Raw genomic sequence first — 60,948 nt, 5'->3', positions numbered from 1 at the left:
GGCAAGTCATTCTGAAGTGGCGCTGTGAGCTACCGTTCACACAGGACGCCACAAATTCTTCGTAATTGCGCAGTTTGCAAATTGGCGTCACCTGTCTCAGCTGATTAAACGGCTGTACATATTACTACATAAGATGTTTTGGAAACATAATAAGTGTAAAATATTACTTACCAAAGTGTTTCTCGTCTCTCTTGTCTCGACTACATGTTTTAAGAACCAGTCTGCAGCTTCAAACCAAGCAGGGCTGGGTTTATAAATACCGTCTGTAGACGCACCACTCTTAAGTGATTTCAGTACTTTTTTATGTTCATTCACGTAAGCATTTCGAATGCTTCGAATTTTTAATTTTGTTGTAGCTACATCAATTCCAGGTACATATTCACGCATACTGTTTACTACTTCAATTAATGCAACATCTCTCAAATTTCTGTCTTTGTATGATTCGCTTTTGTGGTTCCAAAGGCATTGTCGTTCTTGGTACACCTCCTAGAATCTCATAATTGTCGCTGTTGACAACGTTTTCGACATATTAATAACAAACGCACAAACAAAAGCACTATCTGCGAACGAATATGCACTAGAAAGGTTTGAATCCAGCCGCGAGGTAGCAATCGAATGACGTTATTCGATTGTGGAGAAGGCAAAATGGCGCAATAAAGTAGAAACAAGTTCAACTTTTTGTGGCGTGACAAAAGTTGCGCTTCTTAAATGGCGCCACCGAAAACTAGGACTTCACACATGCAACTAGAAGGCAACTGCAGTTCGCCATTAGCAGTGGCGATACTTTTGTTGCCTGTGTGAACCCGTAGATTGTGGTACAACCTAATTTTTTGTAGCACAAAGAAAAGTTGCGTCTCGTAAGTTGCGCCACTAAAAACTTAGAGTTGACAAATGCAACTGCAGTATGCTGCAAAATCACTCTAGTTTTGCCACAGTCTAAGGTGCGTTTACACTGCGATTTGTATCGGCACATGTATGAGATACATGTATATGCGACTTTGCGACATGTATCGCGACTTGTACGAGTTGACAAGTATCAATTTCATACATGTATGAGCGTGCGTTTATACTGATTTGTATCACTGTGCGATGGCTTCCGACGACGATTTGGAAGATTTCAAATTTTTATGTGCTGGTACACTTGCTCTTTTGGAAGATGATAGGAAGAAAAGGCGGAGGAAGCGTAGATGGTGGCAGAGAGAGTTTCTTCGCAAACGCGCTACTCACGGAGCTTACGCAATGCTCGTTCAGGAATTAACGCTAGAGGATGGCGCATATTTTAGAAATTATGTTAGGATGAGTATGGAGGATTTCAGCGGTTTGTTATCTCTTGTTGCTCCTCTTGTGTCCAAAACCAACACAAACTTTCGGGAAGCGATTCCACCAGAGGATCAGTTGGCAGTAACACTCCGTTTTTTGGCCACAGGGGATTCCTTTTCGACGTTAATGTATCGGCATAGAATATCAAAAAGTGCCATATGCAACATTATTCTTCGTGTTTGCGAGGCCATTGTGCAAGTTTATCCCAAGAAGTGAAGGTAAAAGTTTTATATATACATCTCAGAGTATGTAATACATTATATAATTTTTTCATGCATCTGGCACGTATATCAGTTTTTTGCTATTATTCCGGCGGCCTCACGTGATAATGTTGACAACGGATGCTAATACCGACAATCGTGTGTGAGACGTTGTCATTAGCAATCGCGCGACAATGCAAATGTTTTGTCATGAAATCTTCGTTTTACGAGGGCAATTACTTTTAACGAGTGGACGAGGGTACATACAAGTAACTGTCAACCAGGAACAGCAGCACAAATTTTCTACCGCGCCGTTGATGTTGCCAACATTACCACGTGAGGATGCTGGAATAGGAACTAAAATTTTAACGGCACATACATTTTGCAGCATAAATTTCTCAAATTTTGCTGAAATGGGTTAGCATTTAGTTCTTTGGATCGATTGACATGCTTCACTCAGTAATACAATATCACAATTTCTGAGGACACTTTCTTCACAGTAAAGATATCCAACAACATTAATTTGTATTTAGTTTTATTAAGTAGTACTTGACAGCACATTACATGCATATTTCAACATTTATACATGTTTTTAAAGAATCCATAAATTATGATGCATTTGCATCTATTAGTTCATCGTTTGCCTCCTGCAAACATCTGTATATTCCGTTCTCAAGTGTTGCCATAATTCTAGTATGGCCATTTTCATACAGAAATCTGAGCTTATTGGCGACCAGGTCACCCAAGTGGGTAAACTGGTCCCTTTTTCTGCCTGCTAAATTGTCGCCAACTTTTCTTAAGGTCTGTAAAAGACCTTCTCGGTCTTCATCCAGGTCTCTCCTGGCTCTCTTCAGTGCACTTGATCTACCACTTCCACTCGGACTTGGAGTGGTACAGGGTGACACGGTTGCACATCCACTTTCATGTGGAGGCACAGAAATGACTGGAGTGGTTTCCACTTCCACAATGTCTTGTGGGGGCGTGGCAAATGTCACCTCCTCCATTTCTGTTACATCGAAAGGGAAACTAATGCTTCCTTCTCCTCTACCATCTCCTTCTGTGGCTGGGGCTTCCATGACCTTTAAAATACATAACACATTTCTGTGAGCTATATGTTATATATTATACATATATTATATGTTATACATACATTATATGTTATACATACATTATATGTTATACATACATTATAATCAAAGTATCTTAATGTATTTAGAATTTTTTTGAGTGTCCATGCGTAAATTAAATTAAAAGAGTAACAATTTTCTTTCCAGCTTCCTGCTACTGCAGAGGAATGGCTGAAAATTGCCAAAGAATATGAAGAAAAATGGAATTTCCCCAGGTGTTTGGGAGCTATAGATGGGAGGCACATTGACATTGTGGCACCACCCAACAGTGGAACAGTTTATTTTAATTATAAAGAGCGCTTCAGCATTGTTTTGCTAGCAATTGCTGATGCTAATTATAGAATAATTTACGCTGATGTTGGCACGCAGGGGAGGATTTCAGATGGTGGTGTCCTTAAAGACACCACATTTTACAAAATGTTAGAAACCAAAACTCTAAATATACCACCATCAACTCCTCTTCTTGGTAGGAGCAAGCCTGTTCCATATGTTTTCGTTGCTGACGAAGCCTTTGGCCTAGAGGAAAATATTGTGAAACCATTTCCAGGTCTGCATGAAAAAAATAGTTGGCAACGTATTTTTAACTATAGAGCATGCAGGGCAAGAAGAGTAATAGAAAATGTATTTGGGATTATAAGTGCTGTTTACAGAGTGCTGAGGAAGCAAATGCTTCTCAGTCCGGAAAAGGCTACAGTGGTGGCACTAGCCTGTGTTTATTTACATAATTTTCTTCAAAACAGAAAATCTCAAAGTTATTGTCCAGCAGGAACATACGACAGAGAGGGAGATGATGGCAACGTAATACCTGGGTCCTGGAGAGACACCCCTACTGTGCTGGAGTCACTGCCAAGAACTGGCCGAAGAACTTCATTGCTGAATGACAACAGAAGATGGTGGTGGTGGTGGTTAGTGTTTAACGTCCTGTCGACAACGAGGTCATTAGAGACGGAGCGCAAGCTCGGGTTAGGGAAGGATTGGGAAGGAAATCGGCCGTGCCCTTTCAAAGGAACCATCCCGGCATTTGCCTGAAACGATTTAGGGAAATCACGGAAAACCTAAATCAGGATGGCCGGAGACGGGATTGAACCGTCGTCCTCCCGAATGCGAGTCCAGTGTGCTAACCACTGCGCCACCTCGCTCGGTGACAACAGAAGAGAATATGCTGAATACTTCTGCAGTAGTCAGGGCTCCATCCCATGGCAGTATGGAAAATAAGTTCCACATCATTGTTAAATGATGACATAAAGTAATATGCTCTATTCTTCTGCAGTATTCAGGACTTCAAACCATAGCAGTATGGAGAATCATGTTTTTTCAGTGAAATTGTAAATATTCACATTATGTAAAGCATTAGCATGAAAAAATGTTGCCAAATATATGATTAATAAAATAATATAACAAATTTACTTACTGGTACTACTTCATGTGTGCTCCTATGAGAGAGTGGTTTGTAATTGTCTCTTATGAACTGCATACTTTCAAAAACATACCATGAAGAGTGGTACACATTGCTTGTAGCACTTCCAGTTCCTTTGCTGCTCTTCCTTTTCGCTAACTCGCGACTATATTGGCTTTTTAAATTATGCCACTTGTCCTCACATTCCTTCCTTGACATGTTAAATGCCTTGGCAATTTCCTCCCACTCGTCAACAAAAAGGAAAGAACTCATTGAGAGAACGCAGACTTACACAGGCCGTCACTCATAAGAGATTTCAGGAGAAAAGTCTCTAGTGTTACAGCAGATATTTGAAATTTAGTTCATGTGTTGTGTAGCTCGGGTTAGTCCATATAAATAGAGCTCATTTCGTCTTTCATGCAACGCCCAGTGTCAGCAGAAAGTGTAGGTTTGTTTCCCATTACAAACAAAATTATTTTTAAAGCGGAATCTTATGTGCTCATTCGAAAGAGCGGTTCCACATTAGTCTAGTGCAAATTATTTTGTTTGTAATGGGAAACAAACTAATGCTTTCCGTTGATGCTGGTGTCACATGAAAGATGTGTTGAGCAGCATTTCCTTGGGTTGCCTCCATCTACACATTGCAAAAATGAAACTGCAAATATTTGCTGGAATGCCAGAGAAAGTTCTCCGATTAAAAACAGTGTAAGACATGGAGGTAGTCTTTCGCCCCTACTGTTCAATCTATACATCGAATAATTAATTATTTATGGAAATAAAAGAAAAATTCAAGAGTGACATTGCAATTCAAGGTGAAAATATATTAGTCGTACATTTCATTGATGGCATACCTATCGTCAGTAAAAGTAAAGATGAATTACAAGATCTGCTGAATGGAGTGAACAGTCTTATGATTATATATGGATTGAGAGTAAACGAAAGTAATGGAAAGTAACAGAAATGAGAGTAGTGAGAAACTTAATATCACATGTGATGATCATGAAGTTATGGAATTCTGCTATCTAGGCAGCAAAATAACCCATGATGGATGGAGCAAGGAGGACAAAAAAAGCAGACTAGCAAAGGTAAAAGGCTGACCAAGAAAAGTCTTCTAATATCAAACATAAGCCTGAATTTGACGAAGAAATCTCTGAAAATGTACATTTGAAACTAAGCATTTTATGGTCATGAAATATGGACTGTGGCAAAATCAGAACAGAAAATGATTGAAGCATTTGGGTTATGGTGCTACAAAAAGAATGTTGACATTTCGTGAGCTGATAAGGTACAGAATGAGGAGTCCCTCTGCAGAATCAGTGATGAAAGGAATATATAGAAAACACTGACAAGAAGTTGGAATAGGATGATGGGTAATAATACATCCATGCTACTTGAGAAGTGGTTCCCAACCTAGAGGTAATTTACCCCCATGGGTAAAATGAAATTTTCTGAGGGATTAAAACAAAAGGGTCTGATTGTGATTCAGTGATTAAACTAAATTATTTTTATAGGATCTTTACTACTATCACAATTTTGTAAGATTAATATTGAATACATAAGATATCAATAATTATTTTTTTCTCAATTACTAGGGTTTACGGAGATCACAGGTTTCACACATAGTCCATCCACTACACACATGCTTTGTGCCACACACTGATCGTGGTAAAAGTGAGACAGACATGTAACCAATGCTAAATATCTCATGAAAACGTCTTCTCCAAGTTGTAGATAGCTTCTGCAATAGACCAGAAATTACTCCGTTACTCACTTCAAAATAGATAAATAAACTAATTGACAGTTGGACAACAATATGCAGTGTGTCCCAGGAGGAATGGTCAATTTCAGGGATACGCATGCAACAATCATTTGAAGCAAAAAAAGTCTAGTAAACATAGGCTATAAATGCATCCTTAAGAACTGTCAGCACTTCTTCATCTTCGACACTGTGATACACATCTCTTCTACTGCAAGCTCTTCACATATTTTGCGAAGAGGTAGTATGGATCAAAATGAGAAAAAAAGTCAAGTAAACATGGGCTGTAAACTGCATACCTAATGGCTATGAGCACTGGTTCATCTTTACTGGTGTCAAACACACTCTTCTATTACTGATCAAGTGCCCATAGAGCTTCAAGTTATGCATTCCAGAGCCCTGTGTACTAAACAAGTTTTTCTTGTTTTGCTTGATGCTGTCTCCTCCCAAAATATGGAAAGCAAGGAGCCTGTAGTAGAAGATATTTGCTTCACAGTATCGAAGATGAAGAAGTGCTCGTTGCTCTTAAGGTATGTATGTTAGAGTCTATGTTTACTAGACTTTTCTGCTTCAAATTATCATTCTTGTCACATACCTGAATATTGGCCATTCCTCCTGGGACACCCTGTATAAGGGCTACTAAAGTGCTGTACACAGTATTATTATTATTAGAGTGGTCACACATAAAGTAGTAATAGCCTGAAGTCTTCCAATTTCCCAGTTCAGAATTAAGGAATCCAGCAACCAAATGATTTACAAACAGTAAGTGTAGTGCATACAGTTTAACTTGGCACATTTTAAATGTGAAGCAAGTGCCACTAGAGAAAGCAATAGCACAGGGAAAGCATGTTTTCTAACAAGTGCCTAACCTCACTTTACCAATTAGCTTTCTTATCTGAGAAAGAGGAGCAGATAGTAGTCACATTGCGCTTCACCATTCTCTCTCTCTCTCTCTCTCTCTCTCTCTCTCTCCCTAGCTCTCGCTCTACCCAAACACAACACATGACACGTGGAAAAGAACTGTGGGATTCCGAGATTTATAGATGTGAAAGTAGTTTTTTGACTATGTAGCGATGAAAGTAAAAACAAGTAATTGCAGCGCCCAGGACTGAATAACAATATTCTTGTTAAAACAAGTAACTGAATCGATCTGCAGCATGATTTATGATGTGCACTTACTGAAAGCAACTCAAATATAAAAATGTTTATTAAACATAAGCATTATCAGTTGTCTCATTGACTCATTAGTTTGTGACTGTAAAACACTCGCAAAACTATAATTCATCTTTTGCTGTTTTTAAAGTAAAAGTTTCCATAGGAAGTTCTTTTTCAGTCTTAAGTTTAGTTAGGTGCTAAATTTGGTGACAGTGGGGAGACTGGTTGTAGGGGGCAGGTGGGGAGGGCGGAGTACTATTTAATATCTGGTTGCACTCAGGGGTAATGCTCGAAGAAAGGTTTGGAACCAGTCTATTGGAGTGAGCAGTAGAGGGTAAAGACTGTAGAGGAAGACAGAGATTGGAATACATCCAGCAAATAATTGAGGATGTAAGCTGCAAATGCTACCCTGAGGTAAAAAGGTTGGCACAGAAGAGGAACTCTTCGTGTGCCCCACGAAAACAGCCAGAAGACGGATATCGGAAAAAAACTAAATAAAGTTATCTTTTTCCTGACATATATAGTTTTTTAAAAGTTTTTAAGTTAAAATACATACTCACCTACCTGTTATTTAGAGATGAGATCTAAAGGTATTAAACTAGAATTTATTGCATATGAATTTAATAGTAGGTTTTAATGTTATGAAAAGGAAAGTTGGTAGTCATCATATAGCAGAAATGATGAGTCACAGATAAGCACAACAAAAAGGCTGTCACAAATAAGCTTTCAGCCAGCAAGGCTTTCGTCAAAAATAAATGACAGACACATGTACACACACTCATGCAAATGCAACTCACACACATGTGTGTGAAATTCATGCTGTGACATGAGAATTAAATTTCATTGTGAACCCTGCAAGGGCAGGTGTGACAAACTTTTTGGAGAAAAAGGTACGGAGAAATCTAAAAAATTAGAGAATTGTGCTAACAATTACTAGTTAGCAAAAACTCTTGTCGAGTTAAAAAGTGAACTAGCAATCAAATAGCTCAGCAATAAATACAAAGCTAGACACAGTCCTCAATTCAAATGCAAGATCAGAAAAATATTAATTGCAGTCATCTAAGTGGTTTGTAAAATGAAGTGAAAAAAAGTCTGAAAACAATGTGGAGTGTGTGGAAAATGATTTTGTGAAACGAAAAGCAGAAATTCATAAGCAAGACCATGACATCAACTTACACTATAAAAGCCTAAACAGTAAACAAAAGAAGTGTTGTAAATCAGAGCTTTCAAGACATCAACAAACTGAGGACAACAATTCCTTATTTATTGCAAGCAATTTTCCCAAACTTTTAACTGATAGCCTACAACAAAAAACTTCTAATCTTAGATTACAGTTCTTAAATTAATAACACACTTTTTCTTTGGTAAAGTGTGTTATCATTTATCTTTGTCTTTTGTTCTAATCTATTGTCTAGGGACTTCCTTGTTTGTTACATACATCTAATTATAATGCAATAAAAGTATACTAAAGTGATCAATAAAATAAGACCTGAAAGTGCAACAAATTTAGATTCCACCTTTCAAATATGCTCTACAGCTCCAGTGTCTACACCAGCTATGGAGAATATACGAGGACACCCATTCTTTGTGCAGATACTTCAGGGTAACCTCTTCCACAGTGAAAAGATAAACATTTTTGGGCCACCTGAACAACAAAGAACAGAACTGAAACATGAATGTGTTGTGCTAAAGCATTGTTTTATCAAGAATACAAATGCCAAACAAAGATAAGAACAACATTCACATCAAATGGACCTATTCAGCGATGTCTCACCCAAAACTCTTAGTGTTACTCATCACCAGCATTCAGTTCAGATGACAAAAGTATGACAGTGCAAGGAACACATATGGATATTTACATGTTGGTTCCACTCCAGTCGAATCCATTCATTACACAATACGCAGTCCAGACGGCTGGGCCTCACAAGATGCATTCAACATTTGCTTCCACACCATGAATGTGCCACAAGCTTGGACTGAAAATGCCATCACAGTGCAATCTGAACTTGAATGTATTTCCATTATAACCTGCTGATAATACTTAAATTACTGGCTTTTCAGCCAGAATATACTGTACTGTGGCTTCAAATACCTGAATTTAATTTAGAAAGCCATAGCATTATAGAAGACACACCTAAGTTTGTGGCCTTATTGAATACAATTGCAAACTATGCTCACGTAATCAGTGATATCATTCATGCTCCTCCAACCATTGGAGAATTCAACACCAGAAAATCTTAATTACTTCAAGGGCATGGTAAGACAGAATTGGTACGAAAAAAACTTTCACAACTGTGGCAGCACATATGAGAGGCTCTCTCTCCAAGTATCATGCTGTACAACACTCTTTGGTCAGCCGAGGGAATATGATTCGAAGGAGATTAATTTGTGTATGAATGCAGAGTCTCGCGGCGATGACATTGAATAAAATGTTCTCGGGTTTCCAACCGCGTCAATTGGTTAAAACTACACGAGCTTTCGGCCAAGCACTCCTTGGCCATTGTCAAGTGTTATGACTGCCAGTGGGATGTTGGTGTGCCCTTATATACACTAGCTGCCGGCTGTGATGACACTGGTGCCCGTGATATTGCCATATATGGGCATGTTTTGAGTCGGCGTTCGCCGTGCCCTCTTCAACCGCGCGATCGCTGGATCCCACGCAGTGCTGAGCTGTAAGCCACCGTCTCTATTCAGGGTGTTTGTGGTAATTTTTATTTTAATAGCTTCCTGTATTAAACTGTCCCAGAAGCCATTAGTGCGAGCCACGACAGAGGTATCGTCAAACTTTATGTGGTGACTGTTTTCTAATGCATGCTCAGCTAACGCAGATTTCTCTGGATAGCGTAGGCGATAATACCTCTCATGTTCTTTCCTGCGTTGTTCCACAGTGCGCACTGTTTGTCCGATGTACTTCTGGCCACACTCACAAGGTATTTCGTAAACTCCAGGTGTTCTGAGACCTACAGTGTCTTTAACTGGTCTCAGTAATTGACGGATTTTCGTTGGAGGCCTGAAGATCAATTTGATCTTGTGTCTTTTCAACAGGTGGCTTATTTTTCCTGACACAGACCACAGAATGGCAGCAAAGCAAGTTTCTTTTCCTGCTCTTCCTCACTGGTCTTATTCTGATATTTCCCAGAAATCACTTCTTTCACTTGATGGGCGCTGTAGCCGTTATTCCTGAAAACCTTGCGTAGGTGGCTCAGTTCGTGGGGCAGGTTGTCGTCGTCTGATATTACTCTCGCACGATGCACCAATGTTTGAAATACTGTGCGCTTCTGTGCTGGATGATGATGGCTGGTAGCGTGCAGGTACAGGTCTGTGTTGGTGGGTTTTCTGTAGACGCTGTGGCCAAGGCACCCATTTCGTTTATGGTGGACAAGGACGTCGAGGAAGTTCAATGCATTATCTTTTTCCACCTCCATGGTGAACTGGATATTACTGTTGATGCCATTGAGGTGTTCCAAAAACTCGTCTAATTTCTCGCGTCCGTGTGGCCAAATGACGAACGTGTCATCAACGTATCGAAAGATAGGCTTCAATGGCGCAGTATCTATGGCAATATCCTCAAAATTCTCCATGAAGAGGTTTGCAACAGCTGGAGCCAACGGGCTACCCATTGCTACGCCGTCTGTCTGATCGTAATACTGGCCGTTGTACACGAAGTAGGATGATGTAAGAGTGTGCCTAAATAGTTCGACCACGTCACTTACAAAGTACTGGGAAATTAGATCCAGAGAATCTTTGATAGGCACATTTGAAAACAGCGCCACTACATCAAAACTGACCATAATATCGTCCTCACTAAGGCGTAGACGGTTGATTCTGCTGATAAATTCTGCTGAGTTTTTTATATGATGTTCGCAGTGTCCCACATGTGGAGCGAGGAGCTTGGCCAAGTACTTCGCCAGCTTGTATGTTGGAGAACCTATTGTGGACACAATAAGGCGAAACGGCGTCCCGTCCTTGTGTGCAGTTTTTATCACCCTTTTTGTGCAATGGAATTACTACTGTCTTCTTTAGACATTCTGGAAAAATACCACTGTCAAATATCCAGTTTATGAGTGTGCAGAGAGGGAATGATATCAAGTCGATTATTTTTTTAATCACAAAATTTGAGAGGCCATAAATATCTTCTGATCTGGAGTCACTTAACTTTGCCACTGATTTAATTACATCACTTATTTCCACATGTCCTCAATTACAGGTTGGCACAGTATCAGCAAAGTTTTGTAAAAACTGGTTTATATAAGTAGAGTGTGTATTTGATTTTGAACTCTTCTTATGAGGAGATGAGGGATTAGGGTTTGCTACATTGATAAAAAAGAGGTTAAATTCATCTGGGGTGACATTAACATCAGTTGTAACTTTTACACTATGACTACCTGTACCTAATTCTGCTTTAATGACCCTCCACGCAGCCTTACACTTATTATTGGAGTTTTTAATGAAGATATCATTTGCTCTACATTTTGCTAATCTGACTTGTGATCTATAGTGTCTCTTGAGGCTAACATACGTTGCATTGTCAACACTACCATTTTTTACTTATCATAGCATATCAAAACCATTAATCTTAGCTTCTGTAAATATGGTGTGAACCACCTATGTGGAGTAGTTCTACCATGCTTTCTTCCCATAGTTTTGTTTTGTTTGGTAACCATTGGACAGGAGGTATTGAAAATTTCAGATAGAGTACTAACAAACCTGCTACAAGCCTCCTCAACATTGTTGGAAGCATATATTATATTATTCCAGCTTAGTACCTTCAGCTTATCCCTGAAGCTATTTAACCTTTTATCATTTAATAACCTGACATACCGGGTTGGTTCACAAGCCCCTTTTGTTTCATTAATTGTTAGTTTTACCCATATACCTTTGTCATCTGTCAGATGGTTGACATTAAGGAGTCCCAATTCAAAATCATCTTTATGTATATTTGTGATAAAATTGTCGAGACAAGAAAGTTGTCTTGTGGGGCTATAATTTGCACAGAAGAGATTATGGGATCTTAGCATGTTAAGCAAACTAGTATTTTTGTGTGTATTTTTCCTTACACCAAAATCTAAATCTCCTAAAATTACTGTCTTGTGTTTGGTATATTTTTCTGTATGGTGAATAAGTTTATCTAAACACTCTACAAATTGATCGGCATCACTATCAGGAGAATGGTATATTGAAATAACTGTGAGTTTTAATGTTGGTAGTAGCATGACAGCCTCTTCAAAAATGCCTTTAACACATATGTCCCTAACATCAAGCACAGTAACTTGTAATTTATTTAAAAACATGGTGGTACATACAGTTTTATCTCTTCTTCTCTTAACCAGTGTTTATTAATACATAATACTATTCTATTGTTTCCATTCAATACAACACCAAGTTCATCAGCTTTATATTTCAGAGATCTAATATTTATGTGCATGAATAATATTGATTTTTCACAGCAAGAGGGAAGATGCATGGTGTCTTGGGCCCAACTGGATGCACACATGGTGGTTTGCCTTTCACTGGTCCTCATGCTTGGTGTGGTGATGGTGTTTTGTTTTGGTAGCGGCTGGACTTCCTTGTGGCAGGCCATAAAAAATCATTACTCTCTGTGGTATTTTTTGGTTCTATTTGAGGCTCGGGTGACAGACTTTTTTATTTCACTTCCTGCATAATTTATCTGGCATGGGGGATTTGATATAGGCCTACTTGATAACACATTAGTGTGGGATGGCTGATTTGATGCAATAGATAACACTTCACTATGGGATGGCGATGATACAATACTTACTGAGGTTTCTGTCTTCTTATCTGCTAATCGAGGTGACATTTTTGTTGTCTGTTTCTCAAGGTTCTTGTTTGTCTCACATGTTACATAGTTTATGTGGGCAGGCTGAGTGGAGGCACTTGATAACATTTTGGCATAGGATGGAGGTGGCGATACAATACTCACTGTGGTTTCCTTCCTCTTTTCTACCAGTGACTGCAGTGGAACTGCTACAGTTGTTGTTGACACCATTTCTGCTTGTGCTGCTGTTGTTATTGGTCTTGTTGCTTGAGCTGGTTCAGATGTTGCTGGCTTTGCTGGTGCTGCAGTCGTTACTGAATTTGATCGTGATGCTGTAGCAATTTGTGGTTCTGCAGCTGCTTTAGTTGTTGTCTCCAAGACAGATTCACTTCCTGCATGGTTGCTTTCTGTAATCTATTGGTAGTTCATTACATTGGCTGGTACTGATTCATTGATACTCTGTTTTTTTATATGTTTCTAATGTTTTGTAAATTGCTTTGCACAGAGATGACTTGCCTCTCCTATTCAGATGCATGCCATGTTTTGTAAAGCTGAATCTATCCAGGAAATCGACTGACAGAAATCTTATGTTAGAGTACACTTAACACACTGTTTGTATCTGTTTATTTGCTTGCTTAATTTCTGTGTTCACACATGAAGCAGATATGAGGTCATGCCTATGAGGTATACCAATAACAGTTACTTTTTGTTTTCTATCGAACTGAGGGCACTTTTGAGACTGATAATAGCGTTAGCTAACTTGTTACAATACACATCATTTGCTCCTCCAATTAATACAACATGACAATCTTTGTTGTCTTGTTTGTCCAGTAAGACGTCCCTAATAATTTCCCGCATTGGTGCTCCTGGTTTCACATGACTGCATACTTTCAGATCGTAATGGTTTCGTAGTACTTCCACCAGTCCGCGTCCGTGGCTCTCTGAGTAGATATTTAACTCAGTGAGATTTCCTGAAGATTTCTTATTTATTCTTGGAGACAAATATTTCTGTAGTTTGTTCATTTCTAAAAGATTTTTTCAGTGGGCTGAGCCAACAGTGCTCTTCATCCCTCCCTCCCCCTTTCGTCCAAAATCTATTAATGTTCATTTTATACTATAATAAATGAATCCAGCAATTCATGTACTATTAAATCTTAAAATATGTCCTTACTCATGCACTATCAAATGACTAACTATGCACAATTAAAGGAAGAACATGCAATGTGAGAATTCAGTTTTTGTTGTGCTGCATTTTATTTTATTTTACAACAATGTACAACAACCAATTTTTCCAAATTCTCCACCACCTTTGGGTACCTCTAAGTGTTAAGCTGCTGCACTAACAATCCCTGGATTCAGGAGGCAAGGTGGTTTGAATCCACCAGTAACCTTGAAGATAATTTTCAGTGGCTTCCTGTTTTCAGTTTAGGCAAATGCTGAGAGTGTTCCCTTACTATATCCCACAGCCAGTTCCTTCCAAACACCTTTCTCTCCTGACAGATTCCAATTCCCTTAAAGATTCAGTCCCTCTGCTTAAAGTAAAAGAACTGCATTAAAATGAGCTAAGCATCTCTTCAGAGACTCCTGGCACTAAAAGCCATTTGATAAATAAATAATAATCCAAATGCTCCTCATTTACGTTTGTGTATTTGTCTGCCGAGACATTATTTAATGCAGGAAATGATCTTTCTTACATTGCAAGAAGTGGCAGATGCGTACTTAAATGAGGAAATTGGGGAAAGTGCAAGGTTGAACAATTCCAGATCCTTTGAATTTTTGGCACCAAAAATTATTCCACCTTCCCTGTCAAGATTTCTTTATTCCAAAATCCCTGACAGTAACTGTTGTGTCGGCAGATTAGCCAACACAACGCACTAATTTAGAGAGGAGGCCGAAATGCACGCGTCAACTCACGCCGGCTTGCGTTAAGTCTGAAACATGATACGTAATGAATGCTATAACGAAAAGTACGTAGCTGCTGGAATACTTAACTTTAATCCATCATTTGTATACAGCATTCTTGATGATACAAGTGAGACTCTCTCTAGAAATGGTTAATGGCGCCTTGCTAGGTCGTAGCCATGGACTTAGCTGAAGGCTATTCTAACTATCTCTCGGCAATTGAGAGAAAGGCTTCGTCAGTGTAGTCACTAGCAAAGTCGTCGTACAACTGGGGCGAGTGCTAGTAAGTCTCTCAAGACCTGCCGTGTGGTGGCGCTCGGTCTGCAATCACTGACAGTGGCGACACGCGGGTCCAACATGTACTAATGGACCGCAGCCGATTTAAAGCTACCACCTAGCAAGTGTGGTGTCTGGCAGTGACACCACAGTAACAATCGCAGTGTCCCAAAAAATTAGCGCTTGTGCATTCCTGGCCATTTCCTCAGCTCATATCCAGACTGAAAGAGGAAGATTGTAAAATGATCTTGGATGGTGAAGGGAGATTGGAGCATGACTGCTTCTAAGTGGTTTGCCAACAAACAGCACACCCAAGTAACAAGATTATACAGGGTGTTCATTTTAAATGAAGATATTGAAATAGCTCAAAAACTACGCACTGGATCAAAAATATGTTATAATTCCAATTTGTTTGTCTCAGAGGGGGATATCCAATGATACCACACTCGATCCTCATCGCACCCCATGTGTGGATGGCAGGGGGAATCTTTGAAATTTTCAATGGGAACCCTCATTTTTTTAACGAAGATTAAGATTCTATATCAAAATCTACATAGTTTTGTCTGAAGCATTTTCTTTGTTTCACCACAGATGGCACTGTAATAGGAGGAATAGAAATGGGCGTACAGTCATAATTTACCACATACTACTTGATGGCCCTTGAATACCCGATGGCTTGTGCAACCCCACCTCCATGCTGCGAGGGTAGAAGAGGGCAGCATTTCATAACTTCTAGTTGGAAACGCCCTTCACAATGTTGTATTCCTCCAACATATCGAACAGGGCACTACTCAATGTGCCACTGTGGCCACGTCTCGAGATGAACGCTGCTCAACTATTTTAATTAGAGTAGTGTTCAATCACAATATTGCCAACTTCTGCTTTTTAACTGACCATTCACAGGACGGAAGCATATCTGCAGGAATGTGACCACAGGTATTTTTGATGCAGTCAACCATATCTTTACAGCCTTAATAGTACACCACATCTTTTAAATATCCACACTATCCCCACAGAAAGAAATCTGGCGACATCAAATCCAGAGACCTAGTGGACCAATTAATAGGAGGGCTACCTCTGCTGATCCACTGACCAGTGTAAACAAGGTCTAACACCTCCCATGCTTTAGTTGCATAATGCACTGGGCAACCGTCATTCTGAAACCACATACATTATCGAACATCCAGGGTAACATCCTGCAATAGCGCAAGTAGTTTCTATTCCAAAAACAATTGATATTTGTGTCCATTCAGTTTGTCTTGAATAAAATATGGACCAATGAATTTGTTCCCTATGATGTCACGCCATATATTAACCGACCAAGGACATTGATGGTCAACTTGTAACCAGTGGGGTTTGTCTATGCTCCAAGAAAGCAGGCTATGTCTGATAATGCTACCATGCTTCATGAATGTAGGCTCATCAAAAAATAGTACCACAGCAAAGAATGTTGGGTTCATTTACATTTGTTGACATGTCTATCAACAAAGTACTACCCAGTTATGGAAGTCGGCACCATGAAGTTCTTGACGCAGTGACATGGGGTATGAATGATACTTATGATGATGCAGTATTGTGACAATATTACATATGGACAAACTGGAATCATGGGGTATTTCCAATATGCTTATCCATGGGTTGCCACTAATATAGCTATTTCACTAGCTTCTCCCATAAGAAGTTTGCTTTTGTTTCCTTTTGCCGGTCTCTACACTGCCAACAGACATAAAAGTATTCACAACTTTATAAAAGAATGAACGAGAGCAAGCTTTCTCTGGAAAACACTTGACATACAAGGCAACAGCATTTTCAACATTTCTCCTACGTCCTCTGTAAATCAGGATCATTTCAATTTTTTCTTTTGTGGTTGCAACATTCATCGTCCACTTCCATGTCTGTTCTCCAAATGATAGGCAGGTATGCAGGCAATAAACACTATGCAAGTACTATAATATTTAGAGCTGCTATCTGTTCTATGTCTGCACAATATGTGAGCTCCAGTCACAGTGTACTGCCTGTTATGATACGTCATAATTTGCTACACGGCCACGGGGCTGCATTGAATAGTCCCCTGTTTGATATGTTGGAGGAATGTAATGTTACAAATGGGGTTTCCAATTACAAGTTATGAAATAGTGGCCTGTTCTACCCTCATAGCATGGAGATGAAGTCCCATGTGCCATTGGATATTCAAGGGCCCCTGAGTAGCATGTCATAAATTACAATTCTGTATCCATTTCTACTCTTCTGATTACAGCCACATTTGTGGCAAAATAAAGAAAATGATTCAGACAGAACATATGTATATTTTGCCATAGAATTGTAATCTGCAATAAAAATGGGGTTCCTTTTGAAAATTTCAAAGTTCCCTTCTGTCAGCCACCTATGGGGTGTGGTGGCATGTCATGTCAGATGTTCTCATCCAAGAGAAAAAAAATTTGAATTATAATTTTTTTTATCTGATTTGTAGTTTTCAAGATATTTCAATGTCTCCAGTTAAAATGAACACCCTGTGTCTCCGCTTGGTGAAAACTTCTGAGATCAAATTCAAATAAAATGGTTTACTGTTCTTTATGGAAAATTTCAGAATAAATGAAAAATGTAAGTCTTTGTATGATCCTCTTTAACTAATCAGAACCTCCCTTTGACAAAATACTGACTTCATCCCTGGGTGCAGGTGTAATCTCTATTCAGTTATTGTAAAACCTGAATTATTTTTTGCTTTCAGATATCTGGCTTCTCTTGTGGAACATTTTTAATACCAGTATATCACAAAAACTTATCCTATATTGCTTGTATAAACTGCATACTAAATCACGATTGACAGGACAAGTAAATAAATACAAATACAAAGCACAATAATAAAATAAACACTAAGAAGCCACAAAAGAATGAAATACACAGCTGTAAACTGGGGATGTGGCAAAACCAGGTTGGCTTCTGATGTTAGTAGACAACGAAACTGCCCCCCCTCCCTTTCCCTCCCCCACCCATCAATGTCAAAACTTCCATACCATGACCTTGGTAGCATGTTCTGTCCCATCCTGTTCAGTTCCTTTGGCAGCCTGTGTGAATGCCACCATTTGAAATTCATTGTGGAAAGTTTTGACACTGCATGCCACTCTTTTCTATTCCTTCAAATATCAACCAACCCTTAAGCAGTGAATGAAATAAATAAAATTTCAGTTTCTTGCATTCCACTTAGCAGGTAACAACTGAAGAAGAGTTTATTTTTGTCCATCGATTGTATTTGAAAATGATTTAGTTTAAAAGGTGTACAACTTTGCTTCTGCCATATTTTCCCCAACATTTGAGGCTTTAATGAAACAAACTGGTTACACATGTATTTTCCATCGCTGGCCACTACTTTCTCCCATCTTTTGGGCAGTGTACAAATCCCACGTCGAAAAAATTGCTCATCTATTGAAGCGATCCACGAATCGATCCAATTTGTGACTTCTTCATGAGATCAGAAGTGTTGGTCAGCCAGGCCATGTGCCATTGATGTAAACAGGTGATAGTCAGAGGGAGCAATGTCTGGAGAATACAATGGGTGAGGTAGGACTTCCCATTTTAATGTTTCCAAGTACGCTTTGAACTCTTTTGCAACGTGGGGTCGAGTGTTGTCATGCTGCAAAATCACTTTATCGTGCCTCTCACTGTGCTGTGGCTGTTTGTCTTTTAATGCTCTGCTCAAATGCATTAATTGCATTCAATAACAAGCCCCTGTGATTGTTTCACTTGATTTTAACACCTCATAGTGCATGACGCCGAGCTGGTCCCACCAAATGCAGACATGATCTTGGAGTCATGAATATTCGCTTTGGCCGTCAACGTGGAAGCATGTCCGGGATATCCCCAAGATTTTTTGCGTTTAGGGTTATCATAATGAACCCATTTTTCATCCCCGGTCACAATGCGATGCAGAAATCCCTTCCGTTTTTGCCTTTGAAGCCACTGTTCACAAACGCCATTCAATGTCTCTTGGTTTCAGCTCACATGGGACCGAAGTTTTCTGAATCATACCCATAGCCTTGAGAAGTTTTTAAATGGCTTTCTGTGTCACTCCCACTAATCGTGCCAATTCGTCTTGAGTTTGACGCGAGTCTTCACTCAGCAATTTCTCCAATTCTGCATCTTCGAAAATATTCTCTCTTCCACCACTATTCCAGTCTACAACGTTAAAATCACCATTCTTGAAGCATTGAAACCACTCATGACACATTCTTTTACTAATAGCGTCCTTACCATATGTGCTTGAGAGCATTCGATGAGACTGAGCCACTGTTTTCTTCATATTGAAACAAAACAGTAACACCTCCCACAAATGGCAAGAATTAGGCTCATCAATCAAGAACAACTTTATGATGCAGACACAAATCGACTAATGTTTGAACAAGGTTATGTGACCAAGGTCCAAGCTAACTGCCTGACATCTGTGATCTGTTTCTTTTAACCATTACTTACCATTGTTGCCACTTATCGGCAAATGGTGGAAGCAATTTGTACACCTTGTAGTTTTGTCTGGATATCACATTTTACAATGATATTAGGTATGTCATATTGTATGTTTTATACAGAATGAACACAATTTCTTATACATTTATCACCAATACACAAAGATAAAAAATTTGAGTAATTATACAGTAATGATACCAGATAACAATAGTAACCAGCTTTTGTAGAAACAGTAAAACCACACAGAATAAAATTATTAATAATCCACAGCAGTGATAAATATTAGTAGCCTGCATTAATTTAGGCAATAATCTTGCAAACATAGAGAAAGTCAACAAAGCTATATACTTACGCTATATTGCAGAAAATACTAATACCTTTATGAATACTGAAAAGTTTTAAAGATAGGCACAACAAAAAGACTGTCAAACAAAGATTTTGACCATACAGACCTTCATCAGAAATAGACAACACACACACATACACAAATGCAACTCACACGCACATGACCGCCGTCTCTTGTTGCCGACGGCAGACCGCGAGCAGCAGTGCATGATGGGAGAAGCAAACTGCGTGGTGGGGCAAGTAGGAGTCAGGCTGGGAGGGGGAGAGATAGCAGGGTGGGGTGGGGGACAGTAAAGGGCTGCTTGTGGGAGCACACAGGGACAAGACGATGTGGGGATAGGGTAGGACAGCTAGGTGTGATCAGGAGGTTAAACAGATGGCACGGAGGACAGGGGGCAGCAGAAAAGGAGAGAAGTAAAAAGACTATGGGTTCTTTGGTGGAGTAGAGGGCTATGTGGTGCTGGAATGGGAACAGGGAAGGAGATAGGAGGGTAAAGGATAATGACTAATGAAGGTTGAGGTGAAAAGGGTTACGGGAATGTAAGATATCTTGTAGGGAGAGTTCCCAAGTGTGCAATTCTGAAAAGCTGGTGTTGGTGGGAAGGATCCAGATGGCACAGGCTGAAGCAGTCATTAAAATGAAGAATGTCATTTCGCATAATGTGCTCAGCAACTGAGTGGACTAGCTGTTTCTAGGCCACAGTTTGTCGGTGGCCATTCATGTAGACAGGCAGCTTGTTAATTGTCATGCCCACATAGAATGCAGCATAGTGGTTGCAGCTTAGTTTGTAGATCACGTGACTGGTTTCACAGGTTGCTGTCACGTGATCTACTAGCTAAGCTGTGCTGTGCTGCATTCCACATCAGCTTAATGACCAATAGGCTGCCAGTTCGCATGAATGGCCACCGACAAACTGTGGCCAAGAAACAGATGGACCAACCAGCTTCTGAGTGCGCTGCTCAGCAAGACATTTTCTTCATTTCAATGATTGCTTCACAGCTTGTGCTATCTGGATCTTTCCTATAAACATCAGCTTTTCTGAATTGTGCAGGTGAGAACTCTCCCTACAATATATCCTACATTCACGTAACCCTTCTGGCCTCAACCTTCGTTAGTCATTATCCTTTACCCACCTGTCCCCCTCCCTGTTCCCATTCCCACCACACAGCCCTCTATTCCACCAATGCAGCCACGGTCTTTTTATTTCTCTCCTATTCCATTGCCGTACCCCATCACCCCTGCCCACCATCTATACTTGTGACTGCACCTAGCTGCCCTACTCTTTCTCCACTTCGTCCCTGTATGTTTCCACAAGCACCACTTTACTGTCCCCCACCTCATCCTGCTATTCCTCCCCCTCTCTACTCCAGCCTCCTCCTTACCTGCACCACCTAGTTTGCTTCGCCCATCATGGGCTGCTGCTTTTGTGGAACCACCACTAGCTTGCACCTTGCCTTAATGACAAATTGGGTCCATGGTTTCACAGGGCCTGCACCACACTTGATCTTTACCATCAGCTCTTAACAATGGACATTGGGACTTGTCTCACCAAGCCACAATTTTATTTGTCTAGGATCCAACTGATATGGTCACGAGCCCAGGAGAGGCACTGCATGTGATGTCGTGCTGTTAGCAAAAGCACTTTCATTCATCCTCTGCTGCCATAGCCCATTAATACCAAATGTCGCTGCACTATCCCAACAGATATGTTCATTGTACATCCCACATTGACTTCTGTGGTTGTTCCGTGCAGTGTTGCTTGTTAGCACTGACAACCCTATTCAAACACCACTGCTCTTGGTCATTAAGTGAAGGCCATCGGCCACTACGCTGTCCATAAGCCAGAGGTAATGACCAAACTTTGGTGTTCTGAGCACACTCTTGACACTGAATCTCTGAATACTGAATTCCCCAATGATTTCTGAAACAGAATATCTCATGCGTCTAGCTCCAACTACCATTCTGTATTCAAATTTTGTTAAATCCTGTGGTGTGGCCATAATCATTTCATAAACTTTTCATATCACTCACTGGAGTACAAATGACACCTCCACAAATGCACTGCTCTTTTCTACTTTGTTTATGTGATACTACAGCCATCTGTATATGTGCATATCGCTATCCGACGACTTTTGTCACCTCAGTGACTATGCATTATTTTTTTAATGTCATGAATACGAAATATGTGAGCTGTCAACTGTTGCAGATAAATCCTGGACAGAAATCTGTGAAATTTGGACATTTGGATGCAATCAAAGCTAAAAGCAAATACATGGGACTCGTATGTCCTCTTAGCTTCTTCTGTAAACTTGTATACATTTATTTCTTTGGCCCTCCACATATGAACCATTAGCTCTCCAGTGACACATCACCTTCGACCAACATTAAGGCAAGGGTTTCTCGTTTTCACCTCCAACTCTTCAAGTAAAATTAATAGCTGATTATAATCTGGAAATGTTTTTCCTTAAACAACTTATACATGGCTAGAATATTAACTCTAGAATCTAAATATTTTATATCCTTACTAGCATAATGGCTTTCTTTAAGTGGAAAACTTTCAATTTGTTGCCAGGTAGCTTCTCTTGTTTCTGCTGGAAGGGTTCACTTAACATGCTTACCACTATTTTCCATTGGACTTTTCTCTAAAACCTTCAGTTCCACTATTTTTTAACTCTCTTTACTGTGATGGGATATAAGACATAAAATGAAGACAAACCTCAATTCGCTGGTCACCAAATAAGATGAGATACTTCAATGAGTGACTGTTCTTCCATGCAACATCCTCCTTGCTGTTTTACAATATGAACATCAATCAATGATTGGTGGAATAAGTGTTGCTGATCTTTAGTTTCTAGGTCATGTAATTTTATCCAAATATCTACCTGATTCTCTTCATGTATGTTTCCAAAAGGATTCTTTCTCTTGCATCTAAAATAAAAAGAGATTGATATTCTTATTCCATAAATAATTATTATTTCATCACATTAGATTCTAATGGAGGACTCTATCTAACCTGTTGAGTGTGACAAAATTTCTGATCAAAATTCATTTTAATAATATCATTGTTACATAATTAAATAAATAAGCAACTGTTTATAGATAATGAATGCTAATCACCTTCTTCTTAATTTCATGTATTAGGCAAACTGCCCTTATGGTACTCCATGACTTGTATGGCCTTCCTAAATTTCTTCTCCAGTACATTTATAACAGATAGCCTTTACCAGGAATCTTCCTCCACCCACACAGTCTACATGTTCCTTCCATTTTCTCCTGTTTTCCTTTATTTTCTTGTTTAGATTATATATTCCTAAATCTTCCCTTATATCCACATTTCTTTTTTGATGTTCCCTTGTACAACATTCCACTTCTCTTACGTATCTCATTTCTTGCAGCTGTATTCTACTTTCTTGGAATCTTGTTGTTGCCCTTGCTTCACTTTCATAAGTAACGGTTGACAAAGCTATTGCTTCATTTGCTAATTAATTTCCATATATAACAATAAATATTAAAGGCATTTCACCTGCACTGTTCTCCAATGTTTTTGGCTCTCTATAATCAATACACTCTTTTCCTTTAACTTCAGATGTTTAATTCTGTTCCTAGTCCACATGTTTTTATTTTCTTTCCATTTGCTTCCAGTATTTAGTTCTTCTTTTATCATGTTTTGTTTGTTATATTATCCACACAATGTACGAGGGCTGTTCAACAAAGAATGATCATAATTTTTTTTGACAACATACCTTTACTCATCCTCATAATTTTGATGGTCCTTCTCAAAGTAGTCTCCCATGAATGTGATGCACTTGTCCCAGCATTTCTGCCAGTCTTCAAATACATGCTGGAAACCATTTTTTGAGAGGTCCTTCAAAATCACCTATCCAGCCTTCACCACTGCTTCTGATGATTGATAATGCCTCCCACAAGGGTGTTTCTTCATGTTAGAAAAAAGTCACATGGGGCTAACTCCGGACTAGGAAGAGTGAAGGATGCACTTCATGCTGAATTTTGCTAGATATTTAGCAACAACATTGGTAATATGCGGCCGTACATTATCGCAGTACAGCATTCAGCCTGATTCATGGAAATGTGGTCTTTTGTGTCTGATATGGACTTGCAATGTTTCCACGACATCCCTGTAGTATTGTCCAGTTACTGATGTGTGTGCAGGTACAACTGCTGATAAACCATTCCATGAATATCAAAGAATGATTTGACTATAACTTTCCCAGTAGAAAGCAACCACTTTTGCTTTCTTGGAGGTTGGTGGTGAAGGAGATTTCCACACTGAGCTTTGCTGTTTGCTCTCAGGATCAAAATGATGTAGCCACGTTTCATCAGCAATGATTACATTGAAAGAAATTCCGGATCTTCCTCTAACGTCAACTTTAACTGCATGCAGACCTGCATGCGAATGTTCTTTTGTTCAGGAATCAACAGTCTTGGAACCCATAGCGCACAAACACATGTCGTGTAATTTTTCTGTCACCAACCTGCGGGTGGCACCCAATGAAATGTTCAGTATTTCATTAAGTGATCTTAAGGTACTTTGTCAATTCTCTCTCACAATGACAGCACCAGTGTTGATCTTTTCTTCTGTAAGAGCAATAACTGGAGCACTGGCTCCACCTTCCTTTGAAATTGATTGTCTCCCCTCTTTAAACATTTAAAACACCTTCAAGCTGTACTGTAGGGAAGAACAGACCCTCCATAGGCCTCCTGTAAAATTGTATAGGCCTCAGCTGAAGATTTGTTGAGACGAAAGAAGAATTTCAAAGCTGCATATTCCCGCGTGTTACCTCCATTGCAGCGGTAGGCAATACTGAACATGTCTGACCTTGCCTGCTCCTCACAGGCGGAAACCAGGAGTCCCAACAATGAAACTACTACAGCGTGTTTGTTGCACATTCAGCTAACAACATATCATAAGATGAAATTTTAGCGCAAGAAATTACAGCCATAAAAAAAAATCATGATAATTCTTTATTGAGCAGCCCTCATAGTGTATATAGCAAGAAACACTGTAAGTATAACTTGGTCCACATCAGACAAACCATGATAATATGTTTGAAAAAGTACCATAACAAAAGCAGTTCTGGCAACATAAAAATGTTAGAAGAGCTTCAGTCACTGACTGAAGATCTTACTACACATGACATGATTTCTGTAGCATCCGACTAAGTGCCTTCTAGCATTAAAAAAATGCAAGTACCCTTCAGCAGTACAAAAATGTGCTTAATTCCATTTTGGATATTTTCTGACTGAGGCCCTTCTAGTATGTGGTGATTTGTTCATATGAAATACATAGAAACTGTTAATCTCATACAGCATGGTTTTTTCTTTCCAAGTACCAAAAAATGTTAAAAAATAAAGTTAATTTTTCTCCTGCATGGATCCGACTGTTAAAAGGGATTATAAAATGAAAATTGCTTCATCAATTGACATTCTTTTTTATACACAGTGTAGGGTTTTTTTAGAATTGGAATCAGTTTTTGGTTTCATATATCTGGCCTCTCTTGAGGAAGGACATTCCTTGGAAAAATAATTATAGACATGGAACATTTCAAGTATGTCCAAAAAAAAAAGCAAAATAATAAAATAAAGACTGATAAGAAGTAGATGGGTGAAATCAAATACTATTGACATTTGTAAGCGTGGGCAAAATAACTTCCTATATTACCAGATCACAGCACAGTCCTTTCCCCCTCCCATAGTCCACAACCAATGTCAACAACAAAACTTTCGTTCTGAAAATCAATCTCACTCCATTCTGTTTAACGAACCGTGGAAATGCCGCTATCTGAATTGCATTGTGGAATGTTTTGACACTTCATTCTGTCATAAATTGACCTTTATTGGAAGTAGGTACAGGCATGGCCAATCTATATGAAGGGTCACAAGATTGATGCATGTTGCTGTTACAGGCTTGATGCCAGCAGCTTATCTTTTGACACAGGACTGTGTAAAGTGAGTAATAAGCACAATGATCCAGATCAACCAGATTTGTAGGGCATTAGAGTGTGGAAGTCCACAAGATCCAAGGTCCCTTGCCACTGCATGATAAGTTCACAGTCTGGTAGGCAAAGGGCAAAATATAACGTGACGGAACTTGTGGGTGAATTCCCATACAGCGTCGACACAGACGGAAAATGCGAAACCTAAGACAAAATCCACAGGAAAAAAAGTCTTGAACAAGAGGAGTACACAGGAACGACAACTGCAAGAACTTTGGACACAAGGAACATTCAGTGCAAATCATGTATACAGCTCTACCAGAGGAAGATGACAACCAGTCAATGCCTATAATCAACCAACTAAATCAGAAGTGAACACTAATAAGAAACATTCTCAAGTGCCATCAATAGCCATTCAAAATGTTGGGAACCATATGGAGGTCAACCAGGAACTCAAAACAATCATAAAAATATGTTTAAGAGCAACATATTGAGATGCAATATTATTCAGATGTAGCTTTATTCACATACACACCATCAGCAGATATGTAAATGATGACAGCTGTAATTCTTTGTTTCAGGCAGAACAAAGTGCATCAGGTTGCTTGTGTTTAGGGTCTTTAGCAGCCTGGTAGGGTGTATAAGAGATACGAACAGCATCAGATACTGAGTGATCACTGTGAAGAACATGGATATGAAATGTACTCGTGTGAGACAGCATTATCAGCACCTGACAGAGCTTGGAAGGGACCTCATTGTGGGTCTCCGTTTGGGTGGCTCATCAGATCATGCAATATCCATATTTGTGAGTCATTCAGATGTGACAGTGGTCCGATGTTGGACTGCACGGGAACATGAGGACAGGTGTATTCATTGTCAAGTTTATGGTTGAGTACATCTGACCACCACAAGGGAGGATAACCACATTGTGCATCAAGAACATCACGACCCCTTCACAATTTACCTGCCATCCAATTACAAATAATGAACTCCTAGTAACATTCTGTATCATCCTGCACCACTGGTCAGAGATTAGCAGCAGCCGGGCTTGGGAATTGCCATCCCATACATAGGCTGCCATTACCACCACAACAAAAATGGCGGCTTTTGAAATGGTGCCATCATTGTGAAGCATGGATTGCTGATGAATGGCATCGCAATGAATTGTAGTCTGACTACTCCTGACGACTACTGTCAGCAAGTACATCAGCATCCTGGGGAGAGATCCTATTCCTCCAACGTTTTGGAGAGGCACCACCGTGCTGCTCCTGAGGTAAAGATGTGTTGTGCCATAGGATACGACTTCAGGTGACTGCTCATAATGATTGAGGGATCTGCAGTGGCACAACAATATGGATGGACATCCTACATCCTCATATGTTACTTCTCATGTGATAGTATTGTGGTTCCATTTCTCAACAGGACAGTGCGCATCCATACATGGCACATGTGTCTATGAACTGTCTTCATGATGCTAAGGTACTCCCAGGGTCAGCTAGATCCCTAGATCTGTCCCCAGTATAATGTGTGGCATCAGCCTGGACAGCAATTCCAACCAAGTGCCAGTATCCAAGACATCAAGAACCAGTTACAGCAGTTGTCAGTCAGCTGGCCAGCCCCAGGAGAGGATATAACAGCTTTCAGCCACCATTTCAGCTGAATCAGTGGGTGCATCCAGGCCAGAGTGGACAAACATCAGATTGATAAATGGGCTCATACTGTAAAGTTCTTTGTAAATCTGACTCAATTTTGTAATCACTGAAATAACATCACATACACTCTCAAAGCGTGAAGTTTCATTTTGTTTCCTCCTCCCTTTCTAGATGTTTCACTTTTTTTACTAGGTAATGTAAATACTTATTTGACACACTATAAGAACAGAGGACAGCTATCAAATTTTGCATCGGTGGAAACATATCCTTCTACACCTACCAAGACCCATTGTCATGTGTGCTGAAATGATTATGAAGAACAAAATCCCAGAAGAGGACGTTATGAAGTACTCCAGAATGGGGGTTTCATAGTCTAGGAAGTGTATCTGTAAAAAAAAAAAGAGGCAATCACATTAGACAAGAATGATAAAACTGACCATATTTGTGAAATGCTCCACTTCCTCTACAAAAAAACTAAAAGAAGATCACCAACCAAAGGATGGCTCATAGTATGCAAGAAACACCAAAGGCTAGACTTTTCTAACTCTGCAAGTAGCGACAAAAATATTCCATCATTGGGCAACACTATGGATGTGTAATCGATTTGTCAATATTAAAGAGGGAGGGGTACGGACACTGAGCCATTCGGAAGCAGAGGCCATCAAAAGCTCATGAACAAACTCTTTGGTTATTCACTCAGTTGAAATAAGTGCACTCTACCACCAGGAAACCAATCTGAATATGTAGCACTCCTTTATACGCCATTATAATACTGTGTTTATAACATCGCCGTGCATTTGCTTTTTATTTGGTCAGAACTGGGGCTACTTGTACATTGCTTATGTCATACCTGGCTCTGGTTCTGGAATTTATCAGCTTGTGACTTCTTGGTTGAAATCGTGCATTGCCAACTCCCATCTTGCACCTTTCTGAACATGTTCCACACCAGTTTTAACTTTACTCTTAGCATTGCACAATGATTCTCACCTATTGTGCACATTCCTAACACTTTGTACTTGAATCCAGCAGGAAACAAAACAGACCACACAAGAAACTACTGCCAGTTTTCAGCACAGTTTCTCAAATGTGCAGGCCAACAGCACTCTGAAGATTGTTGACCCACACGACACAACAAGGTGACCTAAGCATCCTGCAGAAGTGACCACCCTGCCTAGTCACTTGATTGTGATGTAGGCAGCAGGCATTTAAAGCATACAATGTGAACAGGCCAATGCCAACATCGAATGCAGTAGACCCATAGACACCACCAAAGACAGTCACAGAGAAGAATTACACAAATACCAAGGCTCCAGAATACCAGTGCAACCACAAACATAGGAAAAACATCAGAGTGTCTGGACAACTAACTCATCAATATTGAAGCAATATTATAGATGTATATATCTTTTTGGCTGTCACAATCCAATGGTATCAATACACAAATAGAGGGGCTATAAGGTAAATTCAAATTCAAGGCTTCTGGAACATTTGGAAACAAATTAATTTTTTAACCAAAATTGTAGAAATTGCCTGAAATATCTGAGAAGTGCCAGAAAACCAGAGACATCTGCTTTTCACTGAGTAAGATCACAACATGATCAACAGATGGAAAGTACATGTTCTGTCAATGCAAAATTTAATAGTTGTGCTCCCTTGTTCTAGTGAGTCAATTGTTGGGTCTTCAGTCCAAAAACTGTTGTGATGCATCTCTCCATGCTACTCTATCCTGTGCAGGCCTCTCCATAACTGAGTAACTACTGCAACCTACATCTGCTTACTGTATTCCTCTCTTGGTCTCCCTCTACGATTTCTACCCACCACACTTCCCTCCAGTACTAAATTGGTGATCCTTTGATGCCTTAGAATGTGTCCTACCAACCGATCCCTTCTTTTAGTCAGGTTGTACCACAGATTTCTCTTCTTCCCAGTTCTATTCAGTACCTCACCATTAGTTATGTGATCTACCCAACTAATCTTCAGCATTCTTCTATAGCAACACATTTCAAAAGCTTCTATTCTCTTCTTGTCTAAACTATTTATTGTCTATGTCTCACTTCCATAAATGGCTACACTCCCTACAAATACTTTCAGAAAGGACTACCTGACACTTAAATCTGTACTCACTGTTAACAGATTTCTCTTCTTCATAAATGCTTTTCTTGCCATTGTCTGTCTACACTTTACATCCTCCCTACTTCAGCCATCATCAGTTATTTTGCTTCCCAAATAGCAAAACTCATTTACTACTTCAAGTGTCTCATTTCCTAATCTAATACACCCACCATCACCTGAATTAATTCAATTACATTCCATTATCCTTGTTTTGCTTTTGTTGATGTTTATCTTGTATCCTCCTTTCAGGATCGTGTCCATTCCGTTCAACTGCTCTTCCAAGTCCTTTGCTGTCTCTGAGAGGATTACAATTTCATCAGCAAACATCAAAGTTTTCATTTCTTGCTCAATATACAGATTGAATAACATCAGAGATAAGCTACAAACAAACCTGTCTCACTCCCTTCTCGAACCCTGCTTCCCTTTTGTGCCCCTCAACCCTTATAACTGCCATCTGGTTTCTGTACAAATTGTAAATAGCCTTTTGCTCCCTATTTTCTACACCTGCCATCTTTAGAATTTGAAAGAGAATATTCCATTCGACATTGTCAAAAGCTTTCTCTAAGTCTACAAATGCTATAAACATAGGTTTGTCTTTCCTTAACCCATCTTCTACGAGAAGTCTTAGAATCAGTATCACCTCATATGTTCCTACTCTTCTCCAGGATCCAAACTGATCTTCCCTGAGGTCAGCTTCTACCAGTTTTTTCCATTCTTCTGTAAAGGATTTATGTTAGGATTTTGCAGCTGTGACTCATTAAGCTGATAGTTCGGCAATTTTCACAGCTGTCAGCATTTGCTTTCTTTGGAATTGGGATTAATATATTGTTCTTAAAGTCTGAGGGTATTTCACCTGTCTCATACAGGAAGACTTTTGTCTTGGCTGGCTTTCCCAAGGTTATCAGTAGCTCTAAAGGAATGTGGTCTACTCCTGGGGCCTTGTTTCGACTTTAGTCTTTCTGTGGTTTGTCTTGTTCTGTGGTTTCTCTTCATCATCTGCAGAACTAGTTAGCATATGAACTTGTACTACTGTGGTAGGCATGGGCTTTTTGTCTATCTTGGCTACAACAATGCGTTCACTATGCTGTTCGTAGTAGCTTACCCATGCTCCTTCTTTTTTTTTTTATTAATTATTAAACCTACTCCTGCATTACCCCTATTTTATTTTGTATTTATTTATTTAGCATCCGTGTCATCGTACAAACGATATTGGACTTGTCATATATAGAAATTAACAATATAGAATATACAAAATGAAATTGTCTACAATTGGATTTGTCATACACAGAAATTAAAATATAGAATGTACAAAATGAAACTGTCTATAATAAATGACAGAAAACTTACAGTTTCTTTCCACATAAATGGTTTATAGTAATTTGTTTCTCAGTAACAATATATAACTAGTACTATAGATGGTAAAGTATAATAAAAACTGAAACAAACAAAGATAGAAAATTTTGGGGGTTAGTTTGTAAAGTCATTTTCTTGGTCTTCAAGATATTCATTTATTGAGTAGCAACATTTATCAATTAAAAATTTTCTAAGTTCAAATTTAAAATTTGTATTGTCCTTTAAATCTTTAATGTGCATTATAGAGCTTAATGCCCATGTGGCTTACATGTTTCTGAGTTAGTGTTCTTCTTACTTGTTCTGTGTGGATATCATTCTTGTTCCTTGTGTTGTAGTTGTGACAGTCTGCATTTGTGTGGAGATTGCTTAGATTACCTTTGGTTAAGAGTGCACATTTAAGTATATAGACTGATGGCAGAGTAAGTATTCCTAACTTTTTGAAAAGAGGTCTGCAGTGAGCTTGTGTCGGATTGTGGGTAATTATTCAAACAGCCCGTTTTTGTAAAATAAAAATGTCTTTCAAATCAGATTTTGAGCTGGCCCAGCACACTATTCCAAATGAAGCAAGAGAATGAAAGTATCCAAAGTATGCCATTCTGATGCCTTATAGAGTGCAAACATTTGCAATAACTCTCAGTGTAAAGCAGGCTGAGTTAAGTCTGTGTGTAAGAAATTTTACATGGTGTATACAATTCATTGCTTCATCTATATGCATTCCTAACACTTTTGCAAAATGCACTCTCACTATTAGTTTGTCTTCCAGTTCTAGATTAATGTCTTCATCCTGAATCATTTTACCAAACTGTATGTAATTTGTTTTCTTTGCATTGAGTGTAAGTTTATTTGCACTGAACCAAGTTTCAATACCTTTTTTGATTTTGTCAGTAGTTGACTGTAACGAGTTTTTAGAGTCGCTTACTATCAGACTTGTGTCATCTGCATATAGTACAAGTTTGGCTGTATCACATTGTAACTGTAAATCATTGACATATATGAGAAAGAGTAGTGGCCCTAAGAAGCTGCCCCGGGGTTCTCCTAAAGGAACTTCTTTTGCTTCTAAAACTAACTGTTTTTGAGATATGACTCAAACCACATTTTAACTCTTCCTCTAACACCTACTGCTTCCAGTTTATCAAGGAGTATTTCATGGCGGACCATATAGAAAGTTTTAGACAGATCTAAATCGCTTCCTACTACACTTTTGTTTTTCTCCAAATTTTTAATTATTTCTTGGGTGTAGTCTATGACTGCAGTTTCTGTGCTTTGTTTTGCATGAAAACTATGTTGATTACTATTCCGAAGTTTATTATTGTCTAGGTTCCTAGTGACTCTCAGTTTCATCAGTTTCTCTAATATTTTGGAGGAAGTTGGGGCAGTAGTTTTCTATTTTATGTCTGTCTCCATTTTAAATAGTGGCCTCACTTTTGAGATCTTCAGTCACTGAGGAAACACACCTTCACTAAAGGATAGATTTGCAATATGTGCTAAAGGTTTTACAATCTGCACTGCAGTCCTTATTATGACTGAAACTGGTACTTCATAAACACCTGCTACCATTTTTGGTTTCAAGCTTCTAATCACTCTAATTACTTCCTGTTCATTTGTTGAAGGAATATTCATGCTGCAGGCAACCCTTGGCACATGTACTATTTTTTGTTTTGTGAAGTTTAAGTCTAGTGAATGTGGTACATTTAAAAAATAGTTATTAATACAGGGTGGTCCCGAATTCATGGTACAAACTTTAATGGTAGGTACAGGACATTGTAACAAGGATTTATTGTATAGGAATGTATAGTCGCAGGTGACGCGGTGAGGCGTAAACAGGGGAAAGAGAAATGGAGTGATCGGTTGGTGTCACTGCCGGTAGAGGGCAGTAGATGAACATGATGTATCGCAGTAGGGACAAGCGCCATTCACAATTGTGCTGCCGTAGACGATGGGTGACTTTACGTATGCAGAAAAAGCAGACATGCATTACATGTACGGCCGTGCAAATGGTAACGCCAGAGCTGCGTTACGAATGTATCGCGCGGAGTATCCTAATCGACGAATGCCGGATCATAGAATTTTTCAACGGTTACATCGTCAACTTTGTGAAACAGGTACGTTCGACGTCAACAGACATGACGCTGGTCGATTAAGAGCTGTACGCACTCCAAGACTGGAAGAACGCATCTTGAACATAGTGGCTGATAGACCCGAGTCAAGCACAAGAACTGTTGCGCGTGACGTACATGTGAGTCATCAGACTGTATGCAGAGTGTTAAATGAAAATCGCTTACACCCCTTCCATTTTCAAAAAGTACAAGCATTGAATCCGGCAGATTATCCTCTTCGCGTGAACTTCTGCCAGTGGTTGTTGCAGCAATGTGCGTTGCAGCCGGATTTCGTAGGTCATGTGCTATTTACAGATGAAGCGACATTTTCACGCGAGGGTGTCTTTAATGCGCACAATTCCCATGTGTGGGCAACAGATAATCCACATGCAACGCGTCCACATGCGTATCAACAACGTTTCGGTATTAATGTGTGGGCTGGTATTGTGAACGACTTTTTTATTGGGCCATACTTACTACCCACGCGACTCTGTGGCGAAAGCTATCGTATTTTTCTGCAAGAAGTGTTACCAGAACTGCTGCAAGATGTTCCGCTCGCCATTCGTAACCGCATGTGGTTTCAGCACGATGGAGCGCCAGCACACTTCAGCACTGCTGTACGGAATTACCTGAATGCCACGTTTGGTGCTAGATGGATTGGGCGTGGTGGACCAGTCCCTTGGCCACCCCGATCTCCTGATTTCTCTTGCCTCGAATACTTTTTATGGGGACATCTTAAGAGTCTTGTTTATGAGACTCCAGTTGACTCAGATGAGGATCTCGTTGCTCGCATATCTGTAGCTGCTGCAGGTGTGCGTGAAATACCAGGCATCTTTGAACGTGTACGCCAATCGCTGCACCGACGCTGTCAAGCATGTATCGCTCATGGTGGACGCAATTTTGAACACTTACTGTAAACATGACACTTGTCAACAACGATTTCAATAAAATCATTCGTTTTCCTTTCGGCCGTTATTTCCCCTGTTTACGCCTCACCGCGTCACCTGGGACTATACATTCCTATACAATATATCCTTGTTACAATGTCCTGCACCTACCATTAAAGTTTGTACCATGAATTCGGGACCACCCTGTATAGTTTGGCATTTCCTTCTTTTCCATATTGCAATTTTCACTGCTTTTGAGTATTATTTCTTGCTCTTCTCCCAAGCCAGTACTTTCATTCCTCACAATGTTCCATATAGTTTGTGGTTTGTTGTCTGAGTTACTGATTAAATTGTCATTATATAGCAACTTTTCCGTTGCTATTGCCTTTCGGTATATTTTTCTGTATGTTTTTACATATTCTACAAACTGTGGATCTGAGCAAGTTTTAATTTCTTGGTTCAGTCTTTTCATGATTACACTGGAAATCCTGTAGTTATCCAAGGCTTGTGTGCTTTTTGTTCTGAAGACTTGGACCTCACTAACTTCTTAGGGAAACACATTTCAAATTGTGACATGAATATAGAAAAAAAAGTATTATATGCATTATCTGCACTTGATTCTGATCTCACATCTGCCAGCTTAGACAGTTAACAAAATGCATGCAGTTTTCTTTAGAAAAAATCTTTTATATGTGTGGCAAGATTTCCCCCCCCCCCCCCCACACACACACACACACAAGCATTCGGTGAACAGTAAGCACAAGAGCATTGTGAGCGGATAATCCAAGGTCAGTGTTATTTACCTCCACCTCATTGGAATCTATGTTTGAGAATATATTATCTATGAGGGTCTGTGATGTGTGTGTTATTCAGGTAGGATCTATTACATGGGGTAACATGTTAAAACTCTGTAAAATATTCAGAAATTTATCTTTAACCGTATTATTGCACATAAGATTTATGTTAAAATCCCCACAAAGAAGCACAGTAGCTTTTTCATTGTACCCCATGTTTAACATAATTTCTAGTTTTGAAAAGCATTTATCCCCACATGGTGACTTGTACACAATCATTACCATCATTTTCCTTTGCTTACCATACAACTCAATAGCAGCTGCTTCAAAATGCGTTTCTACACTTAACTTTTCAATATCGCATCTCCTTTTGAATTATATCCCTGTTTTTGTATAAATACAGACACCACCACTTCTGGCATTTTCCCTACAGTAAGAGCTAACTAGTCTAAAAGGATGTATAATCATGTTGTTTAATTCATATTCCCTACACCAATGCTCCGAAAGACACAAGCACTCAATGTTAAACTCATCTAAAGCAACCTCTAGTTCAAGGTATTTATTTCTTAGAGACTGAATATTTAGATTCATAACTTGAAAAGAATTTGATGGGAGCCTAGATTTAGTTACACTCACAGTTTGTTTTATCGAACTGGTCATAGAGAAGTTGGTTGTCTGCACATTTGTTGAAAGTTCTATACTGCAATTTTTCCTGTTCTGCAGTAGAAAAAATCCTGTTTCACTCTTGAAGGTCGTATTGGTCTTAAGGTCATTTTTCCATTCTTCGGTGTGTCGGTTGTCACTATAGGCTGCACTGATCTTGTTTTTCCGTTATTCTTGCAACTACTTGGACTAGTGGAGTGTTTCCCTGAATTATTGATCTTGCTTTCAGACTTCTGTGTGCTTGTTCCAACAGGAGTGAGCTGTACTGCATTTGTTATTACATTGGTTCTTGAAGCTGTTGGAGTACATAATTTGTTTTGGACTAGTCCTTTACGCACAGCTTTCATAGTTAGAGCAGGTGCCATGGGTGTTACCTTCGTATCTATACACATATTAGAGTACTGTGCTGGGTCTTCTGCTTCCAATTGTAATATAACAGGATCATCATCTTTCATAAACCTGTATTCATCTGGCCAAAGGTCTTGTTTCTCCTGCCACCGAACTCCACTAATTCCCACTATATCTGACATTAACCTATCCATTTCCCTTTTTAACTTTTCTAACCTACCTGCCCAATTAAGGGATCTGACATTCCACACTCCAATCTGTAGAATGCCAGTTTTGTGTCTCCTGATAACAATGTTCTCCTGAATAGTCCCCACCCGGAGATCCAAATGGGGGACTATTTTACCTCCAGAATACTTTAACCATGACGATGTCATCATCACTTAACCATACAGTAATGCTGGATGCCCTTGGGAAAAATTATGGCTGTAGATTCCCCTTGCTTTCAGCTGTTCACAGTACTACCAGCACAGCAGGGCCAGATCAGTCAATCATCCAGACTGTTGCCCCTGCAACTACAAAAGGGCTGCTGCCCCTCTTCCAGAACCACATGTTTGACTGCCCTGGGGTAGGTAGTATTACTGTTAATGAGACTGAGACCATCTTAAGCAACAGTACACAGATAGCCGATGTATTTAATAATCACTTCTTAAGTGTAGGAGAAAAAATTGGAGAGAATAGTTCGAAACAAAAAGCCAGGCAGTACATGGAAGAGTCAGTTTTGAAAAATTTTAGTCAGATTAAGTTTCATCTAACAACCTCTTATGAAATAAGGAAAATTATTAAATCTTTGAAAAATAAATGTTCTGTTGGAGTACATGACATCTCTAACAAGTTATTAAAACAATGTGGTGCAATTACAGGTGATGTTTTGAGTCACATATGTAATGCATCACTGACTCAGGATATTTTTCCAGACAGGTTAAAGTATGCCATTGTCAGGCCTCTCTATAAAAAGGGGGAAACCACAGAGGTCAATAATTACCGACCAGTATCCTTGCTTACAGCATTTTCAAAAATCTTTGAGAAGTACTCAAGATTGGGTAGCCATCTTAACAGTAATGGGATACTTAGTAAATCACAGTTCGGATCTCAGAAATGCTGTTCCACTGAGACAGCTATATACAATTTCACTGTCCACGTAATAGAGTCTTTAAATTGTAAAATGTCACCAGTAGGAATATTCTGTGACTTATCCAAAGCATTTGACTGTGTGAACCATGACATTATGTTAGAAAAATTACAATTCTATGGTATAAATGGAACAGCATATGAGTGGTTTAAGTCATATCTACAGAACAGGAAGCAAAAAGTCTCTTTATAAGCTTCAAGTGATTCAAAGGAGTTTGCCACTTCATCTAACTGGGGTGAAATTACATTTGGTGTTCTACAAGGTTCAAGCATGGGTCCCCTCCTGTTCTTGATATATGTGAATGACCTCCCTTCTTATGGGAAACAAGATGCTGAACTGACACTGTTTGCTGATGATACAAGCATAATTATTAATCCAGTAAAAGAAAGACTGATAGAAAATGATGCAAATAAGGTCTTTGGAAAAGTTATTAATTGGTTTTCTATGAATGGGCTTGCTCTGAACTTCGAAAAAACACAGTAGGCCTACATCCAATTTTCTGCTGCAAAAAGTATAATTCCTTCAATAAACATAACACATCAAAAGAAGTCAGTAGCCAGAGAAGAGCATACTAAGTTTTTGGGTGTACATATAGATGAGAATCTTAATTGGAAAATTCATATTTTGGATCTCTTAAAGCGACTAGGTTTGGCAACTTTTGCAATCAGGATAATTGCCAATTTTGAGGATTTAGAAATTAGTAAGCTAACATACTTTGCATACTTCCACTCTGATGTCATACAGAATAATATTCTGTGGCAACTCAACACTTAGGCAAAAGGTATTCATTGCTCAAAAGAAAGTAGTTAGAACAATGTGTGGGGTTCATAGTCGCACATCTTGTAGCCATCTGTTTAAAAGTTTAGGAATTCTTACAACTGCTTCACAGTACATTTACTCAGTAATGAAATTTTTTCTCAACAACATGGACCAGTTTAAAATCAACAGCGACATTCATGATTACAGTACCAGAAAAAAGAAAGACCTACACTATCCTTTACTTAATCCATCTTTGGCACAGAAAGGGGTAACATATGCTGCTATACAACTTTTTGATAAATTACCTGATGAGATAAAATGTCTGACAGACAACAGTAATAGTTTCAAAAACAAATTGAAATCATACCTCCGTGACAACTCCTTCTATACCATAGATGAATTCTTGAATATGAGTAAATAAATGTGAGGATATAATATATGCATTTTGTGCCATTTAAGGGAATGGGATAGATAATAGAAATATTTAGGTACAACACTATAATGTAAAAAAAAATAAGAAACTTGTTTCCTGTGTGCATTTCTTGTGCATTTGACACATTCCACATGATAATGGTTTTCCGTGCTATTGATCAATGGAACACGTAACTAACTAAACTAAAACTAAGACTCTCACTAAATTGTAAGATAACACAGTATATACAGTTATGTACAGTAAACGGCATAACACCATTGATAAATACAGACTTTGAACAGAAGTCTGTTGCTAAGGTAGAATATTCAAAATTTCTGGGTGTGTGCTTTGATGAGAAATTGTATTGGAAGAAACACATTGATGGACTACTGAAACATTTAGCTTTGGCTACTTATGCTATTAGGGTTATCAAAATTTTGCTGATAAATATAACAGTAAATTAGCCTACTACGCTAATTTTTATACACTGTGTTCATACGGCAACAATTTTCAGGTGATTTATGATTAAGAGTAAAATATTCATTGCACAAAAGCATGTAATCAAAATAATAGCTGGAGAACAAAAAAAATCACATTGCAGACATTTATTTAAGGAACTCAGGATATTCACAGTACAATACATATATTCACTTATGAAATTTGTTATTAATAACCCATCCCAGTTCAAAAATAATAGCAAACTGCATAGCTACAACACTAAATGAAAGGATGATCTTTACTATACTGGGTTAAATATGACTTTGGCACAGAAAGGGGTGAATTATGCTGTCACAAAAATCTCTTGTCATTTGCCAAACAGCATTAAAAAAAGTCTGACAGATAGACCACCAGCATTTAGCCACAAACTAAAACAATTTCTGAATGAGAACTCCAATTTTTTGACATGAAGCAGTAAAAAGAAAAAACAAAATATATCGTGTAAAAGAACAGCTACACTAAACTGACATGTTCAATGTCATTACAATATGTTGTCATATTCATGATTTATGGAACAAGTATTAATGTAATATAATGTTACTGGAGTTGGTAAGACCTATGCCCTCATGTTCCACAGACCTTTCAACAGACATACCCAACCAGTTATATGAGGATCCATAGTTTACCATGGACTCTGAACCATAGTGCAGCTTGGCGTTTTTCACATTAATAAACCATTGCCAGAGGTGAAAGAAGTGATTAACTAACTACCAAAAGGCTGGTATCATTTGCAAACTATCTCTGCTATTGGCAAGGTTGTGGTAAATAGTTTATATTTTATTTAAACAATGGAAAATACAGGATGGAATAATGACAATATTAAGAAAAGGATAGATTACTACTCACCGTACAGCATAGATGTTGATCACAGATAGGCACAACAAAAAGACTGTCAAACAAGTAAGCTTTTGGCCAAAAAGTCCTTCATCAGAATCAGACAACCTGTAGACACACACACACACACACACACACACACAGCTGCCAGAGACTGTGGTCGAGTGGGTTGTCTAATTCCAATGAGGGCCTTTTTGGCTGAAAGCTTACTTCTTTGCCAGTCTTTTTGTTGTGCCCACCTGCGACTCAGCATCACCCCTGTATGACGAGTTGCAATCTATTCTTTTCATTATATTTTATTTATTTATAAATAACAAGTGTGAAGAGTTTGACAGAGCAATGAAAGATCAAACTCGAAACAAGGCCCCGGGAGTAGACAACATTCTGTTAGAACTACTGATAGCCTTGGGAGAGCCAGCCCTGACAAATCTCTAGCATCTTGTGACCAAGATGTATGAGACAGGCGAAATACACTCAGACTTCAAGAGGTATATAATAATTCCAATCCCAAAGAAAGCAGGGGTTGACAGATGTGAAAATTACAGAGCTATCAGTTTAATAAGCCACGGCTGCAAAATACTAACACGAATTCTTTACAGTTGAATGGAAAAACCGGTAGAAGCCGACCTCGGGGAAGATCAGTTTGGATTCCGTAGAAATGTTGGAACATGCAAGGCAATACTAACCCTACGACTTATCTTAGAAGAAAGATTAAGGAAAGGCAAACCTATGTTTCTAGCATTTGTAGATTTAGAGAAAGCTTTTGACAATGTTGACTGGAATACTCTCTGTCAAATTCTGAAGGTGGCAGGGGTAAAATACAGGGAGCGAAAGGCTATTTACAATTTGTACAGAAACCAGATGGCAGTTATAAGAGTCGAGGGACATGAAAGGGAAGCAGTAGTTGGGAAGGGAGTAAGACAGGGTTGTAGTCTATCCCCAATGTTATTCAATCTGTATATTGAGCAAGCAGTAAAGGAAACAAAAGAAAAATTCGGAGTAGGAATAAAATCCATGGAGAAGAAATAAAAACTCTGAGGTTCGCCGATGACATTCTAACTCTGTCAGAGACAGCAAAGGACCTGGAAGAGCAGCTGAACAGAATGGACAGTGTCTTGAAAGGAAGATATAAGATAAACATCAACAAAAGCAAAACGAGGATAATGGAATGTAGTAGAATTAAGTCAGGTGATGTTGAGAGTATTACATTAGGAAATGAGACGCTTAAAGTAGTAAATGAGTTTTGCTATTTGGGGAGCAAAATAACTGAGGATGGTTAAAGTAGAGAGGATATAAAATGTAGATTGGCAATGGCAAGAAAAGCGTTTCTGAAGAAGACAAATTTGTTAACATCGAGTACAGATTTAAGTGTCAGGAAGTCTTTTCTGAAAGTATTTGTATGAAGTGTAGTCATGTATGGAAGTGAAACATGGATGATAAATAGTTTAGACAAACAGAGAATAGAAGCTTTCGAAATGTGGTGTTACAGAAGGATGCTAAAGATTAGATGGAAAGAGCAGATAACTAATGAGGAGGTATTGAATAGAATTGGGGAGAAGAGAAATTTGTGGCACAACTTGACTAGAAGAAGGGATCAGTTGGTAGGTCATATTCTGAGGCACCGAAGGATCAACAATTTAGTATTGGAGGGCAGCACAGAGGGTAAAAATCGTAGAGGGAGACCAAGAGATGAATACACTAAACAGATTCAGAAGGATGTAGCTTGCAGTACGTACTGGGAGATGAAGAAGCTTACACAGGATAGAGTAGCATGGAGAGTTGCATCAAACCAGTATCTGGACTGAAGACCACAACAACAACAACAACAAGCACAAAAATTTGAGCCAGTACAGAGCCTTATGCTATTCCACACTGAACCGTTCTCTAAAACATTACTCCACTACTAACTTTCCTAGTTGTTGAAAAGCACCCAGTTTTCATGATAAATTTCTAAATTAGTATGCAATTAGTATCAACAAACAAATAAATAACATTATGCAACCAATTATTTTATTTTTCTCTGTTTTGTGTTTTGTTATACTCAAGTGGTGCAGTCTGTCAGTGGGATTCTTTTTCCTTACTGTTATGAAATGTCAGATTCCATTCTTGTAAGATGTATGCCATTAACGCCAAAACCTTTTTTTAGTACAATTTTACTTTAGCAAAACCCACGATATTTGCAAGGGTGCCCAAAACAATGGGGAGAATTTTTCTTGTTAAGCTCTGACAGCATTTCATCTATAAAGCCATATATGGCTTTGGTTGTCGAGAATCCTTGCTCAGAAATCAAAGTGAAAGGTAATTAATAATCGTACCTAGAAAATGGTCTGTTTTCTATCACAGGTTTCTTGTATTTTTTTAAAGTGAGGAGGGTGTGACGTAGGACTGTCATTAGAAGCTATTTGTTTGCTAGTACTTTTGGAGGCTGGAACCACTGATAGTGACGGCCAGTGGCATCAGTTTATGCTTACTTGCTTTGCTTCTTATATCTGGGAACTGGATGTAATTTTGTTTCCTGCTGCGCAATTGTACAGCTATTTTATCAGTGTTTTACAGATGTTAAATCAGACAAATAGATGCTCACGAAGAGGAATTTACGCATTCCTCTGGTGCTTGAATCGAATGGGTTTAAACTTTTGCACATTATCGAGCGAAGTGGCGCAATGGTTAGAACTGGGCTCGCATTCGGGAGGGCGAGGTTTAAACCCGCGTCCGGCCGTCCTGATTTAGGCTTTCTGTGATTTTCCTAAATCGCTTCAGGCAAATGCCAGGATGGTTCATTTGAAACAGCACAGACGATTTCCCTGCCTGCCCTTCTCTAATCCGAGCTTGTGTTCCGTCTTTAATGACCTCGTTCCCGACAGGACGTTAAACACTGATCTCCGCCCCTCCTCTGACTTGCATATATCGTGCAATACGTTTGTGCATTGTGCAATAAGAAACTAAGCAGTACCCACAGCCAAGCACTTCTCAGTCATTTGCAGTCATAGGCATAGTCTTTTTTTTAATTTTTCTTGAAATTCTTATTATTGTTCGTACTGAATGTTTTCAAGTTAATGACGATTCTGTAGCAGCCTACACATTGCAGAGCGGCTTCCATTCTTGATTTTGTGGTTACTCGTTTAACGTTGTGGTTACTCGTTTAATGCTGTCTCCCCTTACTGATAACCGATACCGTAGTTTGATCATAACTACGCAAAGCAAGCGGTCGTAAAAATAAACAGGTATTTTTATTCTCTGCTACCGCGTTGTTTTTTTGTGGCGTCAGAGAATATCTATAATGATGAGATAAATTTCCGGTATCATAAACATGTATCTGCTCATGGGCTCTTGTAAGTATTTTTGAAAAATTTAGCAGCATAATTAGTCCAACGGACCACCTACACTCACCAGTCTATCTACTACAGCTGTTTGTAAGTAGCTGATAAGCTGTTTAAAAATAATATTAATTATACAGGTAAACACGACGAGAATAATTTACTTTTTAACAACAAATTTGGTTACTAATTCGATATTTCGCTTTAGCTTTGCCATCATTCGTTAAACTTCAATTAACCACAGCTTTTTGTCGATTTCGATGTCAATCAATGACAAAACAAATACATTGCTCTATAAACTCACCAATTAGTATTTGTATTGTAAAATTGACATACATACGGCTTTAGAACTCCAATCAAGCATAAAAACTTGCAATATCCTTATCGTTTCCTCTTAAAAAAATAATAAACGTTGACTTGTTTCAAAATTAAGGAAAACAGAAAAGTAAAAAAAATAATGCTGGCGTTGCGTTTTGTGGATATTGTTCATTGACGAATGAGAAATGGGGGACATAACTGGAAATAAATTACTGACAACAGAAATGAACAGAAAAGCGAAAGAGTGATACAAATCCCTTTCTGCTAAAAGACTCCAGCTTTCTCGCAGGAAACAAACCGAGGACTTCGTCGGATTATTACGTAGTTAATGAGACCATCAGTCAGTAAACAAATCAACATGACGAGATATCAGGGAAGCTGCTTTCTAATTTTGTTTTTAGTTACAGTGGATGAATTAGGAAACAGTAACAAGAACGTAATGGAAGTGATTAGTTATAATTCCTATCGGAATGAATGTAAAGATACGGTACTAGTTCTCAGATTAGAGACGTTTACGCCAACTGAAAAGAATGACACAACTAAAACCTTCCTCCCGACGTCCTAGTATGCCTCGTGAGTAAACAATGCAGTTGGAAATTATTAACTTAACAATCTTCGCTTTTTAACTAGATTACGCATCGTCACTTGTAAGGGGAACTACTGCGAAAAGTTTTTTGTTAGTTCTTAATACATGAATCAACCTGCATTTTTTTCCTCAATGCGTTCGTATAATTGTTTACATTATTTTTCCTTGTAAATTTTTCCTAAATTTTAGTGATACTGTTGTTGGTCCTCCGGTGATGACAGATTGATTACAATTCAATCCTTTTGTTGCGAAACACTTCTTATACAAATTTTTAAATACTCCTGATATCGCTGTGACTTAATAGAACGTGTATCAAACTTACAATTTTAAATCTAGTAGCTGGTAGCTGATTACATTTTGTTGTCTAGCAGGTGCTTTTCTTCTGCTAGTTTGTTTTCTAAGGTCGTCTGACTCGCTTCGATTTCTCATTTCCCTGGGCGGTAAAACAAAATCGCATAAAATTTTTAGTACTTGGTTTTCCTGACAATGTGTGTAAGTCAACGCACAGTTTTACAATGCTAATCAACGGCTCCGCATTATATATGTTTCTTCTTCTATTCGGCCATAAGATAAAATTCTGCCTTTCATAACACCATTTTGTACACATATCATTGAAACAATAACTTCAGTTTGTGCAGCCATTATATTTTGCAATATAAATTTTTCTTTGTGCAAAGATGCGCAGGCAGCCGTATTCTACCGCATTTCATCTCAAATTGCTAGTTCTTTCGCGCTTCGTGTAGTTACTGATTACCTACCATTTTAAGTGAATATCAAATGGTATTGTGTAATAACCATATGATTGCATCATGTATCGACTACGAGCTCCACGGTAGTGTTAAAAGGATAAACAGAGACCCAGACTGAAAACTATTAATTGAAATCGAGTAACGAATATCTGCAGCACCGAAGGTCATACAGTTAAATAATAACTTTAGACCCCTCAAAACAGTATTGTATTGACGGAAATAGTTTCTGTTGTTCTGGCAATGTTTGGACCTTTCCTTACATGCGCCTATTTCTTTCTCTCTCTCTCTCTCTCTCATTTTCTGTCATTGTATATGTACATATAATTGTTGCTTTCATCCACGAGAAATTAATTCATAACAAGACATTGTGATGATCTGCAAATAACTGTTATAGTGGCAGAAAATGTATGCTCCAGGGGAATAATCAGGGGCAATAATTCACTGTAGACTTTGAAAATATCATACACGCACAAAAGGAACAATTTCATAAATTGCAGCATAAAACATCCGCGCAAACAAGAGCAGACTTTGTGGCTAGACTGCAACGCCCCGCCTGCAATGACGTCATTGAGCTTACCGCGGCGTTCGATCAATAACATGATTGGCGTAGTTGCCTGGTATCATACGTATCCTGTATTGTTTTCCAACAGTTTCTCTGTCGCAATAAACCAAAGACATTTAGTTCTGTAATAATATAGCAAAACAGGATGTTCGTGAGGTACAAAATCATTTACCAGCATCTTAACTTTTTGTTCAGTTATTCACATCCAAAATTGTGGAATAATTAATATTAGAACTAACTGCGTTACAATATTACATACGTAAATATCAATATGTCTAATTTAATGTCTTTTCGAGGGTATTAATCGGAAAATTTTTTTGTCTTTAAATATCTATTGTGTTTTTCATACGCTAATACGGTCCACAGTCTGAGTAGCCGGACCTGCAGATATTATGGATTGACGAAATACTATCACGAAAGAAGGTCGTGTGTAAGACGCACTGCTTACATTATAGCCTTTAGCTACGAGACAGAAAGTAACACAAAATGGGTGAATGTGTCTCAAATTAATACGTTTGAGATATGTAAAATTGTTTTGTGTCATAAAAAGTAGGAAATTACGTTACTAATCGCCTCCATTCAGTGCGCCTTTTAAAAATCGTTTCCACAACGTTAAAGAGTATCTCCCCAGAAAGACTATTCGTGTTAATATCCCTAAGAAAGGTACGACAACGAATGATGTAAAGCTTGCATGATACAATTCACGTACGAGTTCTTCGAACGGAAGGCCGGTGTAATCAGTGCGATGTTGCCAGAAACAGCCAGAAGTCGTTCTGCGCCGTTGGAAACTGTTGGTAGGGGGAGTGACGTCACACTGCGCGACAACAAAGAAACCCGTTTAGGCAGGTCTCTGGCCTTGTAGCGAACAGCTTACACATTTCCTTTGAGCTTTGAAAACTTTACTTCGCACTACTGCTAGGGTTCGATTACTTCGTTTATGCAAACGAAAAAGGTTTAGGAGAATACGTGTGATAATAAATTGATTCGCTAATCTATATTTTGCACTATATGTTTTAAAGCAACAGTGATTAGTTGTAATGTGTACCGGCGTACTATGTACACTCCGGTAATAATGATATTAAACATGAGATTTAACACATACTTACTGTATCGGCGTTATAACTGTCTCATTTGAGCATGGGAACAAGTTGGTCACTGTGGTGTGTTGTTAACGCGCCTCTGGATTTTGCCCTTTGGGCTTCCCTTAAGACAACCCGCAAGTTTGTGATGATTGTCCAGTACATTTAGCGGTGATGAGAGGACGACCAATCACTGAGATAGAGGATTCTCACTTTGAATAATCTCTCAGAACGCCTAATCAACACCTTTCAAGTAGACGTTATTCGCATAACTCGTAGAAATCCTGGTTTTTCAGCCCTCCAAAAGTTTGAAACTCACATAAAATAAGACGTGGGTGTCATAGCTGATGAAATCTTCCCTGGTCAAGTAAGTGAATTTCGTGATCGGGCATTATTATTGGTAAGGGCACGCCGTTCGACTGCATACAACACATTTAGAATTCAGCGACGACAACGGATCAGAATTTGGTCACACTATCGAAATTCGTCGTCGTTTTGCTACGTTTGAGTTTCTGTATGCAATACTGACCATCATATATTCTCCAGAACAAGTAACGTGTTGACAGTATTTTTACTTTTATTTTTACCAGTTTCGTGAAGTCGGTGATCAGTTCACCTTTGTCTTTGCTAGCTGTGAAATGTTCCGCATCTGCTATTAGCCAATATTATGAGCGATTTTTGGTGCCAGGATAAAACTTTTCTACTAACACCAACTCCATTCGAAAATTGAATGGGTGATTGTTGCATTATCTCAACTTGAGTAATATTGTATGACAGCGAAAATTGGTAGATATGCTAATGCGTTAATGCGGAACCGATTTACACTGGAAAAATTCGTTCCAATTTTGGCTACCAGGTGCAAATCTGGCACTGTACAACATCTCGTCGGCGTCTCCAGTGCTCGTAATGAACAGACTGTGTAAACTGCAGTTGAAATCAACATTATGCCTTTCTCACTAGTTTAATCTTTTCTGCCCACGTCCCTTTCCTAATCCATCACACATGGAAACATTTCTATACAGGCTCCTTACATTCACACCACCTGATTTACACCTAGTGACCAAAATTGAAACTATTTTTTTCCAGCATAAATCGGTTGCTCGTCAACGCATTATAACATATACCAAGTTTCGCTGTCATGTGATAATTACAGCATACACTGTACCTCTGTGAGTAGCTGCACTTTTTAAATTATAACCACCTATTATACACTCCTGGAAATGGAAAAAAGAACACATTGATGATTATGATGATGTTTGATTTGTGGGGCGCTCAACTGCGTGGTTATCAGCGCCCGTACAATTATCCAATCTTTGCTCAGTCCAATTTCGCCACTTTCCTGGATGATGATGAAATGATGAGGACAACACAAACACCCAGTCATCTCGACGAAGGTGAAAATCCCTGACCCCGCCGGGAATCGAACCCGGGACCCCGTGCTCGGGTAGCGAGAACGCTACCGCGAGACCACGAGCGGCGGACGAACACATTGACACCGGTGTGTCAGACCCACCATACTTGCTCCGGACACTGCGAGAGGGCTGTACAAGCAATGATCACACGCACGGCACAGCGGACACACCAGGATCCGCGGTGTTGGCCGTCGAATGGCGCTAGCTGCGCAGCATTTGTGCACCGCCGCCGTCAGTGTCAGCCAGTTTGTCGTGGCATACGGAGCTCCATCGCAGTCTTTAACACTGGTAGCATGCCGCGACAGCGTGGACGTGAACCGTATGTGCAGTTGACGGACTTTGAGCGAGGGCGTATAGTGGGCATGCGGGAGGCCGGGTGGACGTACCGCCGAATTGCTCAACACGTGGGGCGTGAGGTCTCCACAGTACATCGATGTTGTCGCCAGTGGTCGGCGGAAGGTGCACGTGCCCGTCGACCTGGGACCGGACCGCAGCGACGCACGGATGCACGCCAAGACCGTAGGATCCTACGCAGTGCCGTAGGGGACCGCACCGCCACTTCCCAGCAAATTAGGGACACTGTTGCTCCTGGGGTATCGGCGAGGACCATTCGCAACCGTCTCCATGAAGCTGGGCTACGGTCCCGCACACCGTTAGGCCGTCTTCCGCTCACGCCCCAAACATCGTGCAGCCCGCCTCCAGTGGTGTCGCGACAGGCGTGAATGGAGGGACGAATGGAGACGTGTCGTCTTCAGCGATGAGAGTCGCTTCTGCCTTGGTGCCAATGATGGTCGTATGCGTGTTTGGCGCCGTGCAGGTGAGCGCCACAATCAGGACTGCATACGACCGAGGCACACAGGGCCAACACCCGGCATCATGGTGTGGGGAGCGATCTCCTACACTGGCCGTACACCACTGGTGATCGTCGAGGGGACACTGAATAGTGCACGGTACATCCAAACCGTCATCGAACCCATCGTTCTACCATTCCTAGACCGGCAAGGGAACTTGCTGTTCCAACAGGACAATGCACGTCCGCATTTATCCTGTGCCACCCAACGTGCTCTAGAAGGTGTAAGTCAACTACCTTGGCCAGCAAGATCTCCGGATCTGTCCCCCATTGAGCATGTTTGGGACTGGATGAAGCGTCGTCTTACGCGGTCTGCACGTCCAGCACGAACGCTGGTCCAACTGAGGCGCCAGGTGGAAATGGCATGGCAAGCCGTTCCATAGGACTACATCCAGCATCTCTACGATCGTCTCCATGGGAGAATAGCAGCCTGCATTGCTGCGAAAGGTGGATATACACTGTACTAGTGCCGACATTGTGCATGTTCTGTTGCCTGTGTCTATGTGCCTGTGGTTCTGTCAGTGTGATCATGTGATGTATCTGACCCCAGGAATGTGTCAATAAAGTTTCCCCTTCCTGGGACAATGAATTCACGGTGTTCTTATTTCAATTTCCAGGAGTGTATTACTAATAGGGTCCAAAGTGCACAAACCTAGTTGTATGTGGCCTGTCTAACGGCTTCCGAGGATAACAACTATTTGATTTCCATATTTCATGTAATTACTCACTGAATTAAAAATTAAAATGCTGTCATAACCTACTCACTAAGAGGTATAATCTTGTGTTTAAGGTAACACCCAAATACAGTATTATAGTCAGAAACTGTGCATATATCTTGAGAATGCATAATTCACAGCCTGCAAATTACCCTGACATATTCATCCAGTATTTTAGAATGACAGCAAAGAGTGACTTCCAATCAGCTTTACACATAGATTCAAACCGTAAGGAATTTTTTCTCGCTGGCACCCGCCAGAAAATGATGAAATGAAAAAAGGTAATAGCGTGCTACATTTTTGGTGTTCATGCAGTTAAACTTCAGCATCAGCTATAAGGTTTTATTTTATTACTTCTGTAATACTAAATCTGTTCCCAACACATTTTGCAGTCAATATGCTACAGAATATACTTTCAAAATGTTGTCATTGTTGGACACATTGTAGTTGCAAGAGATATGATGTTATAAATACTGAGATGCATGAAAAAGTAGCTTTCGCATAAAATGGAGTCCAAATTACCCAGACTATACTCGTACAGTGTACAATAATGAGAGAATTTGGCGATTTCCAACAAAAGGTTCAAGTCTTTTTTTAAATTTTCTCTTGTTTAACTGCTTCTCATAAAAATTGTCACATATTCACTCGTTTGTAAAGCATTCAGACGTTTGAAACTGCGTTATAAGTGGGAACTTGGAGGGGGTTGCTGACTTGTATTACAAAGAAGCACTGGAAGGAAGCTGGTCAGCAAGCGGTTTTTCCCTACATACAGGTGTTTCCTCCCTACTCATAAACTTTTATACTATGGACTTGTGAGTGTATAGACATACTGAAATTACTTCGAATAAGATATTCCATATGAAAACAGTGTAAGAATTGGCTTGTTGTAATGTAGTCTCCTTAGTCGTCATCATCATTGTCATCAAGGATTAGTCATTTGGTCTGTTCCACCAATGAACTGTTCACGCAATCTCTTCCAATGAATGTACGACGTTCCTCTTGCCAGTTGGCTTTAGTTAGTCTATCATTACGCATACGTTGGACATTGGCTTTCCAGTTCAGTCGGTATTTTTCGGTTATATTTGTTATAGGTTCAACACGTACTTATTGTCTAATATGATACATCTTTTATGATTGAACACGTAATATCCTGCTCCAAAGCAGAGGAACTTCGCATCTGATGATTCGATTCGCCGTAATTGATCAGATGTTAGGGTGCAACATGCGTTACCGTACAGTAGCAAAGGTAACAGTATTACGTTGTAAAGTTTAATGAATGTTCCTTTCCACACGTTATGTTTATGTAAGTTATATAGTTCGACAGAAGTGACTAAATCTCACCAATTTTAGTTCTACATCATTTGACTTGGGAAATTTAAAATTACACCCCCAAATATTTAAACTCTTTTCCTTGCTCAATTATATGTCCACGTATAACAATTTTGGCCCTGATGAGTTCGAATCCTTGAAATGCCATTACTTTGGTATTATCTGTCGATATTGTCATTTCGTATTTAGTGGTAATTTACTCAACATGTGTACTGATATTTGAACCTATTATAATTTGATCATCAGCAAACAGTATCATCATAAAACTAAAAATTATCATTTTTCAATATATCATTTAATAAAATAAATATTTACGAAAGATATCGTCAATCATTAAGAAGGGTGGGGGATTGTGGACAACCTTGTCAGACTGCTTGATGGATATCGACAGATTCTGTCCCATTCCTTACATTACGGATCCTTATTTTATTATTTTTGTATAATGACTGAATTTCTGTAATCGTATATGCTGGAACTACCAATTCGGTGTCCGCCTGCTTAGCTGAGTGGTATCGTGCTTGCCTACCATGCAGCGGGCCCTGGCTCGATTCCCGGGCGGGCTGGAGATTTTCTCCGCTCGTAGACTGGGTGTTGTGTTGTCCTCATCCTGATCTCTTAATCACAACACACAAGTCGCACAATGTGGCGTCTTTTGAACTGGGACATGCGACTGGCGGCTGAACTTCTCAACAATGCCACACGATTATTTGACTTACTTTCCCAATTCCGCAAGTGATTCCCATGGCAATTGTTGTTTTTCCTTGCCAAAAGCCTCTTCTTAGTCGATTTAAACACAGCATATTTTACCTCTAACATACTTGCTTTCAACTGTTGGTACTAATCTCTTGTTTGTAATTTTAGCATATAAGTTTTGGCAGGAATTTAGTATACTTATTTTTCGGTAATTTGCGCGTTGTGACTTATTGACTCTCGTGCAAATAGGATATACCGAAGCTTCATTCCACTCGTGCACTCAACCTGTAACCATCATAAAACTGAAGAATCAATGCTTTAGTTGATCAGTTGCATATTTAATCAGGTCCATGTTTATATTATTAGTTCAAGACGAATTTTTTTATCACATTTGGTAGCTCTTTCATTGCTTCAGATCTACAGAGTCGTTGGTATTGGTGTTTATTTCTGGTTCATCTTCATTATCAGTCCATAGATTTTTGAAGTATTTTAACCATCCCTTTTCGGGTATTACATTTAACTGTAAAGCATCTCGTTCTTGTTTATTAAAGTGCATCATATTTTGTGCGCTTTGTTCTGTCTTCCATGAATGTCATGTTCTATTTCACTCACATATCGGTCCCAACTTTCCCGTTTATTCTCCATAGTATATTGGTTATACCCTTAGCTAAGCTTACTCTGTAATTTTACTTTAACTCAATGTTTTTCTGTTTACTTTATACTGTTGTAACTACTGTTTCTTGTCTTCTCAATGTTGCCTAAAGCCAAAATAAATAAATACTAAATGGCCTCTCTAAACGGCTTCCAGGGGTAACAAATTTTTAATTTACAGTATTTCATATAACTAAAAATTTAAAATGCTATCATAATGTAGTCATTAAGATGGATAATATTTCGCCAGAGGTTTAACACAATACGTTAAGCATTAAAGATAGAAATAGTGTTCACGGCTTGAGGCAGCGGCAAGTGGCTCTTACACATTAAATAATATTGTCAAACCGTCAATGAATTGACCGTCTGAGGATGCGTATTGACATATTGCCAATACTAGAAATCTTGACGGCCCAAAAATGTTCTCACATCAATATTGTTAATACATACAGAGTGTATGAGGTCGAGAATTGACGGTCTGGCAATATTATCTGTTCAGATGTCGAAAGAGCTTCATGATCCAGCCACACAGGGTGTTACTGTGCTCAGTTTATGTTTTCAGTTAGCCTTTGTGCATATCATCGCTCAGATTCAGTTTTTCAAATATTCTTTTAACACAAAACAATTTTAATAGTACGATACAGGGTAGTCGATTTATCTACCATTTCAGGGTGGTCAGTGGAGGATTCTTTATGGTATTACTTTCTTTATTAATTTGAAAAAGTCTATTAGTTCACTGAATCAAAGAGCAGAATAGAAAACAGCTTGTACTTGAAAAAGTACGTCAGACATACAGGGTGCACAGAAACAGGCTGAGATGTTTGTAAGGGTGTTGCAGGGGACGTTGTGCTGAGAAATAAGTGTTAAGAAAAAAAGAAAGTTGCGCTGTTTCCGTGTTAATTAGGATTGAGGTTAGCCTATCAGCTCGCTGCGCGATCAAATTCAAGCAGCCTGCAAGATAAAATTAGTGTCTGTTGTCTTCATAGTGTAGATGATAGTGCAGTAGACGTCTCAGCCATCCCATGTACGATTTCTGTACCACTTTCTTGTTCGGTTTCAGGAAAAAAATGAAGAACACGTTTGGCGACACCTTCTGTGCCCGGTTGCTTGAATTGGCTAAATGTAGTGCTAATTAACTCGGGAACGACGCAACGTATCGAATTTTTTCTTAACAATTATTTCTCAGCACAACCTACCCTGCAAACACGCTTACAAGCTTTTCAGATTGTTTCCGACCACCCTGTATGCAATGACTTGAAGAGGTCTGCGAAATACGTGTCACACTCACAACATTAATACTAAACGTAAAAGAAATTGTTACGTTAGCGGAATATATCGTTTCAGGATAGATACAACACGTCACAGGTTTCAATAACAATTCTGCTAACAGTGTTTGTTGATATTACAGCATTGTAGATATACTTCAAGCATTCGAATTTCGTGCCTGTCGCCATAAATCTTAAAGTCACTCCTAATCTCTCGTCGAATGAGATTGCCTCCCCCATTGACGTATTTTGTTTCTCTGCTTTATATATATAATTTGTCGTAAGGTACAGGTTTCACCCAAAAGAATTTATGAAGTCTTTCAGATGCATGTTTATGATTTTGATCAGTAAGTTAACATACGACAAGTCACTCTTGTTTCAGTCGTTCACAGACCCATTTCCTCTAAGTTGTTTTCTGTCGCCTACTAACTGTAGCAGATATAACTGCAATACGCTTTTTTGTGTGTTCGTCATCTTAACTTGGTAAAATCGCGTTCCCAACTGACAATATAATTGATGATATGAGAGTCGCTTCAATATACTGAAGATTTGACAAATTAGTGTTGTTAATATATTAAAACGGCTGCAGACCCCTTAGCTCACGGCACACAAATTACCCGACTACGAGGGCTATTCGGAAAGTAGGGTATGATCGGTCGCGAAGCGGAAACAATAGTGAAAAATCAAATTTTATTTGCAAAAGTTAGTTGCAACTTCCAGCCACTTTTCTACATAGTTGCCGCTCTGACTTACACATATGTCGTAGCATTGTACCAACTTTTCAAAACCCTCTTCACAGATGGAAGCCTCCTGCGGTTTCCAACAATTTTCTACGTCGGACTGTTGCTCTTTGTGTCAGAATGTTGTTTTCATAATCAGCGGCTCATCTGCGCAGAGATGAAAATCAGAGGGAGCCAAGTCTGGGCTGTATGATGGGTGATCAAACGCTTCCCATTGAAAAGCTGCAGGATCGTCCTCATTGCCCCTGAAGTGTGCGGCTCAGAACTGTCACGAAGAAGGAACTGCATGGCAGTTACGTTACATGGGGTTGCATGAAATCAGGCGAAATTTCTCGGCAGCTACCTATACTTCACGGGAGACATTATTTTCTAGACGTCTTGACGCGCTCACTGTGCGCTCAGAATTGAGAAGAGTGATGTAAGGTATCTGTGGACATACTTGAGACACTGCCCAACACATCTGTGTAAATGAAATGAAATGAAGTGTCGTGTGGCTAGGGCCTCCCGTCGGTTAGACCGGTTGCCTGGTGCAAGCCTTTTTAGTTGACGCCACTTTGGCGACTTGCGCGTCGATGGGGATATCTATGATGATGATGATGATGATGATGATGACGACGATGAAGATAACACAACATCCAGTCCCTGGGTGGAGAAAATCTCTGACCCAACGGGGCATTCCGTTGCGCTGACCAGTCAGCTGTCGAGGTGGACTCACATCTGTGTAAAGCTCCATTGGATTTCCACTGCGGTTTCCATTTCACGACCGATCGTTCCTTACTTTCCGAATAGACATCGTACATCCATCCAAATATGAGAATGACAGCACTTAGCGAGTTCCAACAAACTTAACACATAATTTCAAACCTCTTACAAACTTTTCTCGCTGACAACCCTCACAAAATAATGAAAGGTAAAAAGTCCATCATCTACAGCATTTTTGTTGTTCATACAGTAAGACTTCAGGGTTGGGCTTGACGTTTTGATTGATCGCTTCTTTACTGCTAACTATTCGTGACATATTTTACAGACAGTATCTACATACACCACTAAATGTCCCAGCAAAATTACATCATTCTACGACACAGAGTTCAGGAGGTACTACGTATTAAACATTGAGATGCGGGAAAAACTGGCTTTCTAAAAACGGAGCGCAATTACCTAGACTATACTCATTCAGTGAATAATCAGAAACTAATAAAACCAACATAATTAGCGTTTGCCCTCAATCATAACAGTTTTACATGATTAACGTCAAATATTTTAAAACACAAACTCATTTGTAAAATAATCATATAATTTCTGAATCAATCGCTTTACGCTGATGCTGGTTTTCTTCGTATTCGTGAAATATCATCCAATAGCCGTGAGAAGCGATGCCATGGTAGCAAAGAATTTTGTAGATCTATTTCTGCTGGGATGCCTCAAACGCTCTCCCTCGAGGATCTTTCGTGGAAGTTATTCCTGGCCTACGTTGGCACGCTGTCCTTCCGCGCTCGTAAGCTGTCTGAATAAATTAGGGCGGTTCCAAAACTGGCTCAATCCAAGGAAGCTTGACTGTTTCACGCGAATGCTGAAGCACATAACTGGCGGATACCATAGGTTTATGTTGTGCTACTCATAGCCGCAAGTACGTGTAAATGCGTGGTTCCAATATGTAGAGACTCACAAGAATGCTAGCGACATTCATATAGATTAGGCCTGCAATCCCTTAAATTGCCGATCCTGGGCAAAGACTTCGAAAGCCCCGGACATTTGGCTGATACCGGATTACACTTGGGTAATAAGTAATGAAGAGCGGTATGCACGTGTACAGATGGCGGTTATCTGGTAATCGAGGTATAAAAGGGCAGAGCATAGGGAGGGGGGGGGAGGGGGGAGGGCCTGTCATCTGTACTCAGGTGATTTATCTGAGAAGTTTTCCCGTATGATCACCATCGAACGACGTGAATTTACGCGGAATGGTTGTTGGAGCATGGGACATTCCATTTCGGTAATCGTTAGGGAATTCAATATTCCGAGATCCACAGTCGTAAGAGTGTGCCGGGAACACTAAATTTCATTCATTACCTCTGACCACGGGCAAAGGATTGGCCGATGGCCTTCACTTAACGACCGAGAGCAGCGGCGTTTGCGTGGAGTTGTCACTGGCAACAGACAAGCAACACTGCGTGAAATAACCGCAGAAATAAATGTGGGACGTAAGACGAACGTATTCGTTAGGACAGAGCGACGAAATCTGGCGCTAATGGGCTATGGCAGCAGACGTCCGACGCGTTTGCCTTTTTAGTGGTTGGACCCTAGACGACTGGAAATCCATGGCCTGGTTAGATGAATCCCGATTTCAGTTGGTAAGAGCTGATGGTAAGGTTCTAGTGTGGTCCAGACCCCACGAAGACACGGACCCAAGTTGTCAACCAGGCAAGCTGGTGGTGGCTCCATAATAGTGTTTACGTGGAATGGACTGGTTCCTGTGGTCCAGCTGAACCGATCATTGACTGGAAATGGTTATGTTTGGCTACTTGGAGACAATTTGCAGCCATTCACGTTCTTTATGTTCCCAAACAACGATGCGCCAAGTCAGTGAGCCACAATTGTTTCCAGTTGGTTTGAAGAACGTTCAAGACAGTTGGCCACCCAGATCGCCCGACGTGAAACTCATCGAACATTTGCGGCACATAATCGACAGTTCAGATCGCGCACAAACTCCTGCACAGGCAACACTTTCGCAGTTATGGTTGGGTATAGCGGCAGCATGGTTCACTATTTCTACAGTGGCCTACCAACGACTTGTTGAGCCCACGACACGTCGAGCTGCCGCACTACGCCGGGCAAAGGGACACTATTTTAGGAGGTATCCCATGACTTTTGTCACCTCAACGTATTTGTTTCGTTCAAAAAGTAATTTCAAACCCAATCGAAAATTCTTTTAACAACTTAACTTAAAAATAACTCAGAACCTCTGAATTTAATTTATTATGGAGTAAGTGGTGGAAGGAGTATATAGAGGTTTTATACAAGGGCGATGTTCTTGAGGACAATATTATAGAAATGGAAGAGAACTTAGATGAAGATGAGATAGGAGATATGGTACTGCATGAAGAGTTTGACAGAGCACTGAAAGACCTAAGCCGAAACAAGGCCCCGGGAGTAGACAACATTCCATTAGAACTACTGACAGCCTTGGGATCCGTAGAAATGTTGGAACCCGTGAGGCAATACTGACTCTACGACTTATCTTAGAAAATAGATTAAGGAAAGGCAAACTACGCTTCTAGCATTTGTAGACTTAGAGAAAGCTTTTGACAATGTTGACTGGAATACACTCTTTCAAATTCTGAAGGTGGCAGGGGTAAAATACAGGGAACGAAAGGCTATTTACAAATTGTACAGAAACCGGATGGCAGTTATCAGAGTAGAGGGGCATGTAAGGGAAGCAGTGGTTGGGAAGGGAGTGAGACAGGGTTGTAGCCTGTCCCCGATGTTATTCAATCTGTATATTGAGCAAGCAGTAAAGGAAACAAAAGAAAATTCGGAGTTGGAATTAAAATCCAAGGAGAAGAAATAAAAACTTTTTTGAGGTTCACCGATGACATTGTAATTCTGTCAGAGACAGCAAACGATCTTGAAGAGCAACTGAACTGAATGGACAGTGTCTTGAAAGGAAGATATAAGATGAACACCAACAAAAGCAAAACAAGGATAATGGAATGTAGTCGAATTAAATCGGGTGATGCTGCGGGAATTAGATTAGGAAATGAGACACTTAAAGTAGTAAACGAGTTTTGCTGTTTGGGGAGCAAAATAACTGATGATGTAGAGAGGACATAAAATGTAGACTGGCAATGGCAAAGAAAGCGTTTTTGAAGAAGAGAAATTTGTTAACATCGAGTATAGATTTAAGTGTCAGGAAGTCGTTTCCGAAAGTATTTTTATGGAGTGTAGCCTTGTATGGAAGTGAAACATGGACGATAAATAGTTTGGACAAGAAGAGAATAGAAGCTCTCGAAATGTGGTGCTACAGAAGAATGCTGAAGATAAGGTGGGTAGATCACATAACTAATGAGGAGGTATTGAATGGAATTGGGGAAAAGAGAAATTTGTGGCACAACTTGACTAGAAGAAGGGATCAGTTGGTAGGGCATATTCTGAGGCATCAAGGGATCACGAATTTAGTATTGGAGGGCAACGTGGAGGGTAAAAATCGTAGAGGGAGAGCAAGAGATGAATACACTAAACAGATTCAGAAGGATGTAGGATGCAGTAGGTACTAGGAGATGAAGAACCTTGCAGAGGATAGAGTAGCATGGAGAGCTGCATCAAACCAGTCTGCGGACTGAAGACCACAACAACAACAAAAAAATCTAAATGTGTGTGAAATCGTATGGGACTGAACTGCTAAGGTCATCAGTCCCTAAGCTTACACACTACTTAACCTAAATTATCCTAAGGACAAACACACACACCCATGCCCGAGGGAGGACTCGAACCTCCGCAGGGACCAGCCGCACAGCCCATGACTGCAGCGCCTTTGACCGCTCGGCTAATCCCGCGCGGTACAACAACAACAACAACATGGAGTGTACTCATTGTTATTTTTCGCAGATATACTTAGTACTTGATATTAGGCTTTGTGTAGGAAAGTTGAATTCTCATGACAGAGAGATGTCTGTTGCGGTATTTATTTTATGTCGTCACGTAAGCTGAGTACCCGAGTCCGCACACATAAATTATTTGCAAATGGTAAAGTACCAACACGGCCTTTTGCGGCAGTGGACGTTAATCATCTTTTAAACTGCGCAAAAATTCCGTTAACGGCAAACGTAAACATAAACACCACTCACGGATTAGTCCTTTTGGCCTGTTCCGAGTACTGCCTACAAGACAGTACGTGGAGCGAGCTATGGTTGCGGGACATGTGATCAGCACGTCGCCAATCTCTCTGGCTGTTATTGCCAGTAAATAAATCGTGATCTCACTGCTTCTACTGTCCTCCCAAGTTCGTAAAACATTTGATGAGATACCACCCGGAGATCGAATCCGGGTCCTTCTGCCTCGAAGACAGCGAAGCTTTGTTTTTTTTTTTTCGCCGCACATCAGTATGTTTTTATTACCATTAATTTTTATTGAAACAAAAGCTCTGTGAGCAAGTATATGAGAAACTCTAATATGACAAAACATCAACTGCAAACAACATGTGCTAAACCTTTTACGTATGTCCCAAAATTAAACAAAATCCCATAGATTATTTCATAAACATTGCTGGATTCCAACTGTATTTGAATTATACAAGGCCACACGGAGTGGCCGTGAGGTTTGAGGCGCTACTACACTGATTGTGCGGCCCCTCCCGTCGGAGGTTCGAATCCTCACTCGGGTATGGGTATGTGTGTGTTGTTCTTAGCGTAAGTTAGTTTAAGTAGTTTGTAAGTCTAGGGATCGATGACCTCAGCAGTCCGGTCCCTTGGGAATTCACACACATCTGAACATTTGAATTACACAGGATGTTCGGGAGTCTCCGTTACAAACTTGTAGAGGTGAGTGAATACGTAATATTTTGAACACCACTTCCGTACTACGACGATTTGTGTTCAGATGTGTAACGCGTCCACGTGTGGTTCCACTCAAACTAACTGGTCCTGCATATTTGATCTTCCTGCAAAACGTATTGGACTCGTTCTTGGAAGCTGCGCCATTGAATGTCCGTCATGAAATGTGGTTCCAACTTTATGTTGCACCACCTCACTTCTCACGTGCCATTCCGAGACATGACAACAGGCGATATGGTCAAAGATGGATGGCCGAAGTGGTCCAACCGCGTAGCCGCCGCAATCACCGGATTTTACTCATATGGATTACTTCTTGTGCGGTCGAAAACAAAGTTTAATTCACGAGACTCCAGTAGAGGCAGAGGAAGATCTGCTGGCACGAGTTCTGGTAGCTGCACTAGACACTGGAGAGACACCAGGTAGTGTGGGGAGTGTGTGCCAGAACATGCTTCGTAGGTACAACGTCTGTAACAACGTTGGTGCTCACCACATCGAGCCGCTGTTGTAATCCGTCAGTACTGTTCTGAACCTAAGGAATGCTTGGTTCTTCCGTGTTATGGAATAATGTAAACACATATGTTTAAGTGTTAATGTAAACCAATGTGCTTAAATGATAAATGGATGTTTCGTTGTGTTTCCTTTCGGCTTGTTACCAAATAATTATACTGCGTCACGCCTAATTCATTTCCTCAAGCAGAAGTGGATGAGCTAAGCTTCAGAACTCAAACCGCCGTAGAACGGAAACGGTAGGTTTTCAGACATGGGTTCCTATTCAGAATATTATGTACTCATTACCCTGTACAAGTCCTTCCAATTTGTAACGGAAATTTCCGAACATCGAACATTCTGTAGAACTATCTAATCTTGCATTGAGAGTGAAAAGTATTTCAGGAATGTTTTATCAGAAAAAATCTGTGGCTCTGAACTTAATTATTTAGCTACAGAGGCGATCCCATTAACAACTTTAATTTGAATTTTTCTGCTCACGATGAAGCGGTTAGGGGGTGGCGCATTGAATTTTTGCATAGGAAAGGGGAGGGAGGGGGGGGGGGGTGGAAGGCTGCGGGGTACGGGCATGCACGTTAATTTAATTTCCTAAATATTGGTACGCTAATATGTGGTAGGGGAAATCAATATGTGTTTCTGTTATCAGTTACAGCAAGCTCCCGATTATCCAAGTGCGGATTATCCAGTTCCGGATTATCCACGGATAATCTGATGATTTAAAAAAAAATTGAAACGAATATTTTCATTTAGAATACATTGTCAAGCATGTTGGTCACGTTTTATCAATTTATCACACACACCAACGTACTGAAATGCGTTCACCTGTTCAATAGAGTGCTTAGGACAAAACTAATCTGCCTATACTTGTTTTGATCCCACCAGAATTCATTTTCATCCCGAATATGACAAACGTCGTTCAGGAAAAATGTGAATGGAAAACAGAAACAGAAAAATATAGACGATTCTTTCCCGAAGGTGAAACGAAAACAAATGACACGAAATACAGTTTGCTTTGAGTATAATTTTGCAAATAAGTTGTCAGTTTCCAGTGAGCAACGCGAGCAGTGGGCTTTCAAATGTGATGTAAAGCATGTTTCGTTAATACAATAAATCGCCATATTCGGCAAACGAACATTTGTATTTACTAATTATCCGTGGCTTTTGGTTGTCTGTGCAGTCTCGGGTCAGCATAATCGGTAACTTACTACAGTTTTAAAATGTAACGTAAATAACTTAAGAGAGGCATATAAATAGGAAAATGCTTTTAAATACATTTTTCTAACAACTAATAGCTTAACTTCCACAAGTCGCTGAAATGCCAGCAGTCGTTCTATCTTGGAGTAAGTATGCGCACACGAAATGGACGGTTGGAAATTCCGCGGACAGACTCTGCAGGAGGCGCGGCAGCGCCGAAACGTCAATACT

At 39.7% G+C, this 60,948-nt stretch overlaps 1 protein-coding gene across 1 annotated transcript; it reads left to right on the top strand.

The window, feature by feature from the left end:
* Nucleotides 1–1,217: 1,217 nt before the first annotated feature.
* LOC126095025 (uncharacterized) lies at nt 1,218–25,721 on the top strand. Its single transcript, XM_049909687.1, has 3 exons — nt 1,218–1,538; nt 2,795–3,552; nt 25,637–25,721. The coding sequence occupies exons 1-3, from the start codon at nt 1,479–1,481 to the stop codon at nt 25,719–25,721; spliced, it is 903 nt and encodes a 300-aa protein (XP_049765644.1). The 5' UTR covers nt 1,218–1,478.
* Nucleotides 25,722–60,948: the final 35,227 nt, after the last annotated feature.

The sequence above is a fragment of the Schistocerca cancellata genome, chromosome 8, assembly GCF_023864275.1.
Source record: "Schistocerca cancellata isolate TAMUIC-IGC-003103 chromosome 8, iqSchCanc2.1, whole genome shotgun sequence".
Classification (NCBI taxonomy): domain Eukaryota; kingdom Metazoa; phylum Arthropoda; class Insecta; order Orthoptera; family Acrididae; genus Schistocerca; species Schistocerca cancellata.
The sequence above is the reverse complement of the archived record's forward strand: the minus strand, read 5'-3'. Positions and strand labels throughout refer to the sequence as shown.

Bases quoted from the DNA above. Each gene is read 5' to 3' on its own strand.
- LOC126095025 (XM_049909687.1), top strand. From the start codon at position 1,479: ATGCAACATTATTCTTCGTGTTTGCGAGGCCATTGTGCAAGTTTATCC. The intron at 1,539-2,794 runs GTAAAAGTTTTA...TTTTCTTTCCAG, and splicing joins GTTTATCCCAAGAAGTGAAG to CTTCCTGCTACTGCAGAGGA. The intron at 3,553-25,636 runs GTTAGTGTTTAA...TTGCTGTTACAG, and splicing joins AGAAGATGGTGGTGGTGGTG to GCTTGATGCCAGCAGCTTAT.